Source organism: Megalops cyprinoides, chromosome 1 (assembly GCF_013368585.1).
Source record: "Megalops cyprinoides isolate fMegCyp1 chromosome 1, fMegCyp1.pri, whole genome shotgun sequence".
In the NCBI taxonomy this organism is placed as follows: domain Eukaryota; kingdom Metazoa; phylum Chordata; class Actinopteri; order Elopiformes; family Megalopidae; genus Megalops; species Megalops cyprinoides.
The window spans coordinates 43,883,207-43,955,295 of NC_050583.1; the positions used below are offsets into that span (position 1 = coordinate 43,883,207).

Consider the following 72,089-nt stretch of genomic DNA (forward strand, 5'->3'; position numbering starts at 1 on the left):
CTTAAAATCATTCAAGCTTTGCAAATGAGGATATGGCCTTCTCCTTAAGAGGTTAAATTACATTAATGACGTCAAAGAGGGCTTTCAGGCTGTCTGCGCACTCCCATCACGTCAAAGTCCTATAACCTGCGCTTTCCACCGTAGATAACGCGTTTGCAGAGCTAGAATATGGTATGTACAAAATAATTCTGAAGTGGCAAAATCCTATCTCTCATTAGTTTGGTTTTGTACTCTGTGGGTAGATTTACGACTGTCCCCAATACCCCCACCCCACACAGACAAACTGTTGTCGAACTAACCACCCACCCAGACGTGTAACCTCCAGCCTCCTCCCTTCCGCCTCCACGCGCTATCTTCTTTACATATGGGTCAGACAGAGCCCTCAAGGTCAAGGCCAAGTTTAAAGTTAAGAGTCTCCTTGAAGGTGCCATTCAGCAGTAGACCACAGTCTACCCCTCCCCCCCTCCAATCACTAAAATTCGTGGTTCCGCCAAGTTTTTTCATTCATCAAAAACCACAATCCAAAAACAAATACATGTTGCATAGGCTAAACAGATCAATACCAATAACTAACTGCACAAAACGTGCCACCTTCTCATCTTGTGAATGACTCAATGAAACCAAATTTAATTTGCAGGGGAATCACATCATTAACATTCGTAAACACATTTCAATGATCTCAAACACAGTTTAGTAAATTGGCAGTATTTCATGTGAATAATGTCAGACACGTCAACACCATTGCTACTACACACAGAGTACTATTAAGATATGCTGCGTCGTGGCACATGTCCCACGTCTAAACGTCTGCTACTAGCTACTGTACCCAGGAAATGCCTAATAATATCCCTGTAGTCAAACTTCCTGCTCACTTGTTGCGCAGTGTAATGACTTCACGAAACAAAGGTCGATTACTTTCACGAGTAATCCTGATTATTACAATCCAAGAAATTAACATTTCAAAATCCAAGCAAGAGGAACATAAACGGTGAGTCCACTTTTTGATGCTTACAAAATAATCGTTTCTTCGGTTAGTTAAGTTATGGGCCGCACAAAACGGCTCGCAAGCATTGTGGACAGCTTCCCAGGGAAGACTGGATGTCACCAATGCAGTACAGGACAGAAAACGTTATATTCTGTGCTGTACTACGGGTACTGTGTATGTGATCTTAACATAAAAGATAAACATAAAAGACCATACATTTATGATTTACACTGACTAGAGAGACATTTAGGGCACAAATTCCACCCAGATGACAGATGTTTTCTTGCGGAGAAACAGTGTTTCAGGAAATTGTATTTGTGTTATGTTATTAATAACGTACTGAAATATGATATATGAAGACTTAAGCACATAGACACAACGCAGCGAAAAGACTACAGGGAACCATTTTAATCATACTGATTTAAATGCAAACAAAATAATAAGTTACTTATGTTAATAAGTAACATGAGTTACAAAGCAAATACATTTAGACGTGTCTGGAACGATTTGTCATGCAAGATATGCTCTTAACACGCGGTTTGGCTGTGGCTGTGTGTGTGTGTGGGGGGGGGGGGGGAGTATTGTGACTGAGTAAATAAAAAGGCTAAATTAAATATATGCAGCGAAAGAATAAATGATACAAATGAAGAGAAAATGAAGAGAAACGGCCAGCGTTTCCCACCTTTACAGACAATGTTATAATGTTACCGTTCTTACCAAATATTTCCGTGAGTTTGGTCAATATAATATTTATGCGTTCATTCAGTGTATATACTTGGAGGAGGGCTATTGTTATACGATGTCGTTCATTTTCAGAACAAAGTAATATTAAATATGTTCATTTAGAGACTGATCGTGGGTTTAGGGACAATATGAAGCTATGAAGGCCAGCGAAGACCAGACGGTATCATGATGAAGAATTTGTGTGAACCTTTTATATATCTAAACTTGGCCCACTTAGTAAGCCTATTCATTTCAATAAAATAGTAAATTAGGCTATGTATATTATATTAGAATCGATCAGCACACTGGGCAGTCACACGAACATGTCGTATCTTTTTCTCAATAGAAACACACCGCCAAAGTAAAAAAAAAAAAGTCGTGTTGATTATGGGTGTTTCCATAAAGTGACGATTGACTGAAAAGTGGTAAGTTTCTCCAATCAAGCTATTTCTTCATCATTGTATGTCGTATTAAATTGATGAATTTTCCGTTTTGGTGGTGTTTTCTCGAGCCTGCAAATGCAACTAACTTGAAACTTCTTCTGTTTTAATGAAATGTCTGTTACCTGATCTTTTTTGTGGTTTCGGCATAAACACTTTTCCGGCGCTGCTCTTGCTGAATATCCTTATAATCGAGGTGACACGTAAACATTGTACAACCACCTGAACACCTCGAAATAAGAAAGGTAATTTCTTCTGCAATTACGTTCACCCGCACGCAGATTTCCTCCAAGGATTCTACATTACATGAAAGGGTGATCCTGAATTAATTACAGCCCAAAATACAATCTCCTGTTTGTAAACATCAATATGCATGCGATTCATTACAGGTTTGGAAATTATTAGGTTTCAGGGTTCTTCCCTGCTGATAGAACTCTATCAAACCCCATCTTAAATTATAACGATTTCCTTCACCATCTGGGGCTCAACTGCCAACCGATATGAAGCACTAAATTTCTGGAATGAAACTGGCTGAAGCAGTTGTGAGCTTGAGGGGGAGGCATTCGAACTGACAACGGCGAATCAAAGTTAATTGACAAATTAATACAATGCATAAATTGTCCTAAACCCTCGCCACTAATTACATAAATGCTGCCGTGTGCGCGCATGTTTCATGAAGCAAAATAAGCAGCAACTTCAATTGCTACTTGCAGTGGAATGCAATCTTACAGCCGCAAGAGCATAGGCCATAGGTAGGTACTGCCTTTGTATATCGTTGTGCACAGCACTTACCCTACTGCTCGTAATCAAAGACGTTCGTTCGTTCTATCACATCTTTACAGGTCTTGAAATCACCATTGTTATTAACAGTTATATTCTTTTCATAATGCGCTGGCCATGCTATCGTGTTTAAAAGTCAAGTTCATCTTAATGTCTTACCAGACACGTTATATCCCACATGATTATTGATTATTTTTGATTTACTATTATTGATTATCTGATTATTTGATATATTTCTATCAACACCACACACCCAAAAAGGATGACAGACGTGTTGTTAATATATGTTAATTTATGTTATACAGGTACGCCCAAAGAGGCTGTAACAATCCGTCGGTACGGCACAGCAGGCACAGACGTTGGCTTGTAAGAAGTCGTGATATGAATAATAGCTTCAAGGCGTTCAATCTGATATACAAAGCAGGCATGATCAGACACCTAAACGATGGAAAGCACACCCGCGCCAGGTGCCATCATATTTGGATTTTCCAAAACCACAACTGATTTTTTTTTCATCTGAATCCACATCATATTTTCATTTCATAATATATTAAAGTTGAAGATGGCTCAACGAAGCCTCCCTGCATATTCAATTTAAGTAAAGGCACAAGGTCCTCCTGTTTTTTGTGTTTAAATAAGCCTCAAATCCCAATGCATCATTTCTCACATTTATCTGACCATAACGGAAATTATATTGAATATATGTCGCCTGTTCCTCCTGCAAATGGGAGTTGTATTAACGAAATAAAATAAAATAAAGACAATTTTGCAGATGACACCTGCAGTCAGAGGGACAGAGTGCCCCATTCACAAAATTTGACGACAAGACCATAATATTCACTTGAGAGTTTTAAGTGATAGTACAGCTTCAGCGATGATCCCGATCTATCCCATGGAGTGCAATACTTGATGTCCCGATTACATATCTAAAACATTTTATGAGGATCATTGAATTATGGATCTATCTTCAGTAATGTCAGTCCCCATTTATCCTTTATACCCTTTATCTTTGTAGCAAAAATGAACAACATAAATACTAGTGATACTAATGTTATTGTTGATATACTACTATCACTGAGGTGAACAATAAATATATTTTTCATCATTTATATGTCTGATGGTAATAGTAGCGGTTACCTCAAACATCTGAAATTCTGTCAATCGAAACCGATTGGTGTATTTGTTTGTTTTTCGGCCTCTTTATCTATTACGTCATGCAAGCTTGAATATTGCATTACGACGTACATAACCGTATGTGAAATGTGAAAGCTTCAGGTGGAGTGAAAATTCGGTGGAGCGTTTGAAGAGCTTGATCAAGATAGGCTTTCTTCATTAATGCAAACATGTTGAATTAAACGTTAATATGAACAGAATTAAAACCAACACACAACTCCCTGATAGATTGCCTTTTTTCAAACATTTCATAAATATGGATGTCAATGATAAAGTGTTCCCTGCATATATTGTCATTGTATCACTTTGATCAGCCATCAAAGTTAAGAAAATGACAAAATCCTGGAATCAAAAAGGCTAATAATATTATATGCACAAGATGTCAAAACGTTTATGTGTTTGAGGTTTTTAAGCTTCAAAATACAAAGTAATAAAACTTTTTATGAGGGAAGGAGTGTTATTATTATCATTAGGGTTAATTTTTATCTTTTTAATTTTTTGTCTGTTCACAGGACGGAATTTGATTATCGCTTACAAAGTGCACTTTAGGAGAAGTCATTTCTGTGAATCTCTCTGGATTAAATGAATGCAATGTTTTGACGTAAATCTATGAAGCAATATTGTCTTTGCTTTAGTTAGCACTGGTACCATCTCTTTTAGAGCTCTATAACAAATTTTCAGTAGCCTCAACGTTTCCAGTCGTTGTGTGTATGAATAAGATAAAACGAACCGATATTAACATGCATTAGGCTTGCACGCAATGAAAATACTGTATTAACAGAAGTTAACATAAACGCAACATAAATGCGTTTCAGAACAGTGCAGTATTTAATGTTGTTTGCATAGTTGTCACTGTAAACACATCACACATATCATATAATCGTCATGTAATTCTGTGAGTTTTCATATTTAGGCCTAATCTACGATATAACACCATACTGAGTCGCACTTAAGATGATGAGTACATGTCGCTTCACTTAATATTTGTTTTTGACCTCTAACATGAATAATCGTAAATTTTTCAACTTGTGAAAATGATTGTCGGGTAAGAACAGTGAATGAATAACTACATTTCCCTTAACGATATTACTTGTAGTTAAAATGCACGTATTATCCAACAGGGGGTGATATACAATACAATATTAAGATTAATTGCATCAAGAGATTGAGGAATCGTGCCACAATATGGTTTCACATTGTAAAAAGCCCTTAAGCCCTTAAGCTTCAGTGACGGATGTCAAAGTCATTCTCGAGCTTCTTTGGGGAGGCAAAAACAGCCATTAGAATGAGAGATTACATGATGCAGGCGAAAATTATACCTCCTACGGATCTACCAGAACCGACAGTTTCCCAGAATTTTGTCAGAGCTGGGAGGAGGAAGGGATATCTTGCCCATAAATTCAGTAAATTAAAAGCTTGAAAACATTGAAAACCAATAATCAGGTTTAAATATTAGGCTTATTAAGAATTCTATCTTGACAGGTCAAAAACTTGGGAAATGCACTGGTGTTCTGATGTATTTCTCATCCATAAAAAATTATTTTGTGTAAAATCTGCAGATGGGTAGACAAAGAGCAATTGCATATCATTTGGAAGCTGTCCCTGAATTACCCATTTTTTGCTCCCAGTACCTACCTGCTAAGCAGTGTATGTAGAATATGATAGTCACTTGGTAGATATAAAAACACAGCTTTACCAGTTCAGCAGTCATCAGAATTAAATTAATGTAGACATGCACTTGCATTGGAAAGAAACAGCTCCCAATATGTGTTGTCTGTGTGTGTGCCACATGGTGTAAGGGATCTGGACACATAACCTTCTAATGTGATGGGGCAGACTTGCTACCCCACCCCAACACATTCTGCAAATTATACTTGACGTTTTCAAGGTAAATTCAGACACAGTCAGTACACCAATGCTTGTGTGTTCAATTGTACATGAATCATTTTATTTGTCGGCAGTCAGCATCTTGCACAAACTAAGACAGAGGGGGCCAGAATGACACTAGATTAACAAAGTAAAGAAGCAATTAATAGTGTATGGGTTAAACCCATACAATGTTATTAGTCATATTTCATCTCGATTAGTTGAAATGCTCTGTGTTGAATTAGCATAACAATAGGCTAATAAGATTTTGCAGTTCATTAGACTGATGTGGTCTTAATAGCTCAAGTTAGACTTACCCCATGTAATTGTATTATTCTGTACGTTTTCAGCAAACGACTTAAATTTGTTCAAATACTAATCTAAATATTCATATGGCACAGTAAAATCGTGTTGAATGTAATAACACTGTTTATACATCTAAGGGAAACAATCCTGCAATATGCACTTTTAAAACCATTGAATCACATGTACTTAAAAGTACAGAATCAAGTAAGGCTTCTTTCATATTTGAAGAAGGTTCAATTTATAATATCTAATGTCTTTTTAATGACCTGGTGTTACACTGCTTCAGACCCTATCAGCTGATTGGGAAATAAACTGTTTCATGAAAAGAGGTGAAAAGGGTCTTTTTATCCATGAGATTTAATGCATTAACATGTCTCTTTAAAACACCTTGGTACTTGTAGATTATCCTTCAGCTTTTAGAGTATTGTCATGTTGTATTGCAGTAATTGTTATAATTTGTTTCATATAGCACAGCCATGAAATTTAGGGTAATTCTGATTGTGGCACCTCCAGCGTGCTGTGCTACATACAGCTTTGCTGTAGCCACAGCTCTCATACAGGTGATGAGCTCAGTGGAGGGCTGAATGGTCTGGTTTCCTGTTCTTATTGTGATTCCTTTGCGCGGCAACCTTGCATTGACAGCACTTTTCCTTTAACTTTGACTTTTGTTTCAGACCTCTTTCAGAGTCTCTCTATCTAACTTTAGTCTAAAGTCTCCTGGCAGGTGGCAAAAGGGTCGTACCTATCACCATGCTCATAACTAATCATTGACCACATGATTTGGCACTCTCTGATGAGGACCCCTCCCTCATGCTCCTAGTTGTTCTGTATTTTCTACAGTGAAATTTTACAGAAACAAAAAAACTGTCTTACACATGGACCATTGTTTGTCAGCCTGGAGCCATTGTTGTGGCTGACAGAGCCACATAGACTTCACAATCAGACTCTCAAGTAGCCATGTTATGGTAATGTCATTGCTATGTGTGAAAAAGTTTCAGTCCGTTCTTCATGCTGTTCAAATTTCATAAGTGTCCAATAGCTTTCTTATTGGTTAGTTGTCATATTTGCCTGATGTTGATGTTAATGCAATGACATTTCAGCAAGAAATGGCTTGTTGAGAAATCATGATATTTTTATGCACTACTGAATTGAAAATGAAAAAAAAACTGACGTGGCAGCACCTAAAGGTTGGACAGAGTTATTTTGATAGAATTCTTCACAGTCTTTTGGAAGTCTTTATTGGTCATTGTCATTGTCAAACAATGTTAACTGTTTCTAGTAACGTACAGTATACCCATGTTCAGCTTTTGTTGGGTAACTAGCTAAATATGTTGTTCAGTGTATTTTTTAAAAAAATGGCCTGAAAAAACAATATTTTCAATAGAAAGCTAGATGGGATAGAATGGGATCATTGTCATTACATCTTCCCTGAGAATAATAAAAAACATCAAACAGCCCAAACTGAAGCCATTCCAATGCAACAGCAGGACAATGCATTTACTGCAAGGCCGACTATAAAATATCACTTCCAAATGTTAAAATGAAGACATAATGTCGGCTTACCATGACAAGACTAACATGAGTGTGACAGGGATGTTAAATTCCACAAATATATGGAAACATTTATATTTAAATTTATAATTTATAATCAACATATTTTGTCTTCATGACCACATGTCAGTAATGGCTTAATCCACTATTTCTTAACCTTTTGGGTCACAAACCCCTTTGAGAATCTAATGAAAGTCATGGATCTTCCCCCAGAAAAATATACATAAACACATACATTTGAACACTGTGTGCACAAAAAAGAAATTAATAAGCTTAGGACAGCTTTGTGTATGAAACATATCTGAAGTGTGTTTTTCATTAAACCTGTGGATCTGCTAAATCAGCTGCTGGTCATATACCAGCTTTGATTTCTTTATATTTCACTGTAAGTACATGCTGTTTCCCCATGGGTACCTAACATCCAGCGTACACAAGTTTTAAACAATATAATAACTACTCTGTATTAAAAAATTACAGACTAAACACAAACAAACACTTGAAAAGTCTAAATTTCTACTCTACAATTCATAGTGACCCAGTGTAAACAAAGAGGTGTTTCATGTTAACAGGAAACTATTCTACTATTCTTCTATTCTATTCTTCTAACATGGCAACATTACCTGACAATTGTATGTTACATAACCATGTACAGTAACATCCCCTGCCACCCTTCACTTGTTTGGAGTGAAACAATTCCTTAAAATATAACATACCTTGATATAAAAAGCTTTTTTTCCGCAAAGGATATTTTGAAAGTAACAGGAAGGAAATCAAACAAAGAAAAAAATTTGCACAGGGTCCGCAGACCCTCTGAAGCCCATCCAGGGACCCCTTAGGAGTCCAGGGGCCACAGGTTAAGAACCCCTGGTTTGATCAATTGTTGATGGATTTTTACCTATGCTATACAGATCAACTTATTTAAAAATTTTCACTTCACCTCAAGTCAATTCAGTGTTTTGACTTTAAACACTTGTTCTTTGAATTTTCATTATATTTGATCTCCATATTGACCTCTGATTTGATGGTCTTTTCCTTTACTGCTGTTTCTTCTGCACTACTTGAAATAATTTCTTTGGATGGACTTTTTTAGCTTCCGGTTTTTGGACATGGTTTTTTGGTTGATCGAAACCTACTATCTATCTCAAATAAACTCTGAGATTTAGTTCTTTCAGTTTGTTTTCAATTCCAATGAGAGGTAGCATGAATTGGTGGCATGATGTAAATTAACATTGCTTTTATGGGTCCTTGTTTGGGACCATGTCATCGTCCAGCTCAGTGTTTGACCAAATGCAATGTCATTTAGTGTGCTGTGCTGAACATAATTGTTTGGCACCGTATTTTCATTATATGTTTCTGATTATTTTAGCATTATTATTCAGCTTGACTTATTATATTGGTGTTTTAATCCACACTGTTATACCTGTGATGTTTTGAATGCATCAGGCCATATAAGCTATGTAAGTCACTCTGGAGATGAAAAATAAATAACAGTAATAATAGTAATTGTATTTGAACATTTAAAACCCTGTTGGTTGTTACCTTAACAATGCCCAGTGTCCATCTAGGAAAAAATTCAGAAAAAAAAGTATTTTTATACATAATTTCTTTTTGTCATCTAATCTTCTTTGAATTTTGACTCTGAAGGTAGAATATGCTACTTTGAAATATGGTGCATTCGTGTTATTTCATAGCTCTCATATAGAGGGAAATGATATTAAACTCTGCATCATTCAATACATTACCCACACTGTTATACCACTCCCTCCACGGTGAGGGGATTGGAGAATGGGGGAGATGGGGGAGATGGCAGAACTGCCTGCAGCCAGCAGCGTGTGTGGCTCATAAACAACAAGTGCTGCAGCTGCCGTGGCTTCTGGGTAAGAGGACCAGCAATTAGTTAGCTAATGCTCTGAATAAGAATAAATGTCCATAGCAACAGTTATGGAGAATAAGCCTCAGGAAGAAGGCCACCATAGAGGCAACATTTAGCCAAATATGACCATTCATGAAAAAAAGCCCCTACAGTAGCCAGCTGATGCTACACTACTAGTAAATGTTGTTGACTGCAATGGTGTATTTCAGTGATCTGTCAAACACTGCAGTAGCTACATAGCTAACAATGTATACACCACATCAATTGCATGTGTAATGACAGCTATTTTTGAATGTATGTAGGATGAATGGAGTTGATATTGCTGGCTTGCTATCAAATGTATTTCAGGTTTGTGTTTTGTGAAAGCTACTACCATTAGTTAAACACCTTACTACTTGTGTCACTTGCTGACTATCCAGGCAGATTTTAGACTAGCATCTTTAATTATTATAACCAAAAATGAGCAATAATTCTCCCCAAGATTTATACAGAGCAAAATAAATAAATACTAGCAACCACCAAGCTTACTATTGCATGCAACACTTGCAGATCCATAGGTTTTAGGATAGTTAATTCACCATATCCCCAAGCATATAAAAGCAATGCAAATCATTTTTTACTCATAACATACCTGATGTTACTATCCTTAGCTCATACCTACAAGACAATTACCACCAATAACCTGATTTTAGCTACAAAGCTGAATTAAATTAGATTACATGAGCAAATGAATTTGAGCATGCCTATGTTGTGTTCCTCATTTATGCTATGCATTAAATGGCGTCAAAATAATTTCACTATAACTATGGACAGTTGCAAGCTTCATGCTTCACATTTTAAAATCACATGGCTTTATCAATCAATCTAATAATAAATTTAAAAGCAACGGCTCTAGAAATAGTTATTTTTTTCAACAATGTAGTTCTCAAGTGAGTGGAGTGAGGGGAGATTTCAGTTATTTTGATGTTTGGTGAATCATTCCTCCACTGTGGGGCAAAGTATTGAAAAGTGGGGGAGTGACTCCCTACAGTGAAAATACTATCAAAGTATTTTACATTAATGTGACCTAATAATGTACACTGGCCTATAGGTTAGTGCCAGATTGTAATAAAGTAGAAAAAGGTAAATAATGATTTCTTTACTTCATTTATGAGTAACACAGAGTTTTAGAATGTTTAAGAATGTTTTAGAATGTTGCTTTTACATAACTGTCCCTAGTATGGTGTCAAAGACACGCTGTAGTCTGGTTTATGAGAGCATTATGGTACAATACCTAAATGCAGGAGCTAACAGGCTTCCTCCAGTCTCAGCATATAAAAAATAGGGCTACCATAAAAACACTACCAATGACACTGGCACCATACTGAAATGTCTGACTGCAGTTTCATTATGTGGGTATGGACCTTGCTTTAGTATGCCGGTTCAATGATGTTGTATAATGACCTTATTTTCTGTGTTCAGGTTTGTATCATGCTGACAAACCCACAGACTGGAAGGAGAGTAATTAGCCAAGTAAAGCCAAACATAGCATTTTGATTTAGGAATTAGCACATTTAATCTACACAGAGACATGTAAACAAATCATATTCAGTAAATCTGTGTGGATAAACATAAAGCTCTGACCTGCACATCTTTTTTATTCACCTCAAATCCATACCAAAGCAACATTTGCACACTCTCAGTCAAACCTATGGGGAAAAACACAGTTGATCATAGCCTAACTGTACACAAAATACACATGTCAGTTACCAGTATTTCAGTTACCTAGAATCTAAACTTGACAAGAGCTATTAATACTAACGTTAATGTGATTGCGTTTTACAGCCTGCGTTTATTCGCTTATTGCGTTTAACAGTGCGTACAAAGACCAAAGGAAAAGGCCTATTGTAAAAAGCAAGATTTCAATACCATTCAAAACACCCTTCAATCATCATTTTTAAATTATAATTAGTTTCACTTGGCGTAGGTCAGTCTCATTGTTACGTCATTTTACTATTTACATTCAATATTTTAAGCCCTTCGAGTGTAGCAACAACAAAGTGGTTGAAAATACGTCTTGAAATGTGACTTACTAAAATTCTGCAAAGGTTACAAGGAAAGTGCTTAAAATAGCAAGGCGCCACTCATCTTTCACTATCAATTTCCATTTAAATCGACCATTCAGTAGCAGTGATTGTTTTAATTAAGCTTGCCCGTGTGAGATAAATGTATATGTTATAAATTTAAGATAACACATCAAATGCAGTGTATAAGAGCACATCAACGATTTAAAGAAATGTGAACGTAAAAGTTTGCAGCATAATTTCAGAACATTCCACCATACAGTACCAGTCAAAAGTTTGGACGCACCTGATTAAGATACTGTGAAACATGCATTCAAAGACATTTTGATCTAAAGGCTTTTTCTTAGACAAATATAAATAGCGAAGTCGATGTATATGCACGAATGTCTTTCCAAAACACCTTTAATTTTAAAAGATATTTGGCTATTTCATAGTTTTCATGGCTTTACTATTAAAAATAAAGAAAGAAAAGTGTGTCCAAACTTTTGACGAGTACTGTACTGTACTGTACTGCACGTATTGTACAGAACTCATCACAAATTACGTGCCGACGACAAGTGCCATAGGTATTCCTTTTTCATGTATCTTTTTATGATGCCATCAGCTTTGAGCGTAGTTGAATAATCTGGTCTGCATAATGAATGTCGACATCTGTGTTAACCTTGTTTTCATTTTCTCAACTCAGAGACGTAGAAATTTCACGTATATGCAGCGGTTGCGGTGAATAAATATTGAGGTGGACTATATGTATTTAAGTTTAAATTTCATTTATTTTAAAATATAATTGCCATTATTAACTCATGCTTCGCTCACTTCCAATACACCTGTGGACATTTTTGGTAAGACTAAATAGGTTACTACCAGAGATGGATTTTTATGGTTGCCAAAATTAACGGAAATGTCATGTATTGTATTGAAGAAAACCCCGCACAACTTGTACCCCCGATTACTCATTGTATGGACGAAGCACTCTGCGACTATATGCGATATATATTTAGCTGTTTAGCGCCTGATCTTTCTTGTTTCCATGCAGGAAGTAAGCAGGGCCCCGTATTTGGTTATTATACGCCGTGGTCAGTACTTCCGACAGATAAACCTGCTACATATCCAACATGGACATACCCCTATAGCAAAATGTTTTGGTCGTCTGTCAGTCACTGTTGAATGTTACCTTGTACACTTGCGACTAATATATAATTAGGTTAACTTACCTGGATAAATGCATTGACCATAGAATGGCTTATATTTTCACTACTAAGTATACAAAAATTATTGAGATCCTTCAATGATCCTAGGAAAAGTGACACACACACACATACACACACACACACACACTTTTCCTAGGATCATCCTAGGAAATCAGCGAAGCAGCGGAATCAGTGATTAGTCTTATATTTCATTTAGTAATTGTTTTGTATATCGCATTAAATTAATCATGCAATATACGCCTACTTGTGGCGACAGTTTCAGGATACTTTAAAGCAATTAAATGTGTTACTTCCTGATTAAGCATAAAGAAGCTAGTCTGGTTATTTACCAAGTGTTGTAAGCAAGTAGTCTGCATTGGTGACTGAATGTTTGATACAGGTCAAGCAATATAAAGACAGACCACAGAACCCTCCACCCCTTTTACAATAAACCCTCAGAGAGTAAACATGACTCACTTGAAACACTAGCAATCGTGGGCTCAAGTGTACGTTAAAACGTGTACCTTAAAAATCACGCAAAATTAAACATGTAATGGTTAAAATATGGAACGACTTTGTGCTCGTCCATGTTTAAGGCAAACAGTTTTCAGACTCCAGGTGTCACAGGCAGGGCTGACAATGTTTTGAAATATATTGCGATATTACCGCGATGGAAGTGAGCCATATATGTCGTTTAGTCTTGTAGATCAAATTAAACTTGGCGTTTGGATTTTAGTCCAAGCAAACACCGATAAATATGTTTATAGTCAAGAATTCCCTCTCTAGTTTTAGTTGGGTCTGTGTAAATACCCTGTTTATTTATTACACTTTCATCTTCGTTTTATAATGTCAGCCAGGAATTTAAAAACCTCTACGACTATTAGAATGGAGAAAATTGGCCTCCCTTCAATAAACCTGGATTGCAGAGACGTAAGGAGTCAACATGAAAAACAAAACCATAGTTACGGTTATACTATCAGAACATAAGACATTTTGCGCAGTTTTTTGTTCTGGAAGTGGGATTTAGCGGCACAGAACAATATTAATCAGCTGTTGAGGAAAACACCTTTCTTAAACCTTACCTTAGTAGAATGTAAGGTGTCATAAGGAATCATTATTACAATGACACGTTCTCTTGTTAGTTAAACCATTGGAAGTGCATTTTAGAAAATGAACTACAAATACAGTCGCTCTTTTAATCGTGCCAAGGCATTAGAGACACCAAATTCGAGTTTTGGCGCAGTATGATGTAAAGTTTGACCTACAGACTGGTCCTCCCAATCAGCTGAGCCAACACGGCTCTATGAACTTTTATGGTTTTTGTAAATTTGAGTAATAACGAACAATAAAAACAAATACAATGTATAAATTGTGCTGTTGTGAAAAACAATCCTGCAATAATAACCACCACGAACCCACAAGTATACATTACATCACACATAAATTAAATACTGTATCCATTTTATCAGTCAATATTACGAGACAATTACTGACCTAGGAGACGGCAGCCTTTGGTAGTCTGAATATGACTGATATACGCATAATGGGGCATTGCATGTGGCGAAGGTGACACTGACGTAACTTCCCCGTGAAAAATATGGCAAACACAATTTCACTAAGGCCAAACGGGGAAGCGGGAAATTCTGATAAATTTTAATTCATTTTTTCTGTACAAGGCATTCGGAAAGGTGTCATCTACAAGGAAAGGGGGATATTGAAAATGCGCGTGGTTAAAAGGTGCATTTATCGGAGCTGGTGAACCATCACGACTTTTGACTTTTTACAAAAAGATATGATTGGGTCAGGTGACTAAAATTGCGTTTTATTTTGTATTTTGCGAAGTTTGTAAAATAAACTGCATCCACATGCTTAAAAACGTTAACGTAATAGTATCCTACAACACCATGTGATGATTGAAATGCTTTACCGCAAAGAAATCAATATGGACTTCTATATGGACAAGCATCACTTTTTCCTCGTTTCTCTAACGTTGTTCTTTTTGGTAATAAGATTTGAAAGTTATGTAAATTATATACTGACTTGATTTAAAAGTGCGATAGATTTTTTTTCATATGTTAGATGCATTCGGCATGACTATGGGGAGTGTGTGGGGAGGGGGGGGGGGGCGCTATGGGGCTATGAAATCTGTATGATGGTCTCTTTTCGAGCATATTCACGTGCTTACCTACGGTTGTGGCTTCAGGTATTGCCTTCATTGACCTGGGCTTGTTAAATGCATACACACACATAAACACACATACGCACACACATCCAATCGAGATTTTACCTCCAAACTCAATCAAAGGTTTCGCAAATACAAACATCTGGCGAACCTTGACAGTGAAGTCTATGGATGCCTGCCAGGTGTAATAAAACTGCCAACATTTAGTTTCAGTCATGGAAAGGATTGGCCTGTAGTCAAAAATCCATTTCGGTCTGCTACTTCCTTCCCAGTCCGCCACGTTTTAAAGTGGTAATGTTCTTATTCTTGAAGAAATGCCACCTGTTTAATTCTGATGCGGTGCAAAATTTTCAAAAAGTTGAAGACTTATTGATTTGACCTTCTTAACATCACAATATAACACGCCCCCCCCTGATTTGCACAGATTTTTGAGATTATGTTTAGGACGCAGTTCATTCCACTCACATTTGAGGATAGGACTGGATCGCTTTCTGTAAGTGTATACCTTGTGTCGTATTTCGTATGCGAACAAATGGGCTGATCATTGCTTAATTAAATGAAAAATAATACAATGTAGAGCAACTCTGAAGAATAAGTTATTAATTCAAATTATCCCTATACAGAAAAAAACATATAAAGCAAAACAATACGCAATTGCCTGGATTACCTGGCGAATCTTCATTTCAAGAATAGAAAAATGGACGGAATAAATTATAATTTGCCTTAAAGTAAATATGTACATGTAACAATGAAAATGTGTTCTTTTGTCCATTATTTAGTTTAGTACGCTGGGATCTGAAAAAAGAACACGGTGCTGTTTCTGTATCCCAGTGCAATTAGTTTTCATGCTGTTCAGAAGAAGAAGAGAAAGAAGGATTCCTTGGGAATATGAATTTTTACAGTCCGATGATAATTTGATAATTAACGCAGTGATTCGCTTACAATAACTTGCATGGCTGTCTTACGAACGACAGGTGTTCACATATGTATCTGTTTAAGGACGGCCTCAAACCTAGTTGGTCCATGCAAACAGACATATGAAATTATTTGAGATGCGTGAATTTTCTAGTGCTACGCTAATGAACCCCACCTGCGCCAACAGATTATGCGGCTCTCGTTAACAGACATGGAAACAAGATAACCACTCCAGTCTGTAGGGGATAGGTGGTCGTTAAAGGTATCGTATTTGAAAATTCGATTCAATATAATCAACACAGACCGTAATCTTACATGGAAATGTATTGTTTCAGAATAAGCGTCAAATTGGCTTTGGTAACTTATGAAAGAATGATGGATTGCTTAACAGTCCAGTAGTCCACAATTCCGATCATTCATAAAATTTAACGGACTTATTAAGAAATCATTGTTTCCTTAAAACGTTTCATTAACGCATGGAGCAGGGTTTAAAATGCGTTGCTTTGGATACAAGAAAAAAAAACTAACCGGGAATGAAAATATTATATAGCACTGAGCTTTGTATGTTGGCCTTCAAAAATATTGGTGGACACCAGGTTCGAGATTCAAATAAAACGGTGATGATAAGAGGCTGAATATCTAGTTCGGAGGCTGTGTTTGTATCCCAATGCCGAGAGGTTTTGGTCGTGTTAGTATACCAATCTCTAAAACTGGCATCGGAGGCACTGCTCCTTGTTGTCTCTTCCCAGACTCAGCAGTAGGGAAACAGCATTTCTTTTTATTTTACTTTTTTTTTCGATCAGGATAGTGATTGCGTAATACTCATTCAATTGATAATCATTAATATTGAACTTGTATATATCCATATAATGACCGTTTTGTTGAAAATTGAATTTACCACTAAATACAGATTTTATCATTAATGTGGTGATTTATATTATAGTGTGCGGACACTGACGATTCTGCTTTTTCTATGCGGTTCCCGCTTGGCTCGGCTGGGGGAGATATGGGCGAAGCGGGTCAGTCAATTAAGAAGGGCTAATAAATTTGATTTGGCGGGAGAGGAAGACGAATGATGGAGAAAACTTAGGCTGCGTTTCCAAAAAATGTCCAGCAAAAATAGATAATCTTTGGTTGCCTTGCCAAAACAGGTACTCGCATATATGACTGTTCGAACTTTCTCATGACATGACGTTGAGTTTGAGTGCGTAAAATACGATTTGATACATGACCCCTCGCCCCTCGCATCTCCCCAAGGGAGTGTTTCAATCAAACTGCGAAAAACATCCTCAGCGTCCACGGATTTAAAGCAGAATTGTCGACATTACGACACATAGAACCATGTTTTCGCTCTTTCAGTATGAATCAAATGTGACAGTCACAACTAAAAGAACACTGTCGTCAAATTGTAATTAAAAGTTTAACCCAATACATTGATAATTCATTTTATAATAGCCAGATCATTGCTATATGAATATTCAATAAACATTTACCAATATTGAACATTCGTGGGATAATAAACGTGGAAAATCTTTGGACCAAAATATAAATGAAGGTCAGATATTTGAAGTAATTATATCTTTAATTGTAACCTCTCGTAACTGAGTGTTGCAGAGGTTACCCCACATTATAAGGGGAACACAATTACGTTGAAAGAGAACGGGGGAAGTGAGGACCTTGAACGCGAGCGCGCATTAATCGATTAAAGTTTAGAACAAAAGTCAAGGAAAATATGACTGCAAACAATTCACTGCAACTGAATATCTGAAAACCAAAGGAAGGCCGATCGTTTGCCTATTGTAAGTGCCACTGTGGTCTGTGTTAGCCTACCTGTGTGGGAATAAAGAAAAAAGCGAATAGTGAAGTACGTCATAAAATGCTCAAAACAAAAGCTGTAATTTTTTTGTCGAATTCAAAACGGGGTTTGTCGTTAACACTGGTAAAGATTCACTTTAATCAAAGTAATACGCTTTGCTCTTTTCACAGCGTTGCAAGTGTTACCGTTTTAATCCCCATTAATATTTTTAGATTGACTCTAGGAGGAGAGGTAAGGATATCAACATCATAGCAACCGCAGGAGTCATACAGTACCATTACGTTATTGTTAGCAGACGCTCTTATCCAGAACGACTTATAGGTTACAATTTCATCTGTTTATACAGATGGATATCTAACCTGAAACCTTTAGTTATTAGCCCTGTTCGTTACCACTACGTCAGAGTCAGACTGCTGCACGGTTGCATTAAAAATGAAAAACGTGACCGTAACATTTTAGTAAATGCTCACATGCGTTGTGTTTATTTATATTATAGGCCTTGGTTAACTGTCGAAAATGTTTGTAATGAGAAAAGTGATTAGCCATAAAAATTCACGCCTTACTCAATCAAATGACGGTTTTGCAGCGGGCATAATATTACTTAAGACATTCCCATACAATTATTATATTCTTAGTCATTTCGAACACATCCACTGCCAGTGACCAATTCACCAAAAGCTGCGCGAGAGGTAGCCAGCGATCTGCTGCTGGGTGGCTGAGACAAGAGGCGCTGAACACACAGGAAAAATAGATTTTGTTTCAAGAAGCTTCTGCGTCTATCGTGAATATTTACTTTCGACCACTCTGAAAATGGTTAATGGATAGGTGCTCGTTGCAGGATACAGGGCATATCATCGTCATTACATCACATCGAGTTTACTTACACGGAGTTTCTAACGTCACCCTTGCCAGATGTTGAATATTTTCAGTGTATTACACTACTGAATAAAGCCATAGAGACAAATGTGAGTGTTTAGCTTTAGCCAAAAAGTAAAAATATCGTTATAACCGCAACAAAATGTGATGGCGGTGAATGCGTTGAGCATTACATAAGGATAATAAGCATAATTAACTTCCAAAAGTGACTGGCTTGAACACATAGTTCAGGACTATTATTTTTATCCAGTGGGTCTACTGTTAAAAGTGACAATATAATACAATCACTGTAAATTAATCCGTGCATTCTACAATCTTTATGAAGCCAGCTGTTAGTTCTAACACGTGATAAAGAGACGACGTATGACAATACAGAAAACACCCCTCTGTTATCAGTCTAGTAGCCCAGCACTGTCGCGCATTCTTGTCGCAGCTCCCTTACCACGTGTTTGGGGTTACGCGCGTTACCATTTGTCTAGGACACTCCGGTGTTTCTTTCCCTACCCGCTGCTGTCGCACATGACCGAGACAGTTTCTGTACGGACTTCTCTTGTTTTAATCTTACAAATAAATAAATCAGTTACCATTCATTCAATAACTAATTTTATTTACTGAGAAAATATTTCCCCATGGACAGCAATTTATGTATGGCGATCGGAAAGCACTCGCGCCTGCATAACTTCCGAGGTAACACCAGGTTTTTCTGTATGTTGCCTCCGCTGAATTATTAGGGGAACCAATTAATCTGTGAATTGTAGAGTATCGCGTGATACTATTAGGGGAAGATCATAACAAAAGGTACCTCACCATCTCTGAAGCTTTAAGTATTGGTTTTATGGAGCCATAATGAATTCTAAGTCTTTCTCTCGTGTATTCTATCCTGGTTGCGCTGCACACTGAACCACCTAAAGCCACAGAACCCCAAATGTCCTGCTTTGGTAAGTGAAGATCAAAGGGTCGCGAAACGTTTAGAATCTAATCACACTGACGACAACAATCAAGAGCAAACAGATGCAGAACAGTAAGCAGGTTTTAACATGGATTAGATAGGGATAATAGGGGTGATGTCATTTGATTAAGAGACTGCAGGCCAAGATGCGCTGAGTGTGGGAGCCTCCAAAAGAGGCTCCTTCCTATTAACAAAAACAAAGAGCACAGAGAAAGATACTATCGATGGGGCGGTGAGCATAAAACCGACTGCCTTTCCTTTCATTCTTTTCAGAGACATTTTTTGGCCTACAACAGAAAATGCCCACACACGATTTGACTAATTGGGAAAAGGCAGTTTCATTTCCTCAAATGCCCGGTTGTGTTTAAACTACATTGTATACTACAGTTAAAGCTAGCGACTATTTTGTTCTAAGCGAAGGATTGTTCTCCATTTTATACTGAGTGACAGCTACTCATACGGTTGCAACAACAGCCGTTTACTTAATGGTATAATGCAATTGAAATCAATGGTTTGATATATCAATGGTTTGGTATAATCAACCACACTTCAAGGTCGTATTCGTATCCTGTCAAATAAATGGTTTAGAATTAAGGCACATTTCCGTCATACGGTATATGCGCATTCTGAAAAACTGGGTTAAAACGCCTGAACAGTACAGTTAGCAACCCTTCTGAAGACATTAGGATGTAATGATCTGCTTCCAGAGTACAAACATCAATCGTCGCAGAACAATGCGGCTGGTTTATCTCTGTGGGCAGCTTCTTAACAAGTAAAGCGAGGAGGTAGAATTTAATTCTCCATAACAAAAGTACAAAGACAGGTCTGAGAACCGAGATAACTTAACACCTCCGTCTGTCAGTGCGCCCAGGCGGCGCCGTGGCGGATACACCGTGTCTCTCATTAAGGAAGACAGGACAACCGAGGAGATAAAAAGGAAGAAAGAAGGAGACGGGGGAAAGGAAACATAACCACGTCTTCTCTCTGTTAACACCTAGGCTCCTGTGAGGTGTACTACAATACACAGGAAAAGGTCAGCGACATCTCGGATGTTCCCTTGGGACCTTGTCGGCTGCATTTAGCTCGCCTTTTTCAACTTTATCAAAACATAGAAAAATACTTAACAGGATTAAAAGTTGGAGACAATTTCAGAAAGTAATATGTGATACTACCATCAAAATTTCTTCGGTAAACCAGTAACAGAACGGTCAGAAAGGATATTTAGATGACAAAGGACCTTCACACAAATATGCGTAAGTATGGCCAACTAGGCTTCTTCTAACAAGCTACATATTTTTGGATAGTAATCTATTTATATTATAATATATTGATATATTGCATCGTCCTGCTCTATGATATCAACCTCAACAAATATATTACGTGTGTAATATGTAACCATGGTTTTTCTTTTGAATGAATAGTTGGCATGTTAATATTTTTTCAAATGACGACCCGTTTGGTTTAGTTTTTTGTTTTTCAACAACTTGGTCGATTGCGTTGAGTTTGTTCGATTTTGCGTCTTTTTTGTCGGGGGTGACGGTTGGCTGCTTCCGCCTGAGCTCAATGGTATTTGTATTTTTATGGTGAGATTTTATCAAATTAGTCGGGGGACAATAATCATTAAAGAAGAAACTGTCAGACTCAGCGATAACAATGTTTCTCAATTGCAGGAGGCAAGGAATCCTCAGTTGCTCACTGCGGAAGCACAGACACCGAGCAGGGAAAAGAGATGCGATGCAACTCGCTGCTTGGCGGAGTAGACCAGATTCGGAGGCACAGGACCGCCTTCACCCGGGAGCAGCTGTCCCTCCTCGAACAGGAGTACTGTAAAGAGAGCTACGTGTCTCGACCACGAAGATGCGAACTGGCTGCAGCGCTCCGTTTACCAGAGTCAACAATTAAGGTATTTGACAGCGACTGCCGAAGACGAGTCACCTGCAAGAGCTACAGCAATATAATCTATATCAGCAAACCTATTGAAGAACGACGGCATGCTCCCAACCAAAACTAACGACTGTGGAACACTCTAGGTCTTAGCCTATTTCATCACTTTAATTTTTTTGCATTTTAATATTTTGAATAGGGTTTATTTTTTTAATTCACAGAGGCGGGATTAAGGGCAATTACTCATAATTGAGAGTACTCATTCACTGTTCGGGGATTTCCAGGTTTTCACTTTGCAACAAAAAGAATCTGACGCATTGGCCATCAGTGTGTGTTCAGGATGCTAGTTCTGTCATGTTATGTTCATGGCAAAGAGTGAACTCAAATTTAATTTGAGTTGATCTGCCCTGTAACTCAAAATCGCCCCTAACTTCTCTGTTTTTGTGAAACCCAGGTTTGGTTCCAGAATAGGAGGATGAAGGACAAGCGGCAGAGACACACGCTGAGCTGGTCGCATCCTTTCAGTCCCAGCCTGTACACCTACATGATGAGCCAGGCAGCGGCCAGGCTGCCCTACTCCTACCTACCTCACCCTCCCCTGCACCTGTACTCTCACCTGGGAGCGGGGAGCTCCATGGCTCCCAGCACATTCCGAGGCCCACTTAGGCCCCTGGACCCTCTGCTGCTCACTGACTCTGCCCATCCCCGCTGTGAGCTGCCGAGCAGCAAGGATAGGCAGCCCTTCTCTACATTCCTTCCCAAGCAATATAACATCCCTTTGCTTGCCATGGTGCCATCTGCCTCCACAGGTGGCCAGACCAACTTTGCAAAGATACACAGGAGGCCTTTCTGAACCATACGCACTCTCTCAGCTCCAAGCCCTCTCCTGCTGCCCTGAACAGAAGGGATTCTGTGCCTTTGCCAAGATGAAGGCCAAGAGGGTTACACTGTCTCAGGAAAACACAGATTTGTATATGTATATGTACACAGTGCCTTGAAAAAGTATTCAGCCCCAACCCTTTTTTTCCCCCACACAAATGATGTCCACAACCTGAGATTTTGACTAATTGGACTATTTTTTTAATTTTGTGAACTACTCAACTCTGCAACAGTGCAGTCCAAAAAGAAATAAAATTATAAACCATTAAAGAATAAAAAAATCAAGAACTGAAATATCAACAATTAATAAGTATTAATTCCTCTTTTTTAGTACATGGTTGAACCCCCCCTTCAAAGCTATTACAACCATCAGTCTTTTTGGATAAGTCTCTATTAATTTTGCACAACGTGATGGAGCAATAATAGCCCATTCCTCCTTGCAAAATTGCTCAAGATGTACCAGGTTAGTTGGGGAGCGGCAGTGGACAGCAGTTTTGAGGTCCTTCCACAGATGCTCCATGGGGTGAAGGTAAGGACTCTGACTGGACCAGTCACGGATGTAAATTTTCTTCTTTTTAAGCCAATCCAGTGTTGCCCTGGCAGTGTGCTTTGGGTTGTTGTCCTGCTGGAACACAAACTTCCTCCCTAGTTTACACTTTCTGGCAGGGGGAAATAGGTTTCTATCCTGAGTCTCCATGTATTGTGCAGCATTCATCTTCCCATCAATCTTGACCAGATTGCCAGTCCCTCCTGCTGAAAAGCACCCCCTTAACATGATGCTACCACCAGCCTATGTCACTCTGGGGATGGTGTTTTCTGGGTGATGTGCAATGTTAGCTTCACGCCACACATACTGCTAAGTGTTTGACCCAAAAAAGTTCCACTTCAAGTCTCATCAGACCACAAGACCTCCTGCCATATCTTTGTAGTATCTTCCAAGTGACGTTTTGCAAAGTCAAAGGCAAGCATGTGTTTTTTTTCTGCAGGGGCTTCTTCCTTGCCACTCTTCCATAAAGGCCCTTTTTGTGCAATCGCTTGGATATTATTGACCCATGACCATCATTATCAGTTGCAGCCACTGACTTCTGTAGCTCGGTTAGAGTGACAGTTGGCAGTAGTCTCAAGTGCCATTCTTGTTCAGTGAGTAAGCTCAGGGGCGGCCTGCTCTAGGCAGTGTGGCTGTAGTTCCATATTTCTTCCACTTCTGTATGATGGACTGCACTGAGTTCCAAGGTATGTTCAGTGCCTTTGAAATATTCTTGTATCATTCCCCAGATTTGTGCTTCTCTACAATTATATCACTCACTTGTTTTGAATGCTCTTTTCTCTTCATTCTGGTTTGTTCAATGGAAAATCCAACCATACTGTTTGACCTTATTGTGAGGTAATTATGCTCATGAAGTAATTCAAAACAGGTGATCACTAATTTCCTATAGAGATGGAGACCATGAATAAATTTAACGAGTTTATAAGACAATATCTTGCACCTGAGCAAAATTAGCCTCATAATTATGAAGGGTATGAATACTTTTTGAGTTTTAGTTTTTTTTTCTAGTTTTTTTTAAAGGTTTTGGACATTTCTTTTGATTTGTCATGATGTATAACACTGTGCAGACCAGCTGGAAAAAATCTTACTTTAATACATTTTAAATTTGGAATCATAGACAATAAATTGTGAAAACAGTATTGGGGGCTGAATACTTTTTCAAGGCACTGCATGTATATAGACATATACAAACATATTCTAATATTAGGGAACACCTCCTCAGTGATGAACAAGTTTTTGACATAAATGTGAATGTTTTTAATTGTAATTTTATTCATTTGAGACATACTGTAGTGCAAAGAACATCAAATGTAATATTTAGTTAAGGGTGATTTTAAAGGGTAATTTATATTTCTGTTCTTTCGCATGTTGAAAAAGAGATTTCTATAAGTGGTGAAGAACATTGCATTTGTCAGAGTAATATGATAATAGAGAGAACTGGAACAGTGTTCACAACTGTAGCAGTGAATAGGCAGAATAGTGAAAAAATCACACATTTTCAGGATTCTGACCAGTTGGGATTATTTACAACAGAAATGTACAATGAAACTGGGGAAAGAAAAATATTGTAGCATCAAAGGTCACATTGTTCTGGTAACAGGAGGCATGGTGTGTCCACATCTGAACTGTATAGCAGGGTCATAGAAAGGCCTTCAACGCATGACATAGTTCTGTGTAGGAATTAATTATGCCTTATTCAATAGAAGTTGATTGCTGGTTACACCAGAGCTTAAAACAGATTATAGTCCTCTATGTGGGTCTCTGACCAGTAAACTAGTTTCATCACTAAAAATAACAATTCATTATCTATGGTAAATCACATTTAAATGACTTGGTGTGAAAAACAATATTTTGTGGTTGTTGTTGACAAATCCAAAGTTTCTTATGTCAAAGAGTAGAAACTGCAACTGGGGAAATGTCACTGCATATATAGTCATGTTTATAACATAATTATTTTCTGTTTATTCATGTTTTTGCCATCACATATTTGCACTATTGTCCCCAAATAAGACAGAAAATATATTTACATAGTGCCTGAGTAAGGGACAAAACATGGTGGGTATGACTCTAACGTTACATATTCCTTTTACATGTGGAGTCGGTCAGTATACAGTATTATTAATAAAATACCATATATAAACGTATGTGTGTGTATTGGCTTGTTTCTTTCAGTGGATTTATATGCAGATTCTCAACTGAAATTGAACTTAAATATCCCTGCACATTTCTATATTCTATTTATATATAGTGGTGATAAGTTAATAATGGTATTATACCTGCAGCATAAATTATGAAACTGTGAAAGATGGTACAAATGTGTAAAAAATAAACACAAACATTTCTAATACAAGCCATGACACAGCCATCCTCAGCTGAAGTAATTTCAAAGCCTAATTTACAGTTTAACTGCCCTTAGTTACCAGACTAAGAAAAGACGCCATCAGGGTTCAATTCAGTTGGGCATTTGTCAAAATTAAATTTTGTAATAAATTATTTTAAGGGTATTACTGTTTGGTATGGACATAAATAATCAAAAAATTGTTTATCTCGTGCTGTGATGGTGCTCTCCAGTTTGCCTTCTGCTTCCATTAAACAGACTGAAACAAATCTTAGACATAGATATATCACTGGCTTAGCAAACCTATTTTCCCAATAAAACTATCTCTGTTGTTTAACAGATGGACTGCAAATTTAGATGGCAACAGTCCCATTATTATATCATTACATCATTATCAACATTTCAGATGCAATAACACATTTGGACTTGAGCCAAAACACTAACAGTTGACTCAATGTACAAGGGGGGGGGGGGGGGGGGGTACTTCAAATTATCAGTAGCTAAAATGCAAAAACACTAGTTCAAATAGCTTGTTTGCACAAAATTTAAATGAAAAAAGCAACTCAGAAAGAGAACAGTATCTGCAGGCCCTTCAAGCAGGTAATATGCATGAGGATGTGGACTGCATACTCATACCACTATCAACAATGGTAGAATAAGTTCTTCTTCTGGCATATATTTCAGCAAGTTCAATTAAAATACATTCTTAATCTTTTTAGTTGTCATTGTTCCCAGGCAGAATGTCGTAAGATCAAGGGGAATCATATTAGCTCCAGGACTCACATGTGACAGAGGTAAATATTGCACCTTAGTTCATCTTACAAAATTTGGGAAAAGGTCAATGTTACATTTATTTCCTGGCTGAAAAATTGGTCATGCTATCATAAAATAGTCAGTCTTTATTCTGAAAATGCAGTTATAATAATTACTATCTAGATCAAAAAGGCAATAACGATGAACATTAAAAGAGATCCTATCTTTTATTAGATGCCATTTATTGTTTACATTACATTATTTACATTTATTTATTTTGCATTAGCATTTATTTATTTATTGGCATTTAGCAGACGCAAGTGACTTACATCAGTTACAATGCTATCCATATACATAGCTGGATATTTACAAAGGAAAGTGGGGGTTAAGTGCCTTGCCCAACGGTACAACAGCAGTGTCCGGGCAGGGAATTGAACCGGCAACCTTTTGGTCCTGCTCCTTAACCACTACACTATACTGCTGTTTAAAGAGATAATGTTGTACATGCATTTCATCTTCAAACAAGGCACATTCATATTTTGAACTATACTAGTTAAATATAGTCTACAGAACAATAAATGTATATATATATTACATCAGGTATTTACATTTTCTTTCAAACATAGGCCTTATGTTGTTTACTCTTGCTTAAGTTAAAATGTTAGAATTTTAAAATTAATTATGAAAATATTAAGCCCATTTCATCTATCCTCTAAGGCCTGTTCTGTTAGCTGTGTGTCATGTCAAGGTATTTAAACAGGAAATAAGTACATGTGTATCATTTCAAATGAAATGAAAATTAACATTTTAGATTAACACACATCCTCAAGTCATAGTCTTTGTTGTACACAATGGCATGGTCATCCGGCCAGTAAAAGCACTGTAAATATAGCTGAACAAGCCTCTGTAATAACTACTGCAGCTTCCCCAGTCAAGCCCATGATTGAAGAGTATTTATGGAAATGTAGGACTGACTGCACTGGTTTTGAGGCACCTGTTCAGGTGTTTTGGTCAGGTAGGACAGTTCTGTCTGTGTCTGACGACAGCTCATGATGACAGACTCCTGCCCAAGGGACTGCCATTTTTGAGGTTCTCTGTCATTCTGTCTCTATTTGAACCCTCCAGAAATTTTTTGCATTATTTTTGCATTCCATTCCAGCCCTATATGTATTTGCATGGACACTGGTGTGAAGCGGGGGTGCTGGTCTTGTTGAGAGATCAGATTCTGGGAGAGACAGTACGGTCCACAGCTCTTCTTCATTTATTTCAATGTCTGTAAATGTAACAAGTGTAAATTCATACTGTTTTGCAAGAGACTAAAACCAGAAACTCTGTCTTAAATATTTTATTCAGGGCATTTGCAATGCAAATTAACTCAACCTTAATCTAATTTAATTAAATTTAAATTACCCCAGTAAGACACCAGATTCATAAATAGGCAGCATGGTAAATGCAAAGAAAGATGCATTAAAACAAAGCTATGAGCCATGCAAATGACTCCTGAAATGCAAGCAATCATGGGATATCAGATTTCTCTATGGGCATCAGACACAATCTGCACTCGGGATACATCCTTAATCCTGGAGGCTGTCACTTCCTGCTTCATCAGAGGAAAACATTTTCACATTCACATTATTTTCACATTCACGTGTTACGTCACTATCCAAATGTACACAGAAGTGAAGTGAACGTCACCCCAAGATGTGCATAAAATGCCTTTTTTAGGTTTTTTAAAAGGATTCGGGCAATGTAGTCCTGGGAGGTGCTAACAGGAGTGCCCTTTTTCCACTGGGAGAATTGTACTAAATAAGCCCTACTGGAGCTTAGCTGGGCTTGGCGGGCAAATTTGACTTGGTTTTTCACTGTAGCATTCAGGGTTTAACACATAATGTCACACAAATATGAACTTAGGGAGAGACGTACATCGTAAATGCGTAACAGAAAAAATGTACCTCAATGTTAACCAGCTAGCTAACATGAAACATCTTTTGCAATAATGTATTAGTCTTTTGTAAATAGGGTGCAATTTGGAAGTGTACAGTTGCCGATGCTTTCTGTAACAAATATAAAGTTGGAGTTAACTATTATATATGTGTAGTTATTACCTATTGTCCTATTAAAGAGGACCAGAAAAATGTTTTATAAGAACATATAAATGTCATGGAGATATGTGGGCACACCATTTTTCAGTTGCTAAACAGTAGCTACATTCCCTGTGTAATTGTAACCTTCCTTCTGACATATTCAGAACTGACTTGCAGAACGTCATTACACAATTCACCAACGCCACCTCAGGCCAGTTTACAACCAAGCCAGCATCAGAAGGGGCAGGGGTAGGCAATCCTAGTCCTGGAGAGACAGAGATGTTTTTGGTGTTCATTCCATCCAAGCTCTTGATTAAATAATTGTATTAATTTATAACAACAATTATTGTGCTAAGTGAATACAGGATATATAGTCAGGGTGGTGAGAACCTGCATTCACTAAGGGGAATAATTTATCCAACTATGTAATTAAGCTCATGCATGGAACGCCACCTAGAGAAGCGGGCAGTTCAGGGCCACAGTTGCTCACCTTTGAGATTTTAGAGTTTAGGGGCCACAGTTGCACAGCTGATGCTTACTCAGCTCGACAAACAAACACAGTGGAAAGCTAGGTGGAGCTGTACCAAGGCCAGCAAGACTGGTTCCACTACAGCAGTGGTGAAAGGAAATGCTTTCTCTCCTGGTATTTCTGTGGCTCTGGAATGTAACAGTGGGATATTTACAACATCCTGCTGCTGCAAAGGCCTATGTAGCATTAGGTCTGATTGAGCTGAACAGCAAAGCTGTTCCAACCCCAAGTCATGCAGGCTGTGTATGCATTCAGCTTTTTTGGTACTTTCTAAAACTGGAGAGTATCATATCTATACTGGAAAATAAACCTGAACAAAAAACTAGAAATAAATAATAAATTGAGGAGGAAATATAGTGGAAGTGGGAGGGTGTTCTGCGGCCATGTGTGGACACATTTTCTTCATTTCAGGACAAATTAATTGATAATTATCTGAGAGACCTCTATGTGATATCACATTGATATTCAGTCACTGGGGCACAGTTTCTTTAACCAATTTCAGCCCATTTATGGCATATTCAGTTTATTTAGAAAAATAGCCCATTGTTACCAGCTGAACACGAGAGTTCGTCATTCACATCTCATGATGTATTGGAGCACCTTTGTAACAGTGGAAGCCACTTCCTCTCTTCTTGAAGCACAGCGAATTAGTGGCTCTGCTACAGGACTGGCAACAGGTCGGGGACAGGCTCTGATTCATGCTTGACTCCATTCTAATACACACACACACACACACACAAAGAGCATGGAGATGTGTTTCAGTTAAACAGTAGGCAAAGCAAGAACTCTGGTACAAATGTGCTCACAAAATCTGGATTTTATATTTTGTTTCGAAGTTATGCCTGCTGGTGACTTGGAGTGGCAAATACTAAGTCTAACAATATTTGCGTCGTAATTTGACAGGCTGTGCTGTTGGTCCATTTTTTCGTGTTTATTCTACTGTCCATGAATCAAGAAGGAAAATGGATTTTCAGTGTGTTTCACAGTATTGTTTTCTCAAACCTATATCAGCATTCATGACTTGTGTACAGTACGTCTCACTCCGTAGCGCTGGGCAGCCAAACCATGCAGGTGAGTCCATGCAGACAGACTGATTACAATCGTGGGATGTAATTACCTGCCTGTAGAGCAGACTGTGCAATGATAACACTGGCGAAGCTCACCGAACCTGAGAGGGCACAGACAGAGAGGCACCTAGGGTTTGTAGAAGCCAGTCATTGGGGCCACTCTTACCAACAAAGCTACACCACCCACCACTTTAAAAGTGATTCTTCCCACCCGGTCTCTTCTATCCCCTGTAGCACTATACTCTGCAGATTCTGCTCCCTGGTCTCTCTAACGTAGAGGATTCTCCCTGCTACAACCTACAACCCCCCTTATACCCTGTGACTTACCTCTTGTACCCCCTCTTTCCCCTTACCCTTCCTTCTTTCCTTAATTCACAACCCTACATCCTACATCACTCATGCAAGTTCATTGGAGACACAATGAAAGCCCCACATTGGGTGCTTTCCAAGGTGCTGTGGGAAGGAGAGCTTTATCTGAACTTCATTCACACATATCAGCCTGGGGCCAGTAGGCAACCTCTATACACTCATCTTCGCATTTCATGCAACATTTACTGCATACTCAACAAAAATGACAAATAACAAGGGTATTGCTGTGTAAAAACATTTTTTTAAATTTATTCAACAATTTGCGTTTAGATTGTAAAAGGAATCACAACAAGGTTACAAAAATCTGGAATAACTCATTTGATTCTGAATATGCCTTTTTGTTGAGAACTATAATGCACTTTTTAATCACTACACATTGCGGTGCATTCTGTGGTGAAGGTAGGGAATAGAGGAAGGACCTTGAAACGGGCACAGGTGACCCTGGGTAAGGGTCAATAACCGTCAGTCACAAGATCCTCCCTGACTTGACCAGCTCCAGACTGCTTTATAAGGCAGGGTGCTGGTGATGTCTCCCTAACTGAGACAACTAATCTCCAATGCACTGCGGCATGCACAGGGGAGGCTACAATGGAAAGAGTGGATTTTTTTCTGTCATGTCAAAAAACTGCAAAACACAAAGAGGATCAACTGCCCCACCAAAAGAGCAATGTAGTTTCCATTACCTGTCATGTCCAACCTCTGTGAAATAACTGCTGGAAATGGGAAGTCTCACTAAATCAATGTTCCTTGCAAATAAATATATTCAATTCCAAGTGTGGAATTTCCTTCCTTCTTTCCTTCCTTCCAGGCTGTGCATGTCAAGACTTTGAAGCCTCTGGCATGGTACAGACAAACTTACTCATTTACAAGAGGAGAGGAATTTCTGGTGCCACTGAAGCCTGCATGTGCAGCACAGTCAAACATGAACACAGTGCAAAGATCAGGCTGCAGCACAATGACTTGTGCTACGTGCAGTAATATGTACTATGTGTTACCAGGCCATCTGTTCAATGTGAAAGATGGCAGGTGAAGTGGACTGAGTGCCCCTGGAGGAAAAAGTGACACGGACTGTCCTAAACACATACGTTTTTGCCCCCCTGTTTCAGGCACCCCTGACCCCTGAGATCTCAGCTTGGTCCCACAGGTGTCTCATAGACAGACCCCATGAACCGCGAACAGGGAAAAGCCCTACTCGCAACAGGCACAGTTTTTTTTTTACTTAGATCATACTCAGAATATAAGGCTTGTCGGTTTGGGAGGACAGCGTGTTCTCGTTGTCCATCAGCCGATGCGATTTGCTGGGAGGCGCAGGGGCTACACCTCCCAGCGCTCCACTTTGGGCTGCGGGGGTTTTTTGGTGGCTCTTGCGGACAGGGTGAGAGAAATCCGGGCGCTGGATGAGGGGGGCTGGAGTGGAGACCACAAACAGGCTCTGCAGGGCTTTATGGTCAGTGGACATGTGCGTGCACAATGGCCGACGGAAGGGCGTCTCCGTGGCGTTGGGTATGTGAGCGCGCATTCGAGCCTCTGTGAAGGACGAACTCATGCTGCCCTGACGGCATGCTGCCCTGAAGGAGGACCTGACTGAGAGAGAGGCAAGGATTGAAGGGGGGGGGGGGGGGGGGGGTGGGGTGTAGAGGAGAGAGAGCAAGGGCGTAAGACTGACACATTGATATTGGATACTATCTTATACAATACATGTGTTCATCACAGCCATGGTACACATTTTGAGAATTCAGTAGCATCCAAGAACATAGTAGAATAGTTTGCACAAACATGTGCATGCACAACTATGCAATCGCATGCACGCAAACATGCAGAAAAGACACAACAGCAGAAAGATTCACTTTTGGGGGGAAAGCCAGTATTAATAAAGCCCAGAGGATCAGAGCAGTGAAAAAGAACTGTAAGATATTGACCTAGAGATGGAGAGACATAAACAGGGAGAGGGGTAGGGGAAACAGGCCAGCAAGAGACACAGACATGGGGGGATACACTCACTGGTCCTGGATATGCGCTGAGCACTACTGGATCTCCTCAGTTCCCCGGGCCCCTGATATTCCGCATCCACAGACCTGTCTCCCAGGACACAGTGCACCTCATCCACAGATTCGGACTGCAAGGGCTCCTGGTGGATCCTGTCCAGTCCCAGCCAGGGCCAGCGCTGATGTACCGGCTGGGGTCGTTCATATAGTAGGCTGAGCTTGGCCCCATTGGTCACTTGCTGCTGGATTGCTGGGCACGGGTCTCTCGGCCTCCTGGCAAAGTCCAATGAGGAGTCCAGCTGAAGGGAGAAGAAGCAGAGCCATCTTTCTTACATGCTACTAAAACAGCCGTCGACTGGTGTGGACTTACAGTACACTTATTGGCCGGTAAACAATAATGTAAACAGTCAACAGTAAACAATGCACAAAGAGAGGGACTTACACACCATCATTTTTTAAATATCGCATTGAGCTTCTCTCACATGGGGTGGCTAACCGATATGCAGTTTCAAAACACATTGTACAGTAGAAATATGATAACAACCCACATGGTGAAAGATACACATCGCTAGCATTAGCCTAATGTGAAACCTTGGCATGAACATATTAGCTACCTTGTGAATTATGCAATTGCCCTCCCCCTCCCTCTCTTTCATCATGACAGCCTGGTCTTGTGGGTGCTGCTGTGAGTCAGTCTGGCCATGGGGGGGCACTGTGTCATCTTTCAGTGGAGGGGCACCCTTCAACAGCTGATGCACCTGATCCACCACACCCAAATCCCGCAGCAGACTGGCCCGCTGGAGCAGGCTGTTCACCCGCTCCTCCTCTTCTTCCTCATCTAACAGGTCTGTTTCCGTGGGCACACTCTTTCCCGAAGTAGAAAGAGGTGGTATGGTCAACAGCTGTTGTGGAGCACAGCACAGGTGAATGCACCAATATAATCATAACAGTTCAATAAGTGTTCGTGTACACTGTCTAGAGCATAAAAAATCAATGCTGGATGTGATTAAAGCCCAATATCCTTTGAATTATCACAACATTGGACATTTTTTCACTTCTCTGCATGCATTTATAAACAACATAAGAAGGGCACACATGTCAATAAACAGTTGCTGAGTTTCTAGTATTGTGCACAACCACTTAGAAACAAACGAAACTACAGCAATACACTGCCAGCAGGACTCACACTTAGATTTTGTAACATGGGGCTGTAAGTGGGGTTAGTGTGGGCAGTGCGCGTGTGAACCCGCCGTGGTTTGGCCCGCTCTCCTGCGGACTCCCCCTGGAGGTCACGCCTGCGGTTCCCTTTTGGGTCCCTTTCCTTCAGCTCCCTCTTCAAGCGCAGCTCCTGCAGCTGCTGCCTGTGCAGACACATGGAAAGAGGGAACAGGCTCACAGCTCACTGCGCAGTTACAGCATAAGGCATGTCAGGAGAGACATGACCAACTCACTCTCTCCTGCATATGTCAGACTAAAATGTAAATGCAAATCTACATTTGCATTAACCACATAATGTTAATCTACATTACTTGGTTGGCTACTCCCACACCGGGTGTTTGTTAGTGCGCTGATATGCGTGTATATACAGTACAAGCCCACATGTGCCCACTTGCACGGAACTATGTATGTGTGTGTAAGTGCACAAGAATATAAAGACAAGGATGCTGGTGTGGACTCATGCGGGCATGCGTGTATGAATGTGGGAGCGTGTACGTGTGCACATGCACATGCAGCGGCTCCACCTTGCGCACTCCTCCCTGGCCTTGGAGGCGACGGTCTCTTGGAAGAGGGAGCTGCTGTGCTTGAAGTATTTGTCGTACTTCTCCGATCCCTCCCGGGGGAAGATCCTGCGGAATCCACCCAGGTGCTTGGCCTCATACTTCAGCATCTGCTCCATGCTGGCAGCCTGCGACTGCCGTAACTCCTCGCTCCTGAGCGGAGAGAGGACACACCCATGGCCACACTCACATGGGTCGCAGTGCTATAATGTACCTGCATGTCTCTGTCATCTTAGAATAGACTGTGTGCTATGTTTTTAAATGTGTGCACAGATGAGCATAATGCACCCCTACTGTGCACTGTTGGAAGGGAAACGCTGCAGACCATGGTATACTCTAACTGTGTCTGTTGTAAACTTTGTCTCTGTGGCAGACCGTGCCATACTGTTCGTCTCTCAGCTGTGCCTCACGCAGCGTCTCTCTAGCCCAAGGTGCTGTCTCCGGGCTGCAGTCCCCGCTGTACCTGGCCTCTCTGGAGCGCGTCTGCTGCAGCCTCTCTTTGACGCGCCGCCTCTCCTCCTCTGTGATCTTGCGGCGGTCGCAGGCACCCAGGTTGATGAGGACCAGCGTGTCGTACAGCAGCCCATCCTTCACCTCCCGGTCCAGCCGGGAGTCAGTGGTGAAGCTGGGGGAGTGGTTCACCTTGAACAGAGAAAGAGAGGAACACACTGTCCCAAGTACACACATAATGGACAAAGGAAAACACAAATGCACACAAAGACCACGATAACCACATTAAAGACTAAACGCATACACACACACACACACACACACACACACACACACACACAAACACACAGTAGACACATATATATATGGCCAAAAGCACATGGACGCCTGACCATCACGCCTGTATGAGCTTATTGGACATCCCATTCCAAAACCACGGGCATTAATATGGAGTTGGGAGTTGGGAATTTGTGCCCATTCAGCCAAAAGAGCATTTGTGAGGTCAGGCACTGATGTTGACTGAGAAGGCCTGGCTTGCAATCGGCGTTCTAATTCAAACCATGTCTTTATGGACATTGCTTTATGCACAGGGGCACAGTCGTGCAGGAACAGGAAAGGGCCTTCCCCAAACTGTTGCCACAAAGTTGGTAGCATTCAATTGTCTAAAATGTCTTTGTATGCTTTAGCATTAATGTTACCCTTCACTGCAACTAAGGGGCCTAGCCCAAACCCTGAAAAACAGCCCCAGACCATTATCCCTCCTCCATCAAACTTTACAGTAGGGACTGTGCATTCCGGTAGGTAGTGCTCTCCTGGCATCCTCCAAACCCAGATTCGTCCATCAGACTGCCAGATAGTGAAGTGTGATTCATCACTCCAGAGAACGCGTTTCCACTGCTCCAGAATCCAGTAGTGGTATGCTTTGCACCATTCCAGCCGTCGCTTGATATATATATATATATATATATATATATATATATATATATATATATATATATATATGCCCTCCCCCTCACAGACACCCATACTACAAGCATATTGCAATTTATTTGTTTGGCAAGATGTCCTTTTCTCCACCTGCCAAACGGTATAGATTTATATCACATACAAGACAGTTAATACAAAAGAATTGTTGTACTATATAAAACCATCTAACACAGTATGACACAATCTAAAGCAATACCAAATGACTGAATGGTTAAAGCCAGCTGTGTCTAAGCTTTAACAATGCCACATAAAGCCAATGCAAGAAATTAAGCAGAAACCAATAACAGTTACACTGCAGACCAAGTGAGATGAATTATCTGCCAAAATAGCTGGTTCACAATGAAATATTTAGATCATCAGGGCAAACAGACCTACATGAAAACAACTCACATTAAATTAAATAGCTCCAGCCCTTACACCGCTAAAAATGTTCAGTGTGAGGCACAATCACAAAGCTAGTAGTTCCATTAACACTAATGGGGGGATGATGATTGAGATCACACCAGGCTATGCGCTGTGACACTGATGCTGAGGCAGAACCTGGGAGAGGTGCCTCACCTCCAGCAGCCAGGGCTTCAGCCGGTGGTCTAGCAGCACGTCGAACCCCAGGATCTCGAAGCAGGCGCTGCCAACCGCGTGGTTAGGGAAGCAGGTGTGGTAATTGTGCTTCAGGATGGGGTGGGCCGATATCAGCGTCTTGATGATCACGTCCTCAATGTCGTTCCACAGCTTCGCCGTGTCGCAGTGCGTGGACTCAAGGTGCTTCTTGAGGGTGGACAGCTTCCTGTAGACAGAGGAGTACAAGAGGGGAGAGGAGACAGAGACACCAGTGTTCCTTTTATCCACTTCTCTCACAGCTTAGGTGAAATCAGCAACGTACATAACGTGGTTTTAGTTGTAGCAGTGACATTTTCAGCAAGTCCAAAATTGCCTGTATTGTAGTAAAATGATCCAATAGCAACAGCAACTGTTGTCTTTACAATTACATTAGCCACATGGTGAGTCTGGGATCTGTGGGTCCTTAACAATATATTGGATGATTCTATCAACTAGGGCTAGCTGCTGGGGTGTACAATGTAACATGTGTTTCTGTTATGCAATAAACTGGTTGTATTTCACTGAATGCCCAGAGACCAGTTCTCTAGGAATTTTACACTCAAAATAGCTTATGCATTCAATTTGGTGTGAAGACTATTTCAGATGTTTGATGTTTGTTTTGGATGAAGGAAATCCAAGAGAACTGATGCTCCAATCATGGTAACAAGCAAAACTCAAGTTTAAAAAGGTTGCTTTCTCCAGTCAAAAACTAAAAATACTTATTAGGTATTCAAGGGGGAATTTTTTTGCTTTGTCTTATATATTCTCAAGTGATGTACACCATGGAGTTTGAGGGAAGGATCCCTCTTGGCCATTAGAGAACGCTTGTTAAATCCTTCTATGGACATCATAGAACAGAGGGGTACAAAACAGAGAGGACAAAATGGGGGAACTGATGCTGGAAACAGCTGACATAAAAGTGTGTGTGGTTTTTACACTGACAGAAAAGACAGTACAGTCAGATTTCAGTAACTGCACAGGAAAATCTAAAATCCCTTCTCCAGAATCTTTGTTTAAACATTTACAGCTTGGCTAGAAAGTGTATCTTTTCTGAGAATAGCACAAGGCAGGCATACAATGTTGCATCAAAGCAAATATATTCAGAACGCTTGGCAGTCACCCCCAACCAGCACCTCAGGTGCTGCAATCACACTGCGCATCTCACACACGAATGTCTCCATTTTTAACAACAGCAATTCCAGTATGTAAACACAGTTTAATAGCCCTATGAGATATCGCTTTACTGAGAAGACAGAGCCGTTCGCTGAGGCCGTTTGCTTCTGTAAGAGCTCTTTATTTCACTCCATACTGGTTGACTCAACCTCAGGCTTACTAAGCCTATGAGCCAAATGCTGTCCAAGGAAGCAGCGTGTCGGCTCACCGTTTGCTCCCAGTGTCATCGTCGCGGACAAAGTTCTCGCTGTGTTTGTTGATGGCGTAGTTCGTCAGGTGCATGCAAACATCGTCCTGGGAGGGAGAGAGAGAGCAAGAAAGAGAGAGAAAGCGAGGGAGAGGAGAGAGGGCGGCCTCAGAACAGGCAGTCCGGTGACAGCATTCACTTCTGCCAGCGGTGCATAAGGGATTTTTATGACACCGCCATAAAATCCACAACCTTGGCTAGAGTCACACTGATGCAGATTAAAGTGGGGCTTGGGCAATTTGCTCAACAATAACCTGAGTTTTGGCAGGAAAAGGGGGTTCACGCTCACTGGAGCACTGGGATTCCATTATAAACTGGCCGGGGTGGCCGGGGGGGCAGCGGGCAACACAGCAGAAAGAAATGCACTGTTATCTTGCCAAGAATTTGAAAGAACCCTGAAATGTTAAACACATCAAGGCATCACCACTTAAATGGGAAAGTTAAATGTTTTCACCCAAGCTAAACTGAATGTTTCTTCTTTGAACAGTAGTGTTATATTATGAATTGATAAAGTAGACATTTAACTATGTCACACTTATTTGTATGTCTTTCTTTCATTTCAAGAGTCATTGCTACCTGATTTTCCTCTATATGTCATATAGTTCATTAACCAATTACATATATGTTTATTGAGGGTGACTTACACATATCTTACAGTTTATAATCTGTGTGTATTCTCTCATCTATTGATATGTTTTCATATTTTTCCACAGAGATGTTTCACATCCTCAAAGAAACAAGAGCAGTACCTCCCCATCTACCATGAACCATGAATGCCCCAACCACAACTCCTCCCGCCTATCCATCGTAACCCAAGCTCTGGACAGTCCCATCTGTTTGACATTGGAACTGACAGACCTGACGGCTGCTGTGTTTTAAGATGGATAAGCTACACTGGGTTTAATCAGCCTAGTGCAGCCGCAGCTGTAATCAGCTTCGAGAAGCTATGGCTGCCCGGGAGCTGCTCAAATTCCTGATTTATTCCTGCGATTTCCCAAAAGCCTCCCCCCTCTGCCAAAGGGGGAATACTTCATGGTAACCATTTGATGGTTGGACATGTGGAGAGGGCACCACATCTCAGGGGCAGCAGTCTCCCTACAAAGCCCCGCTCCCTCACCATGTTGCTGTTGGCGGGCTCGCTGTACGTAGTGGTGCAGAAGCGCGCCAGCCCCTCGTTGTACAGAAAGATGCGGAAGGGGTCGCAGGATGTCACCAGCACATAGATGCGCAGGTCAAACTTAAACCCGTCAATGATGAATGGCTGGGGAACACAATAATATTTAACAGATTAAACAGCAATATGAACTAATGGCATTCACTGAATTGATTGGCTAGCAGAGTTTTTTTCTCTTCTTGACAATATGTTTTCAGGAGAACACATTACAAATTGGACTGTGTTCTTGAACACTTATGAAAAAGGTGACTGTGACCTATCACAGTGGAAGTCAGTTTAAGTCAGTGTAGTGCAAAACTCACTGTCTATAAGTGCTGTGAGGATGTGAGTGAATAGTTGGAGTGTGGTCTCTCTGTCAGTGCTGTGAGGATGTGAGCGAGTGAGGGGGTGTGGTTGCTCTCTGTCACTGCTGTAAGTATGTAAGTGAGTGAGAGAGTGGCTCATTTCACTGACTGTACTGATTATGTTCAGACAGTGTTATGCCTTACAGGTCAGAGTCTCACCCTGGAGACATAAACCTGGCAGATCATGTGCTCGCCAGGCCGGATGTCCTTGCTGGACTTGGTGATGAAGATCCCACGGCCCTGGCAACCCGAGTCTGGCTTGCAGATGTACGTCTTGTGTTTTTTGGCCCTGGAGTAAGCCTGGAAGTCACTGTAGCTGTAGTGGGGGGAGAGAAACACGTGACCTTGTCATATGCAAATTCTCCCCTTTGAAAGCAAAAGAAACTGATCTTTATTGCTAAGAGAACTACACTCACAGCAAAGTCATGATACTCATATTAATCTCAACATTTCTCAAAATCACTCTGTGCAGGTTAATGTAATACTGTATAACAGTAAATGAAATGCTAGTTTAACAATATATGAGCATCCACTAATTCAGATGTTAGCACAACAGCAACTTACTGCATGGATTTACAATTCACTACATGGAAACACAGATAAGTGTATAAAAGATAAATCAATGTCATGAGTCGTCCTGAATCTATGAACAATGTGTGGAAAAACTAAACAACTCCCAGTGAATGTGTAGTGGGTAACCCTTTGCTATTTAAACAGACTTTGAGCACAGGTCTTGCGCCAGACCAAAAAAAGATCCAACCATTAAACTCCACCTGTTTTTACACAGGTTGTTCTTTTCCGCTGGTTCACGGCCTCAACCGACACATAATGTTTCACAGTGTTTCTTTGACTGATATTATTGCTACATCGTTTTATTAACATTACAAGAACATTAGGCAATGGTTGGATGTGTACTCACTCTGCTGGGAGACACCAGGTCCTGGGGAAGATGTTGTACTCCTTGGGGAAGAGCTTTAGCATGCGGTTCAAGTTTCTGGCCAGCAAGTCTTTCCTGCAGATCTCACTCATTCCAGGGAAATGGTTGATCTTCTGCAAGGAGAAAGCAAAACCCAGCAGCTGCAAATCAAATAATGAAGATGAATGCTGGGAGAGGGGGTCCTGGTATGATTTTAGTTCAATGTAAACTATGAATGACATTAATTAAAAAAGTGCACTCGCAGTGACTTAGTGTCTGGGGGACTGGTCTTGTCTGATGGTGTCTGAATGTGAAATCACGTCACCCGTGCCCTACCCCATGACCCATCTCACTGAATCCCACTGAATCCCAGCTCGCATTGTATTGAGCTCTGACAGGGGCAGGTGCACTGCAGCGATGAACAGGAACCGCTGGACTCGGAGCTGGGCCGAGGAGGAGAGGAGCACCACCACCCACCCTCGGGCAGGATTCACACATGGGTGAGGCGCAGTACCTGGTAGCGTTTCATGTCCATGACACGGTCCAGCGAGACAGAGCAATCGGTCCAGTACAGCGTCCAGTCCTCCCCTTCCACGGCCTCCCTTAAGCCGTACCTGCGAGCGGCCCGGCGCACTGGGCAAAGAGAGAGAGAGGCAGCCGGCTGCTCTTCAGGTGCACCACAGTGAAACGCATGGCACTATGTTGCACCAGAGTACTCTGCACGGTTGTTCATTTCAGGCCTCAGGGTCTCCTCACTCTTCAGCTGGCTGCAACCAGTAGGGCTGAGCATTACTGACTCTCTCCCACTGCTCGTCTCTGTACCAGAGCTGTAACTCCACCATTGGCACACAAGTAGTTCCTGTTTAATTAAAACCTCACAAAATACACTTTCCACTTAAACGGCAAGACTACAATGCTATACTGTAGGCTGTGTTTCTTTTTTCTTACCCATCTCATAGATATGAATTTTTTTCAGTTACCACACACAGCAGCAAAGAAGACATTTTGGCTCAAGACACAGTGGGAGTTTTCTCATTATTATTTGTGGAAGTTATGAATGAAGCTTGGTACTGTATGAGACATGCTCTAAAATGTTTATACTGCCATTTATAGGAAAGGGGTGAGCTGGGGGCAATGAAAAGGGTCCAAATGTTTTCGGAAAAGTACAGCAGGTTCAGCTGAGCAGAGCGAGCGAGCGAGCGCACACACTGCCCGCCCACAGCTGGGCTCGTATAACTTAACTTACACATAACACAACCTTATTGCAGACAGCGCTTAATAAGCCCAGGGTAGTGCCAACACCAGACAGCAAGCTCTTTTTATGAGTTCACAGAGCAGGCTTTGAAGTCAGGGTCTGGGGAGACAGGCCTTTTCCCATGATCTGGCACTCTGACCATCGGTCTGGCCCAACTGATGTGCAACGCACTCGCAGCATTGACATAACATTGTAGACCTGCTGTGCAATGTAATTTAGTATATACAATGACAGGAGTCTCAGTCCCACTTCTTTTGAATTGTTCTGATTTAACCGAAGTGTCTTGAGTTGGCTCAGCTCACCACCTGCCAGGACTTATTATGCAGTGAGGTAATCAAAGCTATTGTGTGGAGCTGTGTCACACCTGAAGGCTGCCCCAGAGCAGGTCCTGGCCTTGCCAAGCCAAAAAGATATGTTCCCCCAGTACAACATTCCAACATTTACCCAGCACCTTTAAGTGGTGATTAACTCTTGTGTGTGCTTGCCCGGATTTTACCCCTTCTCCCCATCCATTTCAAGAAAGGTAAGGAAATCACAAAAGCACAGATAAAATCCAAATTCAGCAGAAAGCCAGTTCTACTACCAAAAGTTTGCAGGCTCAACAAGGTACATATTATTGGCCTCACTGTTGTGGTAGATTGAATTTTTTATGCATTTTTAGTGATGAGATGAAAATGAATGGGGACTCACCGCTCTCGTACTTGCAGTTGGTGAGGTTGATCCAAAGTCATCTGGAAGAGAAGACACAGAAAAAGGGACAGACGTGTGCCTTGCTGGGAGGTGCCTGCACTTATTTTGCACCCTCTGCACTCTACTCTGCCCTCTGCACTCCTCGTCATCCTCTCTCAGGACGTGTGCAGGGGAGAACAGAGACTTTCTATCTCCAGAGCCTATACTTCAAAATACTATAGGTGAAAATAACAACAATAATACAAATAAATGATGCATAATAAATACGGTAAAGTCACATTAAAGGGAAAGCCCTCCAAACCTATAATTTGCTAATTTGCATTGTAACGTTAAGTCAGAGAGTCATAACATTGCAAAGAGCTGAATTTTACCATCAAATACATTTGTTAAAAAGAAAGACAAATCATTAATGTCATTCCAAACCACAGGGCTCAGTGTAGATTGACCCCTTTGCAAAGAGAAAACAGCTAGAAGAGACCACTTTCCAGAAACCAAATTAATAATAAGAGGGGATAGTAATATTGAATATTTTAATTAATGTAATAGTAAATGGATTAATAAAAATGTAAAACATGAAAATAATGTGCTCCACAAATGTTCATTCTTGAATGACAAGTTTGTTCCACCCACTTCACCCTTTACACCGCGGCTGAGTGAATGTGACACCAAACCCATATTTATTACAGCTGGCTTGCAATCTGTCCTTAAGGAAGTCAGTGCAGGACCATTTACAACTGCTTGATGCAACAGGCAACAATGTCTCAACACGTAACTGTCTACAACTTCATGACTCACTATCTCAGGATAACTAGCTCAATGCACAGCATAGTGAAGGGGGTCTGACCAAAGCAGAAGACAGTGGTTACACATTGATTCATGGCAGCACCTTTGCTGCCGCCAACTGGCTGAAATTATGAACTACATCCTCCTATGGCTTGCTTTATCTTGATGCTCCTCCTTAGCCTGTTTTCAACATACTGTACACTGTTCTACACTGGGCTTTCCAGGAACATAAACAACTCTGGAATTCAGCAGAGTTGCTTATGTTCCCATTCAGCTACCACATCTCAGCCTACCTGAAAAAATGAATACCAAAATCAACAGCTCTTAAAAGGCAAAATAAAATTGTCAGGGGTTTGCATTGTGACCAAACCTAATAAAAATCATCCATCCCCACAACAATTAAACAGAGGGCAATTTGACCTTCCATAGTGGAAAAGACTGACTCTTAAACAGTACTGGTCTTGTAAACAGCATCTAAGAAAGTTAATTTAAGGAGTTGTATAGTTCGCATGGTGCTTATTACTAGTCTCAAAACTGTTAATACATCGAGTTTTACAATTAAAAAGGTGTGTGCCACACCGCAATGTAAGTTATCCGCCATAAACCGCATTGATGGGGACTGCAGCAGGGCCTCCATTTTTTTTTAACTCCAGCTTTTCAAAGCCAATTACTGGCTTCTGAATGTCACTCTGTGTGCAAGATATTTTCACCCAAAAATCAAAAGTGTTGCTGTGATCGTGTGCGAGTAGGCACTTTTGCTAAAGCTGACACCACTGCTGCCAACAACAGCAATGAATAATAATGGTAAGCTATTTAGATTTGCACACCCACCGAGTTGTGAAACAGCAGCCAAGATACAAATCCACATAAATCTGCGATAATGCAACCACGTTAGGCACATGTGCTGGCATGAGTAACGTTAGCATCAGCAGTGTCAACAGCAGCAACTATGACACTGTACTACGTACTAAGAGCAACAATTGCATTTAACACTATTACTATATAATGAAATTGTTCTAAGAAACACATTTCCCTGGGTTTCCCACAACACACCCAGCATACCCCCCATCTTAACTTGGGGGCCTGTGGGTGTTGGACAGGCAGCAGGAAAAGCAGAAGCAAACATCTAAAGTGGCCCATAAACGCGTCTTTCTCCTCTCCATTTGCAGGATTACGGGCTCTTTCATCATTTGTGCTGCTGCCGTGTGTGCAGGGCAGGCGTGGCGGAGAGTGGCCGCTTTTATGGACAGGCAGTGTAACTGGAGACCAGCCGGGCTTGGCAGTGGCAGCGTCGCTGGCTGTCTTTACAACAGAGCAGCTGCTCGTAACCATGAGGTGCCTTGTGGCCCTCACTGCCCACCACCTCCCCCGGAGAACTCGCCACGACTTTGCAGCGCCACAAATGCTGACGTGACACTGAGCATTCTACCAAGCACGTCCCGCGTCCCACGTCCCAGTGTCCCATTTCACTGTGATCCATGATGCGGCACAGTTGTTGATTTACTGTCCCTTCACCTCTCTTCATAAACAATCTGTTTTTATGGGGAGCACCGCAGAGAGGCAGTCTGTGTGTAATTGATGTGCGCATGTCTTGCATTTCTTAATCTGCTCACTTGGGCTTATGGGAAAAATAAAAACTCTAGATTTTGGACTGGGTGGCCCCTTGACTTGAAAATTCCTGCACGCTGCCTAAGGGTGTGAGACGCCACTCAAACACACATGCAAGTCGTTATCACAGAGAAACCTGTAGGTTAGCGCAAATTCCAGGAGATCAGGCAGTACCTCTTTTTCTTCTTCTTCTTCCTCTTGCCCACTGGGTTGAGGGGGGGCATGGGCGTGCAGACATCAAGCTGGTTGTCGCTCCCCCATCCCTCCCCCTCGTCAGCAACCTCACTCCTGTATTTGAGGGCCTCGTCCTCCAAATCACTGACCTGGCTCTCCATGAGTGGTCCCATCTTCTATAGACAAATAGAGCTTCACTGTCATAGCCTATCCGGGTAAACCTGAAAACTTCCAATGACTGGAACTCACTATACTAAACAAACAGTGATGCATAAATCAATTATAATTAGATCTATTTATTACTGCTGTGTATTTTTTCCACAATGTTGTGCCTCTATTTCCAAATGCTTTATGCTTAACATTTTTTTAGCCAATAGTAGTCTTTCTGTCAAAAAACTCTCTTCTTTACTGCAGTCCTAGAAACGGCATCCTCCCTCATTCACTTATTCCCTGAGTGGGCAGGTCAACCAAAGAAACTAACATACCTTTGTTTCACCACTACATGGCAAAAGGCACTAAGCCTGAGCTTTGCCTGAAACATAAACTGTGTTTTTTTAAGAAAATAGTGCAGTTTTTTTTAAAATAGTATCCAAGTTTTTGAAAGTGCATTTGCTTGATCACATAAATAATATTTTGTTATATAAACCATTTATATTAAAACAACCTGTTTCGTTGTATGTCAAAATCTGGCACTAGTCTTCTAGTGCTCTACACATGTTCCAGTAAAACACTGCTCAATTAAGATAAGCCTACATTTCATCTTTTACCCTAACACAAATACAACAGAGCACCCTCTGCTATGCTAGCAGTAACAGTAGTCAAGATAGTAGCAATAGCAGCAGCATAACAGTAGGTGAAAAGCAGGAAAGTAGTACTAATAGCAGTGGTAATCACAATTCGTTTTCAGTCAGGTTCAGCTTTCAGTTCCAATTTTTCTAGCATGTTTGTGTTAGCAATCTTTAGGGGTTGTGAGTTCTCTGACTCAATGTTTTCCCTTTTTTAATATTTCATTATGAAAAATTCACTGTGATTCAAAATTCATCATGACACAGGAATGCTATTGAACTAGGCTGATGTACAGTTCTAGCTACCTAATGGCTAATAGGCACCAACAAATTTCATGCACTAAGAACTTGCTAGCCACTAATCCGTATTTGCAAACAAGCTAGACAGAAAGACACACACACTCAAACACACAAAATACAGCACATATATTCACAATGCACTTGTGTGAGACCACCTTAACTATCACTCTACAGTGCGCACTTAGAACACAGTGGGTAGGGGGAACTGTTAGTTCATCTGCATCAATCTGCAGAAGAAGGTGATAACCAGATTAGGAAATTTTTTCAATGAGTTTGCTTAATCTGCATTCCACATTTGGCTTCGTATTAGATGATGAGAGAATTATGATAAATGACAACAAAGTTAACTGTATACTTTGCAAGCAGAACTTTTCATATAGGGATAGTGTGAGCAGTCTGCTGCATCATTTACACGCAAAGCATCCTCTTACTAAGGAATGTTGCATCCTGCTGGAAAGGCTTCCACAAGGCAACACCACTGTTCATGCAAACAGCTTTAATGCATCAAGGTTTTACTTTGAAAGCCTTTAACACATCAAAGCCAAAAACTCCATAGGCCTAAGTGGACTGCATCAAGCAGTCCAGCAATTACTATTTTTGAAAACTGTGTTCGGAATCCTCCAATCAAACAGCCAAGTGTTTAGAACACAAGAACATGTGCCAGTATAACCAGTACAGTATAACTAACAATCAATGAACTAACAGGAAAAATTTAACCAGCTTTTCTGATTGATAGTCCTGAGATTAATCATGCTTCGATACATTTCTGCACATCGTAGTAAGTGTGAAAACAACACTTCATCATTACAGGCATTCATGAGGATACCCTGTGTACTCCATGAATCCAGTACTTTCCTAGCTGCAACATTACACTGGAAACAAACTGATTATGAACATAAATTTGAGAGCATACAAGTTCAAAAAGGTGTACAGACCACATGTCTGTAATGCAGGATATAGATATGTCAAGAAGGTCTAGAGCTGTGCAGCAAGACAGCGCTTTTGTACTTTTCTTAGAGTCAAGCTCCTGACAAAAGCTCCCTTTGCCCTCCACATGCAGACAGACAGACACACACACACACACACACACCAACAGCAGGAGGTGGTAATGACAGTAGGTTGGTGAGGGGGGACATTCTTGAGGACCGTGGGAGGCATGGGTAACACTATACTGAGCCTGTGATCTGGATAATCCTAGCCATGAACTCTGCCTGGCCACAGCAACACACTGACCTCACTGGGGTGATATTACAGCGGCTCTCTAATTACACCCAATTCAACAGCTTGCCCTCATACTCAACCACCCTCATCACCGTTAAAACTACCACGTAGTCCAGCCCCACAGCCCCACAGCCCCACAGCCTATATCCCTTTATTCACTAACACTTCTAATGTCACAGAACATCAAAGTGAAAACAGAAAACCACCTGTATTACTTCTGACATAATCGCAATGTAGCAGGTCTAAATAATTTTTTTGTTTGCCATTTTGTTCTGGCGTTATAACACACTGTGCAGTGTGGGTATTCTATTTTTCATTAAATGAGATGTAGTTACGTGCCTTAATGAATGAGGGGGATGACATTTCTTAGACTGCTAATCCTACCCATGTTGATGATGACAGTAATTATAGTATCATTTATGTACATGTCATGGTCTCAACATTTCTGAAGAAAATAAAAAAAACGTTAGAAAAAATACCACATTAAATAATATTTAAGAGTTAAAAATATTTACTTTTAAAGATGCCAAGTATTTGTTGGATTGAAATAAATACGATTTAATACTCAATATACAATACTGGTACTGTATCGACAAGTTCACAAACACTCAAAAAACAACATGGCTAAAATTTGGATATGTTCAGAAATACATTCCACTCCAAACAATCTTGCAATAGCGTCTATCACAAAGTAGGCCATGTATTCACTCTGCAGTTGCTGTACACATATTAGCTAACCTGGAACATACAGTTATGCAAATGAAATGTTTTTTTTTGGGACAATGTGTCAAATATATTAATACACTTTGAGCATGCACTCAAAGCAAGCACCTTAAGAAATTAGCTACTCAGGAGCACCCTTAACAGACTATTTTTCCCCTTGGGAAATGTGGCTGGAAACTGTTCTCCTGACTCGTGCTGTGGATGGCACTGCTGGTGGTAGCCGTTCTTGCCCCTTCTTCTGCAGGTGCTTCACTCACAATCACTCAGCTCCGCGGAACTTGCCGGTTTGCGGCACCGCAGAAGAGATTCCACTGATATGCATGTCGATTAACAAGGCCGTAATCCCTGACACAAAAGAACAAATTTGTTTCATCAGCACAGGGGTGGCCCAACTCAGAGACTCAGATTGCCTTACATCCTTGTGTACTAGAGCCTGTGGATCAGGTGACTATGCACAAGCACTGTAAGCAAACACCACATACGGCCTGACGTGGGGAGAAAATGATGAACAGGAAGGGAGATCTTGGGTGACAAGGATAATCTCTCATATTTGTTAGAGGTAATTAGGGCAGTGACCTGACACGAGATTACAGCTCAAAAATAGTCAGAGTCTGCAGACTATTTTTGATTTGCAATATGTTACAGCTTACAATGTTTTATGGCTTACGCTCATATTGAGCTGGGACGGAAAGCTAAACCACTAGACACCTCCCAGGTCACCTCCTTTAACTGAGATAAAGAGGACTTCTGTAATATTTCTCAGATATTGCAATAGCAAAAGTGCAAATGTCATAAATTGTACTTCAGGATCCAGTGCTAACAACTGGAACTAAGCAACTTGGCAGAAAAATTGCTTAAATTATGAGTATGGGCAGGTCACATTCACAAGATAGCCATAGCCTATCAGCATTTTCTGTCTTGGTAGTTAAAAACAAACAGTTTTCAACATGGGCAGCACTAGGTCTGTGAGATTCCGTCACCATCCATCCACATATCATAATTAGTTTCAGCAAGGTTTATAAATCTTGGCTTTATCCTAAGAAAAAAGGTGAGCTTTTGCTGTAACTACAACCAGCAGCTACATTTATTAACATGCTGATGAAGTTATGATCTGGCTATTTCACATCAGAATACACCACACTTTGGTCTGTATTTGATGAGTGTGTCGAAAGAGATGAAAGCGCTAGTATTAGGCTAAGCTGCTGTGTTTATCAGGGTTCAAATTACGGGGAGATTGGGAGGGTCTGACCCCCCTAATTAAGACTTAAACCTCCCCCCCTCCCAAAAGGGGTAAACACAGGATTTTGGGGGGGGGGGGGGGGGTTCTTGGGTTGATACATTTATATATCCCTCTTACCTGTAATTGTAAATATTACAACATATTTCCCACATTCATGCATTGAAGAATCTTGTACTACAGTTTCAGACACCCCTAAAGTGGATCATATTTTTTAATAATTGCAATTACAGGTAAGAAGGATATATAAATGTTTTGACCCCCCCCCCCCTGTTGTTTTTACCTCTTTTGGGGGGGGGGGGGGGGGGGAGACCCCCTATCCCCCCATAATTCGAACCCCAGTATTTACTTTAGATAATGGGTTTGTCTCAGCTCTCCATTACAGTGAGCTACTATTATATTCATAAGCACATCAGCCAGGCTAATGTAACTAATTTAAGCTGTCACAGAAGGATTGGCTTTATGGTTGACTTAACATTAACTCGTTGGTTACTACTTAGTCTACCACAAACAAAGAGCTATTAGGAGAAAAAGCAAAATTATCACAGTTCATACCAATCTGAATATTTCAACAAGCTCTAGTCTACCTACTGTGTATATGCGATATTGTGCCATTAGCAAAGAGCATACCTATCGTAAATTTAAGGTCTGTCAGGAAAAGAATTAAATTAAGCAACTTAGTTACTTATACTAGCAACCTACAGTTAACAAAAACTGTTAGCTGTTTTTGTTAACTGTTAACACAAATGAAAAGCCAAAGGACAAGCCAAAGTGAAACAGCTTTAAACTAACATTGACAGGTACCCGTCTATCTTTCAAGCAAAGTCCGCCAGTTTGCCTAACGTTAGACAGCTAATGATAGTTTGTTAAGTAACTGGTAACTAGCTGGGTAACTCTGGTTAAGCTACGTAACTTATACGTTACCTGATAGCTAATTAACGTTAGCTAGAGGTAACTATTTTGATGCAAAGCTTACCAGTTATCTAGCTAGATCAGCTAGTTAGTTAAGATATCTGGAAACCTAGCGAAACACTATTGCTATGGTAACAGAACGCCCACCGCAAAACACACAGATTCAAAATCATCATGCTCATTTCGTTCTGTACAACTTCAATCAGAATTATTGTTTATAAGAAAAAAGTGTGGTTAACTACCTTTAAAGTTTAAAGTTAGAAGACAGTGGAAGTTTCGGCTCATCAACGTCAGTCACCATGCTGTTAGGAAACATTCCGCATGCCCAACTAAACTGCCTCCGACCTACAGACCTGCCTCCGAGAGAAATTTCGCAAATTGATTGGTCAAGTTCGCCTTTTCAGGATACGTGATTGGTTTACTTTGGCGCGGCGGTGACTCCCTTTCACTCGGCTGTAAACGACGCAGCGCCGGTTGGTATGGTTACGAAAGACGCTTAGTGCTTGGAAGAATTCCAAAGGCAGAAACAGCAAACGCTACACCACTGATCTTTGTTGGTCCTTAAGTGGGCTATTTAGATCAGTGTTTACAGACCACACGCAACTGACACCAAAGGAGATCTGAACAAGGGGAATTTCTTCCAATGTCATTGTAATTTATTATAATTTATTATTTCATTCAGCTGTTTACATGGAAGTTTTAGTAATCTTTCTGATTTACATTAAATTGCCGCACATTTAAATTTTCGTATACCATTAAGGACATAGAAATAGAAAAAAGAATACAGAAAAATAGAAGATAGAAAAAGTTATTGCTGGCAGAAAGAACGGAATTGCATAACAGGGCATTTCTCTTTAATCATGTTTGTTTGATTCATTTGTATTTGAAAAAAAAGCATTGACAAGATTATGCAGTCACAGTCTTGCATTGCCTAACAAATGGGCAATCCCCAGTCAGGTTAGTGACATGACAACTCTTTCAGTTCAGGCAGAGTTCAGGTGACATCACTGTCACCATGATGAATAACCTCTCTTCTGCCCCTGAAAAGGTGTGACCTCATTGTGTAACCTCCCACTTTCCAGTTAGAAACTCAGCTGAGAGCACTTGTCTGGCTAAAGGCTGCAGAGACAAAATGAAGGAAAGTGTGTCTCGACGACCTTGCGTGCTCCTACTTAATGATTAAGCAGCCTACAGACACTAAAAGCCTCGATTTGTGGCTGTAATTTTAATATATTTAACCAAGGCCACAACAGAACCAATTTGCCATCAGCACGGTCTTTGTTGGCACAATTATGAGAAAGCACAATGAGTTTGTCCTGTTCTGCAGGAGCAAGAGAGCACTAACACCCAGTCAGCAAACTGGAGCTGTCCTTTTATTTTCTTGACAGCTTGTTGATATTGGTAAATGCAATCAGCTCCCACTCTGATTTCTTCCTGAGAGGTAAAGAGAGTAATGTTTCATCTTGGTAATTGGCCCAATCATGTGATGACCATATTTGTTTGTAGGAGTTTATCTGGTGAAGCTGCTTGGCACAAAATCCATTGCTAGGTTATGCTAGGTGTTGATGCACAGGGACTTTATTGTATTACACAGATGCACAAAATGTCAAAAGTTCAGCTCTCAGCTATACCATTGAAAGTTCACACTTTTAATGACTTTGACATTGCAGCTGTAACATAATTTTTTATATATACAAAAAGTATTTGTCATCTATAGCTTTTTAATGTTCAATGTCATAGTAAGATTCAGAAAACAGCTTCATAAATAATGATAAACTAAATATAAACTGGTGTTGTAAAAACCCCACCACTTTTTACTGTTGTGCATGAACAGGCACTAGGCACCAGATGTGAACCTATGATTGATCTGAGCTGCATTACATTTCTTTGATTTCATGTATGCCAGACATTGGATAGGGTTTAACTGATCTGTATCACAAAGCATTCTTTTGACTGACCTACACTGTTCAGAAGGCTGAATGGTGATATCTTTCTATCGGTGGTAAAATAAGCTAGTCGCTCAGTTTTGCAGGAAAAACCCCAGTCCTTTCTCTCCTCCCTCTTCCACTCCTATCAAATATTGCAGTGACGTCACTACAGCATTGTAAGAAGTAAATTTGTTGGCTGGAGATTTTTTTTATCTCTTTGCCTAAATGGGACCCATTAATCAGGGAAGTAGAAGGAGCTGCCCCTGGTTTCCATTAATCCTAATGATTCCTACAGGAAACTCAATGGACAAATCAATTTACCTGCACATTTCAATACAGCCAGGTCTGGCCAGCATTCATGTGTGCTGGCTGGCCATGCAGGTCCATCAGTCTTGTAAAAACATTATTAATTACCGCACAGTCTGCCATCCATCTTCCCGGCATGGGCCGACGCTGGGCTGAGCATAATTTATGCTAGCTACAAGATGGGTCACCTCCTTAATCCTTTAAAAAGGCAGTTGTTCATCCCATAAATACTGGCGCCAGTTCTGACATAGGAGGACTATAGAGAGGTTTCATTGATCTCCTTCTGTTTATCATTCCCATCTTTCTCATGATTACTATTGTCGGTTAGGCTGGTGAGAGGGGTCTGATAGCTTGCTCTGTTCTTGAGGTTGATACTGAGTTTTGAGTAGCTGTTGCTAAACGGCAGATTGATTTCAGTGGACAAAGAGAGTAAGAAGAGAATTGACATTTTCTGGAAAAGATGCAAATCAAGGTACCAACAAAATCAATTTTGATAGAAATCACTGTACTGAAAACTCAGAAATATTAATGAAGCAGATTCTCGTGCTAGTTGATTCAGAGCTTCATGTTTTGTGAATGGACATAAGTAATACAAGAATGTCCCTCCCACCACTCCACTGTCATTACCAACTCCTAGGTTTGTGTGTGCTCGAGTGTGTGTGTGTGTGTGTGTGGATGCAGGGGAGCATATTTAGCTGTGTGTTAGGCTGTTTCTGTCTCTGGTACAATGGAGAACAAAGGGACTGTGTTCAAACTGAAGGATGCAAATGTGACAGACCACAAGCGGGACACTTCTTGTGTCATAGGGAAATACAGATCAGCCAACCAGAAAGAGGATCTCTGGCATGTATGAGTGTTTGTATGTACATGTGTGTGAAAGTGAGTGAACACTGGCAATGAATCAAAGTTGCAAATCAATCCCTCTCACTCCATTCATACCATATACTGAGGCAGCTGGTCTGAGCCAGCAGCTAGTCATTGAGAATTATGACCCTACCACCCCCTTCTATCCTTCACCCCTCCCAAAACACAGGACAGACTGGACAGTGTCTGCACAAATTAGTCATTTATCAGAACAAAGGCAAGGCAACTCCCATCAAGTGGCCACATGATCATGTGATCACACATGAGACACCACTGTTCCAAGCTGAAAAAAGAAATGCTGCAGGGCCATCTCATTCACAACGCCATATTCCACTTTCACATAGAGTGAGAGGAAATGAAATTGGCTTAATCAACCTCTCTGGGGTTTAGAATTGATGCCTACCACTTACGGCCTTCACAAAGCCTGTTTCTGCTCATAAAGTGGCAGACATGGTACTTAGTCATAATAACATGCCTGACGAGGCTATGCTGCCTGTGCATTTATGAGGATGATTCATGGCTGTGTTTTAGCATGATGAGTGCCACCTCTCCAGGGCACAAACAAGATGAACTGAGAATGTAAGAATGGGATATTGTCAGGATTTATTTAAATGCAACATGCATAACCTGGCACAAAGAAGGTAACCTGCAAGCTTCATGTCTTTTTAGTGCCAAGCTCGAGTGTGTCAGGAGAAGGATGGCCCTGTTTGCTGGTAATCAATTAAGCCCTATTCATTTGTCAAGGCTAGGCAACATAAGTGGGCTTCCTTTGCCTGTTAAAAGTGCATTGATTTTACACTTGTGGCAGTCAATGAGAGGGATTGATGGCCTTGCATGGAGGTGGCCGTAGAGGGCCTATGCATGATTCTTTAGGTGCACCCCCACCCAGCATTTTAAACAATAGAAGCTTCTGGCCTATCCCCAACTGGCTTGGACATTTCAGCACCACACCCAAAAACCAATTCTGCTTTCCCAATACCATGGCCTTGTGGGTGTCAACACATAGTAATTGGTGCCTTGAAATAAAATAGACACCTCCAGCATGTGCACTACAGCAGCTTTTCTTACTGTAGATGGGTTGTACTGTTGTAAAACAAGGCACATCTGACCAGTCCCTCTGTCACTCCATGCGTGCTCTTGAGCTTTTTTTGTGATAACGCTAGATATCAATAATTTGGCACTTTCACAAATGTGCAATGGCTTCATTTAGAGATTGTCTTTAGTTCAGTGTCACTCATGTGAATTCCAACCTAAAATTGAATGTAAACAAAAGATGATCTTATGTAGATAAACTGAGCAGTACAGTCTTAACAACAATTCTATGAGCATGGGCTTTGATTAGATGATTTAATTCTGTGACCCCTCCCATCAACCTATTTGGAACATTCCACACACACACACACACACGTGTGCTTTGTGACCAAGACGGTGACAGAAAACACAGGAAACTTTCAACTGAATAGTAAGAGAGGCCAGTAAAATACACCCCACAAACAGGGACACCAGAAAAAAACAATGAGGAAGACTGAGGGAGCCCTCATATCTCATAAAGATAAAGACTAGACATGAGTGTTCCACGCTGGCTTACAATGTGGGGTAAACATGAGTATGACATGTGACAGGCTATGGGGTCACTCTGTGACCGTATATTGTCTCTGTCTGGCAGCCAACCCATGTGCGTGCATGCCATCTGGCAAGGTCCTCTTGTGTGCTGTAGCCCAGCTTTACTGTGGTGTAGTCAGTTTTATGGCCAGTGAGAATTCTCACCTGCTCCTTATTAAGCCTTTGTTGTACAGCATCAACTGTACCTGTTTATAAAATGAACGAATATCTGTCCCTGAAAACTACATGTGTGGCTGTCAAAGGATTATAAGTGTTCTCTGGCTGTAAGGCTGAAGAGGAGGCTATTCTCCCCACTCCAGATTTATACATTGCAATGAAATCCCCTACACTAGAGAGAGAACAAGTAGGTGGAGATAGCTGCATTCATCATGGGTATATCATGAGTAACAGTAATAGTACAAAGATGGGAAGAGAGTTCTCAAAATTTCAAAGCTGACACTATTTTTAATAATTGTCTTACAAACCCTTAACTAGCTGTTTGCTAGTTAAATACAAGAGCAAATAAAATAAACGAGCACATTATAATGCCAGGCATCAGAGAAAATTGTAAAACTAAGAACAAATAGACCTTTGAAAGAGCTATGCTTTTGATACCTTGATATTTCACTTCACTTTGTGATTTTATGTATCACAGTCAATGATGCAGCTGTCCTTGTTCTGTGGTCAGTCATCCACATTTAATGTTTTACTGAATTTTGGTACTGTGAGAATCTGTCTACACTATTTTCCCCCATGATAAGTGATCTTCTCACTTGCTGACTCAAAATCAAAATAAATGAATTAAAATGTGTCACAAATTTGTGACTATCTGCAGCACATTCTGGTTTGATCATGATTAGTAATTAAACATGACTTTAAGCATACAATGATCTAAACTTTTATCACATATTCCACTGTTTTTTTCAGTGGAAGTATTCACATTGCTGTATTTGGCAATATTGTGTTCTCAGGTCTCTTGAAAAAGGCTATTGTGACTGGATGCCATGATCTGAGGGTTCAATTTTGTAAGATAACCATAGTCCAACCCTTCCTTATGATGTCATTGTGCTCCACCTACCCAGGCCTCCATCTGGTCAGTATGTATGCAGCCTGGCTCTGTGGGCTCAGTGTCCAACTGTTTAAGAAAGGGAGCCCTCACCACCCCTATGTGCACATGTCTTGTCACTTCCCATTATTTATCCCTGCATTGTGATGGAGATCAGGACCATGTGCACATGTTCTTGGCAACAGATTTCACTTCTGGGCTTTTTCAAATCCAAATTAGATTAAGCTGAGCACCACATTGTCACCTGCCAGGCAGTTATTGTACAACTGTCATGTGGAGGCTATGAGTTATGATTGTCAACATTGCTCATTTAAATCTGAGGTTTTCCAAAAGCAAGAGTAATGGGGGGGGGGGGGGGGGGGGGGGGGGGGGGTGTCAATGCAAACACAAAATAATGAAGACACATATTGCCATGAATCCAATGGCTATGTCTTAAATGTCCAAAGTGATAAATATTGAGATATGCTGCTTTGTGGCCTACCCACTCTGCTCCCAGCTCACCCTCTTTCCCTACCCAGCTCTTTGTTTTCTGACTCTTTAGTGTCATAACTTGAACATTAGCTCTTCTAAGTGTATTTGTTTCGAAGTTAATGCTGGAGTATTCCAAGCACAAAATGATAATCAGAATTTTAGGATTCCCTGGACAATTACTAGAGAGAGGAAGTTTATTCTTTTCATTGTCAGTATCCTGTCTCCAGTTTTTATAAACTGAGAGAACCTCTTTGTTTTGTTCTACCTCTTTGTCTTAGAGGTGTTAATTATGTCACTGTAGGAGAACTGGGACAACCAACATCTGCATTAACAAGATGTGTAAAAGCCTAGAACATAACAAAAAAAGAAACTAAATCCAAAGGTAAGGCATCATTTATTCATTTAATTAACATTTTAGAAAATGGGTAGAGAAACAGCTCCTTTAGCACCATAGAATTTTGGTGCATTACATTATTGAAATTTTGGGGATGCATCTAGCAACCACAGACATTTCAAATGCACATGCCTTTATTCCAGCAAAACTATTTTCAAAAGCTATGCAATTCTGAAGAGAGATTTAAGTTATGTATTAACCAGTAATACATACCTTAAATAAATTGTAAAATATTTTTAATGTCAAAAGGCATATGCAGCACTGATAGTTTCTAATTTATCTTAAGTGATTTTGTTTGAACTATGTTTATAACCAGCTTCATGTGACTAAGAGAGAATTCTCTACTGATCATTTTAAAGTATCCGCATACTTCTGATATAATGACAGTTAGGAATTCACATACTAGCCTTTTTGGGAGATAAATTTCAGTACTGATTGCGAAGATTGAAAAATAACGGAATAGTTGTTCAACATATAAATCAAAGTCGTTAGATGCAAAAGAAACATTTATTCAAATGTGGCGTTGCATTCATTTTAATGACCGTACATGCAAAACATGCTATTCATTAAAAATACAACATATTTCTCCTTTCCTGCTATATTACGGAATGTATTTTTTTACAACTTATTCCACAACACATGTAATATATAACATGTAGCCTATTACAATAGCAACATACGTTAATGCACAACAAGCCATATTATATAAATACATTCCTTGTATTTTATTCCCCGTACAAACCGTTTACTTTCGTACTGGTTGGTAGTCATTGTCGTAGCAGAAAAAAAAAACTGGTTCGAATAATTTTAAATAAATTGACCAGTTACATTGTATTCGCAATGTGGTATCAGGCAGTGAGTATTCATTTCAACCGTTGATTCACGTTTGCAAGTCATGTGTAATTGTGTACTGTACGTCATGGCTTCACAGCAAGGAAATCCCCTTCTTAATATGAGAGGTTTGTATACTGGGAAATGGAGTGCATTAAATAACTCTCAAAGGCAGCAGACTCGTTCGTACGTCACAATAAACTACATTTCCCAACAAACTACATTCAGATTCGTTTAGGGCTGTTTTGATATCAACATTTCACAGGTGTACAGATCTGTATTACATGGATTGTGTAGTGCTGTTGACTCAGTGTACGGAGTGAAGTGTCCAGCTTCAGTTGAAATCTGTAATCTGCTTCGACCCAGCGTAACATTGAAGAAACATATTTTCATAAGGGAAAGCGTCAATCAGAAACTTCCTAGCCTCGAGTTGCTCCAGGGATTTCTAGAGGGTACGTTACGGGTAGCACTTATGAAGTTTTTCATGTGTGTTGATAACTCTTTTGTTATTCTGTGGGCATTTTAGCCATCTGTCTATAAAACTTACTTTTTCAAAATAAAACCAGTCCTCACTAGCCGCAGTTTTGATGAGTCATGTGCGATTTGTGGTTGTTTGACTTCTCCAAATGTATGTGAAAATAAATTGTAGGCTATATATTTATTACACGGGCTTGTGATGATGGTTTTTCGCTACACATTTTATTCTCTGTGGAAAAACTCTGTGGAAATGTCACATCGTAACGCACTAAATAAAAGTTCAGAAGCTCATAATCGAAAGTGAAAGTTTATAAGGAATTATTGTTTTCCTTACGACAATTAAAAAAAAATCAATAAAATAAACATAAAATGTTCGTCGCATAGTTAAATGGGGCGGCGGAGTATTATATTGTTTTGATTAAAATATGACTGGCTCTTTTCCTGATGACTCTAGTCTTTGAAATTAAATTGTTAGTATACGCAGTTGTCTAATTAATAATAAACAGTACTTATACGTGTCATTTACAAGTATTCTTGCCTCTTTTTCCCTTTCCTAATTATTTTTACAGCTGTAGAAGTGAAAATGTGTGAGAGTGCTGACGCACCTCCGACGTCTACCATCATGGAAACGTCGACGTACTCGCAGGTTGTCTTCAGCGATGTCCCTCAATCTTACCCTCCAAACATCCCCGTGAAGTGCGGCTATGCTATGACCGCCGCCTTCCAGCCTCATCGAAGAGACTGGGTGGGCATTTTCAAGGTGAGCTGCTGCTGCAGAAATACAGAAAAACCTCTGTATGTTTCCTGTAATACCAAAGTAAAGTTGTAGAGGAGGTGCACAGTCGAAATTAGAGGTGTGACTATGACCGATAATGATGATAACAACTTAATATTTTGTCTTATTATGTTAGATTACATTCCAGAGCAGACAGCCGATGTTCTGTCATGGATCTTATTTTAATTCAAAGGCATCACACTAATACATCATTAAATTATTATGATCTAAATGGAAATTCCCAGTAAAGAGTACGCCTGTGGCTCTGTGAGAGTGTTAAGTGAGAGGTGCAGGGGTATATGCAGGGATCTGATGACAGGTTTTTCCCCTCAGATGTGATGCATTGCAAAGTCATCTATTTCCAGGCCTCTGTGCAAGCAGGGACTGTGGAAATTCGATATTTGAGGGGAGAAAACCCCTACGGGCGTTGGATTATTTATTGTAAATTACAAATTAATGATCATCTCAGTAGGGAGTAATACAGTGTCTCAGTTGGGATTTACAAGTCTGAATTCATGAGGTTTATTCAAGTTAGCTCCTTACTGTCACCGCTTGGCATGTACTGTTTGCATTTCACAAGGTACCAGGTGCAGTTGGATAAAACCTATACAAGCAGTACAGTCAAAGAGGCTGTTCTGTTCTATTGTGCATTGATATGAAAGATATTTGGTCAGCAGTGGTCTGTTTTAGTTCTGTGCTTTAACTAGCATCACATCTTGCTCTCTGCTACTTCCTGTTTACCAGAATCAAAGAGCAAGTAGATTAGTTTCACTTTGGTGTATGCTTTGCAGCCAAAGTCAACTGGCAAAATGTAGAAAAAGAGTAAAAGAGTAAAAAGAGAAACTATCACCTGGGTCAGTCACTTCAGTGGAATGTCTGTTTTTGAAATTGAACTAAGGCAGCTTATTATTACTACTGTATTTGCAGAACAACTACAATAGGAGACACTGAGACATCACAATGATCATCACAGTGTCAAACAGAAAATGATCAAGTCTTTTTTGCATGGATGACAATCTATCTGTAATACTCAAGTTCTGAATACTAGAAAGCATCATTAGTAATAAATTTAGAACTGTGACGACAATGAAACATTTCATTTCCTTTGTACATTCCAACCAATATCAAGGCATGGTAGAAATGTTAAACACTACCAAGTGGCCTATAAAAAATGCACTGATATGCAAACAGTATTGTGGTTAAAAGAGCTATATCATTTAAACAACAAGAAGCATCCTCCCAAAACTACTTTTTCCAACATTTTGAATAAGGCAGCTATTATATTAGCAAACAGATTCTACATCCAAATACAGACATGTAGCCACATGCCCTTGTTTGAAGTCCTTTTGCATTTGCCCATTAAACTGTTTCATCCTGTGCAAATTCAGCTTGGAAACACCAAACCCGTAATCAGACAGTGGCATCTGAGCTGTTTTCACTGCAAACCATTTTATGTCCAGGGTCACGAGTTTAAATCCCACTCACTATGGTGATTCACCACTCTCTGATAAGCAGCCTCCAAGCTTACTTTCCTTACTGAAATATTCCTCCATCTTGGTGGTTCCCCTTTTAGGGTGTAGTCCAGCCTGAGATTCTGTTCATTCCTGACAAGAACTGGAACAGCTAGTATGAGTCACGCTAAAGCTGTCCAATGAATGTGTCTAGTATGTGACAGCATAATGAAACAGAGGGCTGTGTGTCCTCTGTTATGTATGCTGATGTGCTGATGTTGTGCAGGTGGGCTGGAATACCACAAGGGACTACTACACCTTTGTGTGGGCCACACCCTCTGCTGACCCCATGGGAGAGGAGCCACTGGGACAGCATGTGATGTTTGATGGTAGGCCTCCACTCACGTCGTCCCACTTCCTTCCTTCTTCATAGTCCGGGCAGCTGGAACCCTCATGCCTTGGGATGCGGACATTTCAACACTGCACATATTAGCGCTGTCTGTTGGCCTTGATGAAGAAGACCTTTATCATTCACCCTTGGAAGGACTTTGCTTTGTGTTTGCTTGGAACTGTTAACTAAACCTTTTGTGGATTTAATCTCCAAAAACATGTGGACTTTTTTTAAAATCCATTAAAATAATGAAATTAAAATCAATGAATTAAGGGTTCATTATTATCAAATATTGGAATCATTAGGCTCACTGAGCGGTTCCGACAGATAACGTGCTTGCTCTGAGTGGAGGGTGAGCCCTACTGCCCAGGTACAAGCCCAGCTGTGTCATTTCCTAGTAATGCCTGAGTGGTCACAGAGACAAGTTGGCTTCATTCCGTCAGGGATAGGGGAGTGTACAGTGACACGTTTCCCTTTGTCACCCTGGGAGGTGTTCTTGTACACTCACCATGCCTCTTGCTTCTTTGATTGTCGCAGTGCGATGAGTCTAAAATACAGTTGTCATTTCCAACTTGGGTGAGAAAGCAGGAAAAGCAAAACAAAAGCTGTATAGGAAATACTAGTATTGTAATAATTTAAGAGCTGTAATCAATGTTACCTTTAAATCGATTGGTCTTCACTTGTTGTTGCCTCAGCATATTACCTGCCTAAGGAGGACGGAGAGTTCTACCAGTTCTGCTATGTGGACAGTAGCGGTCAAGTGAGGGGTGCCAGCATTCCCTTCCGCTTTGAGAGCCCACCCGAATCCAGTCTGGAGTACAGCATGGGGAGTGATCTGCTGGTGATCACCACACAGGTATGCTTCATTATGCATTTAGACACAGGGCACACAAGGTCATAGGCTCACCTGGCCAAACATTTAATGCCAACTTTTGCATTTCATGCTATGTGAAAACACAGTCCTCAGTGTCATTTGTTTTATTTGGGATGGCGTTCTGGACCTGCCTTGCTCCAAGAGGTCCACAGTTTCTTAAGTTTGCAACTGAAACGAGGTGATGGAGGTCTGTGTGTCACATGCGTTTGACTGCAGGAGCAAGTGGAGCAGGTAGAGAAGGAGAAGGAGGAGCTGCACAAGGAGATGGAGAAACAGAAGGAGACCGTCGAGATCCTGAGGTCTGAGCTTGACGAGAGACTGCTGGAGATCCGGCGCCTCAGGGTTAGTCTGTCAGCTTGCTGCTAGAGCCATGTTGACAGTTCATTTTGGAGATACAGGATGTTGGGTGACACATTGTGATGGTTGAGTGGTGGTGGCATCCTACAGGATTCCAACACGGAGCTGGCTGAGTCGGTGGGCAGGCTGGAGCAGGAGCAGGCCCAGAGCAAGAAGGAGAGGGAGGAGGAGCGGGAGCTATGGGCCCAGCAGCAGCAGAGGGAGAGGGAGACTCTGCTCAGTCAGCAGGGGGCGATACAAGTGCAGCTGGCCCAGAGCAGCATGGGGCTGGAGTTCCAAAGAGGGAAGGAGGTAATAATGGAACAACATTGGGCTGGATGAGCTCCAGAGACAGGAGGAAGTAGCATTTGAATAGCATGGGGCTGGACGAGCTCCAGAAAGAGGAGAAGGTAACATTTGGCTGACCCTCCACCAAGCTCAGCCTGCTTATTTTTTGTGCAGGAGGCTTCATACATCTTTATTCCCAAGCTTGACTCAGCAAAGTCACACGGATTAAGAGCATCAAGAAGAGCTGGAAGACGTAGTTAGAAGAATTAAAAATATATACTTTTTATGTATTTCATAGACTGATCTCTCTCTCTCTTTCTCTTTCTCTGTCTTTCCCAGGAGCTGCAGCAGACTGTGTCCACCTTGCAGGAGAAGTATGAGCGTGCTGTTTCTAAAATTTCCCAGCTGAAGCAAGAGCGAGATGAGCTCAAGGAAAAGGGAGAAGCACAGGAAGTTGAGATCACTCAGTGAGTCATGAATCTCCTGTAACAACCTGGCAACCCATCTCGCTGACGCTTTCACTATCTTTTGCCATCAGAATGCAGACCCCTCTACAGTCTCATTCAAACAATGCCTGATGAGAACTGCTTGAAATTCTACCAGCCCCCTGTTAGAATCTGTCAGTCACCCTTTTGTATTCATTTGCTGGACATTTTTTTTTGCAGGAGTTGCTGTTGTTAAAATCTGGGATTTTGTGACACAACTCAGGTGGGAGTTGTGCTTAGTCTCTCAATGCTGAGACAGAGGTGTGTGTGCTCTGTGGTCACTCTTATCTTGGTCTGTATTCCACCAGACTGAGTTCCAGGGTCAGAGAGCTGGAGCAGGAGAAGCAGCAAGGCCATGAGGAGCTGTGCAAACTGCAGGATAACATCCAGCTGCTGCAGGTCTGCAGGGCTCTGTCCCGCTAACCTGACACTAACTATATCTGACATGTGTGTAGGCCTCCGCCCCTCTGTCTTATCAAATCAGGGTGTTTTAACATGCGTGCACATTTGTGTTTGTAGACTGCAGGCGTGTGTGTGCGTGTGTGCAGGGTATTGTGTATACATGTGTCATGTGTCTGCAGACTATGTCTGTGTGTGCATGTTTGTGTCTTTGTATGATCCTGTGCGTATGCATGTATGTTTTGTGCATGTGTGCATGTTCGTCTGTGTGTGCATAGGTACATACAGTATGTCTATATGTATATGTGTACCCCTGTGCGTGCGTGCACATACATATGTATATGTATGTGTATATATGTTTTTAAATGTGGTTTGTGTGTGTGAATATTTTGTGTATACATACATATATATATATATATATGCACACTTATGTGTGTATGGTTATGTGCGCGCGCGCGTGTGTGTGTGTGTGTGTGTTTTCTTGCCTGTGATTGACACATCCCCTAGGTCTGAGCTTGTGATGCCCATGCTGCCCCCTCTCTCCACCAGGTGGACCTCCAGAGCAGCCAGAAGGAGTGTGTGAAGCTGGCTGGAGAGCTGCGGGGCCTGCGTGTGCAGGCAGACGAGGCGGAGGGGCTGCGGCGGGAGAACCAGGCCCTGCAGAGGACCCTGTCAGGGCAGGAGGAGCACAAGAGAGAAGACGATGGCAGACAGGTTTGGTACACCGCCCATGAAAATTGTCCCAGCAGAAGCCCCTCGGCACTCTAGAGTACCTATAAGACTCTCATGTTTAACTGCAGGCACAGTGTGAGGCTCTTGCCAGCGAGCTGCAGGAGGTCAAAGCCAAGCTTTGCCAGGAGAAGCGGAGCAGTGAGGAGGCACGCAGACGTGCAGAACAGGCCCGGCAGGAGCTGCAGGAGGCCAAGGAGGATCTGGAGCAGAGGATCATATCCTTCCAGCAGAAGGAAATGATCAACAACAAAGTTGAGGTTCGTGCCATGTAACGTTACCCTTTCAGTGGAAGAGGAGAGAGGGTGGCCATCATACATGCTCAGCAAATTATGTTTGCTGAGCACATTCTGTCTAATTTCAGCAAACTTTTGCTAGGAAACTATTGCTAGTGGATAATGAAGTAGAGTCCCCCCTTGTGCGGCTGAATTGAGGTGGCTCTCACCCCTGTCAGATCCAGCTTATGGAAGCACGACAAACCATAGCGGAGCAGGCCAACATTGTGGAAATTGTTCAAGGGGAGAAGAAGGAGCTGTCCCAGGAAAACCAGGTGATGAGTCGGGCTCAACCTCCATTGCCCATACACATTAGGCTCATTGTGGAGTCCAAATTGAAACTGTGTCACGTACCAGAAGAACTTGCTCGCTTTCTACTCTAAGTTAGGATTGATCCTGATAAAACATTTGGAGCCTTCCCAGGTAAGAAAACCCAAATGGCACACATTGGCTGAACATCATCATGTGGCTTTTCCTGCACTTTGGCTGAGTATAATGTGAAAGAATGGCGACAAAGCAGAGTTGTGTTGAAATGATGAGGTCATATGTTCATGCTTCCACCATGTTTTGTTATTCCCATCAGGACCTAAGGAGAGATAACCAAAGACTGCGTGATGAGCTGGCCCACCTCCAGGCTGCCTCCCCGCCTGCCTCCATCCCTCTGCAGTATCCTAACCCTTACTCTCCACAGTCCGTTCCCTCTGGCACCCAGTCCCCGGGAACTGGCTCCCTTCTCTATGAGAACGTCGTGGATACCCCAGGTAACTCCCCCGGGCCCCACTCTCCCAGCCGCCCTTACCTTTGGTCTTCATGCAGATGTCTACATGGGAGAGCAAAAGCCTGGAAGCACAAAACGGTGCAAACACAGTGTCAAAAACACCGCCGTAACCTTCCCCTTGACCTCCTCTTCACAGCCCCGCCTTGTCCTCCTTCATAAGTTTCCCGTAAACCCAGCACCTGGACTTACAGCTAATGGGTTCTCCACGTCAAGCCATATCAGTAGACAAACAACTGAATACACCTCCCTTCATTCATTCATTCATAAAAACCTCAGTTCACCACCTCTTGGCCATATTTTGACAATTTTGAGTCTCTTTTGGGCACGTGTTATATGATTTTTGCCATGTGGATTATGTTATGGTGTGGTAATGTTGAAAATCTGTTTTCTGTTTTTATTAGCTATTCAAGACACAGCAGAAGAGGTATGTATCTTCTCTTGTTATGTTCTTTGAATGGAATTAGGAAAAGTCACATGCAGGCATGCATCAGTCTGAGTCTGTAGCCTAGTTATCGGAGTTGTTCTTACGCTCTTATTTTGGAGTGTGTGAATGTGCAAGGGATAGTCCAAGACTGAAGAGAAAAGGGAAGGGGAGGGGCTGCTGCATACGCGTTTCACCAGGGCCTCCATGAGGTAAAGGTCGACCTCGCCCCTCCCCGCTGTCAAGAGAAGGTTCAAGTTCAGTCAGCAGCCCACAGCCATCTGAGCCTCTCTGTGATGCCTCACAGGCACACTGGCTTCATCCAGTGTGGATTCCAGCCCCCACTCATGGCTGGAGCAAGCTAATGTTGCCGTGGTATTACTCGAAAGGCCAGGGGAACATTGTGTGTTGACTGGGAATCCACCGAGTCAGATGAGCAGAGGTCACCCTGTTTTCTTTTGCGTCGGACGCTCCTTTTGGAGAGGCCAGTCGGTGGGGAGAGTGGCACGGAAACCTGATGCCCCTGGTCCAGGGCCACCCATCTTACACAATGTCCCTTTGCTGATGTAGTGCTGCAGCTGTCTGCCTCTATCCTGAGCAAAGGCAGGGGGTCAGTTGGACAGGGGACAGTAGCAAACACTTACCCCGCATAGATGTCCCATTTGCCCCAGGTCAAGTTTCATGTTTTGTTTAATGTGCTGGCCTCCCTTTAGTAAATCCCAACCGTAAAGTTATAAGGATAGCTGTACAAGTATTATATAATGATACATCATGCTGAACGTATTTGCTGCTAACAAGCTTGCCCCCAGACACTATTGGCTTCTGTGTCTTAAGCAGCCAGCATCTTGTAAAAAGCCTGTAACGGTTTCTACTGCGCTGAAATAGACTCCACACATGGATCAAGCCGACATGATCTGCACTCTGAAAACTATAACATAATTTTAAATTATAAGAGAAATGAAACATGGCATAATAATATTGTTTGGGTTTAGGACTTCAGTGATCTGTGGCCACATGGTGAGCTCAAGTGGTCTCAAGTAAGCCTTCTCTTGTGACTCGGTCTTGTACTTTCTTCCCCCAACAATAGATCCTGAATTAGATCTTGCATCCATAATCCTAATTTCAACCATGCAATGTAAAAGATGGATACTGATCCAGGATCAACGCTTGGGGGAAAAAAACTAGCCACCACAGTTGCGGTGACTCTTACCTCTTCTGCTTCCTTCAGCTGAGGGTGTGCCGATACTGCCAGGAGATCTTCCCAGATATCAGCCAGCAAGAGTTGGAACAACATGAGGGGAGCCACAAGGTTTGCCCCTTCTGTATGTTCATCTGTGACTCCATGGAGCAGCGTGAGTTTGAGGAGCATGTCTACAGCCACGAGACCTAGGGTGCCCCCTGGAGTCTTGGAGGTGTAGAGAAGATTGCACAGCAACTGGAGTCAGGAAGTTTGAAAGTAGTTAATTAGACCATTTTGTTGATATTTAACCCATTTATTAGTGCTTGCCACTGAAATTAATTTTTGCTACTCTTCTCTGCTTATTCAAATATTTAATCTATGAATTTTTCTGCTGATGAATAGAGTATGAATATGCCTCTGTCCTTTTACTCTGTTCCTTGGCTTCCTTGATCTGAGCAGGTCCTGTATAGGTATCAAGCAGGTAGGCACTGCTGCAGGGTAGTTTTTGAAACCTTGCTCAAGGTAAAAATAAATTCAGAGTAGGGTAATTGATAACATTTGTACAATACATTTTGTACATTTTTGCAATATTGGAAAAAACAGTGTTCTGAGTAGTAATCAGAAATAGGAGTCTGTAATCAGGAAAATAGTAATCAAAAAATAGAATCTACTATTTTTATTACAATTTTATTTTTCTTAAAAGGTTTTTGCCAGATGTCAAAACCTAATCTCCTGTTAAAGAAGTGTTGGCCTTGGAATTGTTAATCAAATATGTGAATTTTATCAGAGGAAAGCTTTTTTTTTCTCCACAAGCTCAGAGGCCTAAATTTGGATAAATTGGAAAATTGTTGGAGTCCACATTTATGGGTATTTATCAAGATAATGATACTTTCACCCCTTTGTCCCACTTTATCCACTTAATAATTGATCTTTGGTTATATTTTTGGAGCCGTGTTTCACATGTAAATCATGTCACAAATCAATGTTTTACATATACAGCATATGGAAAAAAAAGTTTTACATGCACAACTACAGTGCTGTGTTTCCAGGACAACATGGTCATGCTGTTGAATGGTGTACCAGAAAGTTTCTTTCTGTATGCTGTACAAACACAGTTTATGTACTACCGTAAATATTTGTTTTATTATCTGTATACTGTATAGCAAAGTGCTGCGTAAGTCTATGTATGTGTGGAATATTGAATCATACAAAGAATGGGGTTCAGTCTAAGAAATTAATGAAGGGTCCTCACCCCCAGGTATGCTAGAATGAATGGAAGTGCTAAAGTAATACACTGAAATGCTTAACTTGTTCCTATACAACAGTAACCTATCTGCCTTGAAACGTCTGTGCCATTGTGTTGCTTTCCCTATGTATTGTAGTCTGAAAGATTGTGAGTGTTAAGTAAAGGTCTGACAAAAATGTACTTCCTTCATTTAATCGGTATATTGATGTATACAGGGTAGCTGTCTCTCTGTAGTAGTGGTAAAAAATAGGTACAATTGGCACCACATCATAAATTATCCACATTCTGCTATCTGCAGTTTGCATGCTGTTTTCATTATTTAATCATTCTCAGCTGATTAGACTACAAAACATGATTATCCTCTCTTCAGTTTCTCCTGTTGTCTGTAAGACAGGGGCGTATTAGTGAGTGATGTAGAGAAATAAATATTCCTGCAGTCTCTCAGTTTTGAAATTTTGTTTAGAGTGCCAGGCGTACAAGACATTGTAAGATTGGGTACTCCTCAGTGTGTTCTTGTACACAGTGGAATGTTAAAGAGATACCACAATCAAAATTGTATTTCACAGATTATAAATGGTAATGGTAAATAACCTATTTTACCAGCATCAATATTGAGATACTACAGGTTTGTCCTTCTTTTTTCTTCGGTTTTTTTTTCCATATTTTATCATAGTGTGTTCTCTTCATTATAATCATTAGCATGTATTTTAGGCAACTTGAAGATGGTTAAATATAAAATAAATATTCATCATTATCTTTATTAGAAATGGAATCATATACAACATTGTAAGACAGAGCAAAGCTTCAATGAAATTAACTGGATATAAGATATTCCTTTTGACAAAGAACAGATCTATGTCCTTTATATCATAGAATACATACCATATACTGTATATTTTAACGTTGTAACCATTTTCAATTATTGTGCAATAGCGACACCTAATGATTAAGGTGGATGATACATGTTTTTTTCCCCACAATGGCACTTCGGTTGCACATTATTTTGGTAAAGTAAAAGACGTGCTGTCGGTAGAACACATGTGTTTGGCGCTGGTTCATCTCCACCGTGACAAAATTGGTCGAAGAATAGCAGTGATACTGGGGAAATGTTTCTCTGCTTTGTCCTGGACCATTTTACTTTAAGTGGAAAATTCGTTTTGGCCAACTGTATTGTAAACTGTATATTTATCATGAAATCACCCTATGTAGACAGTCAGTCGGTGGCACGAGTGAAGATTTCTGTCCCATTTCCCATCCAAAAATTGTGCCATATTTTTAAATATATGAGGAAGCCCCTGCCATACCCACGTTTTGGCATTACATTGAAAGCAAAGCTGAAATACTCTGACTCCACCATGCCCTTGCACTCTTGCATCAAAAAGTACTCGTATTTAGCCATCCTTAACGCAGCTCTTTTGTTGGGTAGATTGCACCAGCGACTTGCATAGAACTTGATTTCTCCGGCAGCAGGCAAGGAGATTTGCTGCAGCCTGTAAACCTTGGTTGTTTATTGCTCTTGTCAGCTATTAAACTTTTTAAATTTACCTCCTGCTACAGCAACTCGCCTCAAGCGGGACAAGGGCTTGCCTGACTTTATGAGGGAAACACGGGTACCCCCTTAAAATATGACTGCCAGAGCTTTACATATTTATTGTCTCCCTTATAATTAACCAGAGAATTCACATTTAATTTCTCTTTTACAAGTACTACAGGTGCAATTATAGCCTACCTAAATTGAATCCGAGGCATATTTTGAGACCAGTGACCTTGTATCATGAACATTCATTATTATAGACCCACGATAGCCCAAGTGCATCATGTTTTAACACACCATGGCCATATCATTCAAATTCATATAAAGGATATGTGCGCCCTCTGTCGCAGAATTATTGAATTGTTGACTTGTGCAGTCCAGTGCCAAGTCAGGTCAATTTTGGTTCAAAGGTGTACATTATATTGCCATAGCAATGATCATTTTCATAATTTATGACAGGTACCCCTGGACCTGGAATACCTGGGATTATTCTAGTTATTGTTCTATGGTAATAAGTAGTGACACAATTGGATGAATTGGTACAAAAAATGAATGCAGGCGATCATGCGCGGATTTTTGGATCTGTCAGCAGTTATGTCATGAACTTGAATGAGGTATTCTGCCCAAGCTGGCTCACTCAATGGCACACAACCCTCTGATAAACAGTTTATACAATAACAGCCTGTCAAATGAAATCACCTTTTATCATTGAAGTTGTGGAGTGTGTGCAAGTGAACTATGATGATTACCAGTGCCATTACATGTGAGGAGGCGAAGATGAGGATTAATGACAGCATGTCAAGTAAAATGATATGCTGGGGTTAGAGAGGGAGACCTATGAGGAAAGATTTTGGAATGATTTATTCTTTCCTTAATCCAGTAAATTTTGTGTCTAACAAATCCAGTCAGGGCTAACAAATTCAGAGAGGCTAAAATTTCACGTGGGCTGAATGTATGTAGCCGCTCACACACAAAGGCTTCATCTGTATATGCTCAGCCTCACATGTACACACGCACACATACAAGCACACCTGCTCAAGCTCACCTCCTGTCATGACCAGATTGCACAAATCTCCACACTCATTCATTAACGTGCATAACTGTATCATATATTACTCAGCTCTTTGACAGATACACATGTGTGTGCAATTACAAATAGCAATAATATTCAATAATATCTTCTCTTAAATTGTTGTATAAACACAGAAGCTAGGAATCTGCTCCTGGCTCAAATATTAGTCATATGTTTTTTCCGATGTCTGCTTGAGTGTTTAAGTGCGGAAATAGCAGGAGGAAACTCCAACAATGATATATAACTCTGCAACAAGGTGGCACATCATTACCTGTACTCGCCATGACCATGTACAATCACACTGAGTGACCTGGCTTGAGTGGTGCGTGGTTTTAGAATTTCATAAGGGCATCTTACTTGATGACTTTCACCTGCTAAACCCACTACCACATTGTTGTCCAAATCCTTTCATTAGCCTATCTCAGTTGCTGCTGTGGGAAATTGCCCAACACAAACCCCGCAACCATATGGGGGTGTCTCCACAGTCTCCCAGGCAAAATGTCACCAGTGCTGGTGCTGGACCACATCTCCTTTCCTCCTGCCCCGCTCACCTTGCATCCTCCACCAGTGGCTGCCAATCACAGATATATCTGCTTCAATGTCACTGGGCCATCAGCCTCCTCGCTCAGAGGATCTCTCCCAGCGAGACCTGTCCTGCCCTGCACTTCCTCTGCGAGCCATGCATCATATGGCATCTTAAATCTCCGGGGTATTCTTGAAAGTAATCCCTTGTGATTTACTCCAGAAATAGGAAATCATTTGGTAGAGAACCACCATCATCGGAATACGGAAGGGATATTTATCTGCAAGTTAGAATAATACTAAAAATTATTGCCTAAATAGTGGTACAAAGAGGTTATGTTGCGGACATAGTACGAGAAATGGCTTTCTGTCATAGAAGGTCTAGTGCTACGCCTTATGCAGCAGAGAGGACAGTAAAGAAAGGGGAGTGGCCAATCTTGTGCATCCCTGATTGACACCAAAGCTGTTGCAAAATTCTAAGACTTGCCACCACCCTAGCAGTGGGTCTTGCTTCATGGTGGGCAACAAAGCCTTGATACTCTAGGGCAAAGGAAAACAACACTGAGCATTTGAAACAGCTGACCAAGTCATTTTTACACAATAGAAAGAGTTTTTGTACACAAGAGTATAATTAGTAAAGTCATATTGTAGTCAGTATTGTGTATATTTTCTCAGAATACTGTCTGAGTGTATGGATGTGCAGCACAATAAAAAATGAAGTCAGCATTTGTACTTATGTATGTTTAACAGCTCAGGATGTCTAGTTTGTAAATGAATATGGCAAGCCCTCTTTTTTTGACCTCATTTTACTATTTTTCTATCCTGGTTCACCTACTTGACATACCCCAATCATGGACCCTGGAACCACTTTCACCTTTGTCAGAAACGGTTGGGGACAAGAATTTGAATTGTTTGTTGTTCCTGGATCAGTAGTGAGAGACTTGTGATTGAAACAAGTAATCCTTTGACTCAATTAGCAGACTTAAACAACAAGCCACTAAGATAAATTTTCCAAAAAATAGGCCTAATTAAACTGATTTGAAGATTATATTGACATTCTTTTTATTTTTGAGATATTAAGTCACATTTTCATACATACTAACCTTAAATATTCATACACAGTGCCTTGCAAAAATATTCAGACCCTTGACAAATTCTCAGATTTTACTAAATTACAAATGATACATTGCAGTTTCATTCTGTGATGCTGTGTGATACACTTAGACTGTTTTCTACCTTCTCTTCCCTCCTCAATCCTCAGTTTCTCCCACTCCTCTCTGATCTTTCTGCAGATGACTTTGCACATCACTTCAACAAGATTAGACATTCTAAACTCCCTCCAGCCACCACAGCCCTTATCTCTCCCCTCTTCTTCTTTTTCTCCTTCCCACACTCCTCCTCTTCTCTCTAAATTCTCCCCACTTTCAGATGTTAATGTTGCTCAATTGCTGACATCACTCCAACCTATCTGCTGTGACCTGTATCCCATTCCCTCACCTCTCCTGCAGACCACCATTCCCAGCCTTCTTCCATTCATCTCTGCTCTGATGAATTTGTCATTTTCCACAGACTGTGTGCTTCAAAGAGGTGTAAGTCACACTGCTGAAGAAAAGGACTCTGGACCTGTCTGCTGTCCAGAATTATCGACCAGTTTCTCTCTTTCCCTTTCTCTCAAAAACACAATAACGTGCAGTGGCTAACCAACTATCCACCTTCCTCTCCCATAACAAGCATCTTGACCCATTGCAGTCTGGCTTCAGGGCTGGTCATTCCACAGAAACTGTCCTCTTCTCCATCACTGAAGCTCTTCAATCAGCCAATGCATCCTCCCACACCTTGTCTTAATTCTTCTGGACCTTTCTGCAGCCTTTGAGACAGTGGACCACAACCTACTTCTCTCTGCCCTGGCTATGTTGATGA

General features: G+C 40.8%; 3 protein-coding genes across 3 annotated transcripts; 2 read left to right on the plus strand and 1 right to left on the minus strand.

Annotated features, from left to right (window-relative positions):
• The first annotated feature begins 19,383 nt into the window (after positions 1-19,383).
• Positions 19,384-22,422, plus strand: LOC118786676 (homeobox protein XHOX-3-like). The gene is made up of 3 exons (XM_036541955.1): positions 19,384-19,423; positions 21,356-21,588; positions 22,024-22,422. The coding sequence occupies exons 1-3, from the start codon at positions 19,384-19,386 to the stop codon at positions 22,420-22,422; spliced, it is 672 nt and encodes a 223-aa protein (XP_036397848.1).
• Positions 22,423-31,354: 8,932 nt separating this feature from the next.
• On the minus strand, positions 31,355-40,336 carry ttll6 (tubulin tyrosine ligase-like family, member 6). Its single transcript, XM_036542079.1, has 12 exons — positions 40,301-40,336; positions 39,790-39,920; positions 39,030-39,186; positions 38,470-38,613; positions 37,314-37,399; positions 35,894-36,119; positions 34,362-34,540; positions 33,863-34,051; positions 33,307-33,481; positions 32,735-32,986; positions 32,137-32,419; positions 31,355-31,719 (listed from the first exon to the last, which is right to left on the minus strand). The coding sequence occupies exons 1-12, from the start codon at positions 40,319-40,321 to the stop codon at positions 31,355-31,357; spliced, it is 2,208 nt and encodes a 735-aa protein (XP_036397972.1). The 5' UTR covers positions 40,322-40,336.
• A 16,881-nt stretch (positions 40,337-57,217) lies between these two features.
• On the plus strand, positions 57,218-68,076 carry calcoco2 (calcium binding and coiled-coil domain 2). The gene is made up of 14 exons (XM_036543606.1): positions 57,218-57,388; positions 57,983-58,173; positions 59,926-60,028; positions 60,726-60,886; positions 61,121-61,246; positions 61,352-61,552; positions 61,868-61,995; positions 62,322-62,412; positions 62,962-63,126; positions 63,213-63,401; positions 63,596-63,691; positions 64,000-64,177; positions 64,596-64,618; positions 65,844-68,076. Exons 2-14 carry the CDS (start codon positions 57,997-57,999, stop codon positions 66,003-66,005), a joined length of 1,800 nt encoding a protein of 599 aa, XP_036399499.1. The 5' UTR covers positions 57,218-57,388; positions 57,983-57,996; the 3' UTR covers positions 66,006-68,076.
• Positions 68,077-72,089: the final 4,013 nt, after the last annotated feature.

Bases quoted from the DNA above. Each gene is read 5' to 3' on its own strand.
- calcoco2 (XM_036543606.1), top strand. From the start codon at position 57,997: ATGTGTGAGAGTGCTGACGCACCTCCGACGTCTACCATCATGGAAACG. The intron at 60,887-61,120 runs GTATGCTTCATT...GTTTGACTGCAG, and splicing joins TGCTGGTGATCACCACACAG to GAGCAAGTGGAGCAGGTAGA. The intron at 61,996-62,321 runs GTGAGTCATGAA...GTATTCCACCAG, and splicing joins CAGGAAGTTGAGATCACTCA to ACTGAGTTCCAGGGTCAGAG.
- LOC118786676 (XM_036541955.1), top strand. From the start codon at position 19,384: ATGGCGATCGGAAAGCACTCGCGCCTGCATAACTTCCGAG. The intron at 19,424-21,355 runs GTAACACCAGGT...TCTCAATTGCAG, and splicing joins GCGCCTGCATAACTTCCGAG to GAGGCAAGGAATCCTCAGTT. The intron at 21,589-22,023 runs GTATTTGACAGC...TGTGAAACCCAG, and splicing joins TACCAGAGTCAACAATTAAG to GTTTGGTTCCAGAATAGGAG.
- ttll6 (XM_036542079.1), bottom strand. From the start codon at position 40,321: ATGGACATGAAACGCTACCAG. The intron at 39,187-39,789 runs GTGAGTACACAT...CCCCCACTACAG, and splicing joins ACCTGGTGTCTCCCAGCAGA to CTACAGTGACTTCCAGGCTT. The intron at 31,720-32,136 runs GTGAGTGTATCC...CCTCTCTCTCAG, and splicing joins TCAGCGCATATCCAGGACCA to TCAGGTCCTCCTTCAGGGCA.